The sequence below is a fragment of the Lolium perenne genome, chromosome 3 (genome assembly GCF_019359855.2).
Source record: "Lolium perenne isolate Kyuss_39 chromosome 3, Kyuss_2.0, whole genome shotgun sequence".
NCBI lineage: Eukaryota > Viridiplantae > Streptophyta > Magnoliopsida > Poales > Poaceae > Lolium > Lolium perenne.
This window is the reverse complement of record NC_067246.2, coordinates 340845646-340917734: the sequence shown is the minus strand read 5'-3', so window position 1 is coordinate 340917734 and position 72089 is coordinate 340845646. Positions and strand designations below refer to the sequence as shown.

At 45.9% G+C, this 72089-nt stretch overlaps 2 protein-coding genes across 4 annotated transcripts; both read left to right on the top strand.

The window, feature by feature from the left end:
- Positions 1–32433: 32433 nt before the first annotated feature.
- On the top strand, positions 32434–34319 carry LOC127346004 (large ribosomal subunit protein eL38z/eL38y-like). The gene is made up of 3 exons (XM_051372537.2): positions 32434–32588; positions 32683–32866; positions 34042–34319. The coding sequence occupies exons 1-3, from the start codon at positions 32586–32588 to the stop codon at positions 34062–34064; spliced, it is 210 nt and encodes a 69-aa protein (XP_051228497.1). The 5' UTR covers positions 32434–32585; the 3' UTR covers positions 34065–34319.
- An 852-nt stretch (positions 34320–35171) lies between these two features.
- On the top strand, positions 35172–46082 carry LOC127346003 (IAA-amino acid hydrolase ILR1-like 1). Of its 3 annotated transcripts, none has more exons than XM_071828748.1 (6): positions 35172–35637; positions 43463–43588; positions 43934–44248; positions 44403–44531; positions 45261–45299; positions 45407–45421. In XM_071828748.1, the coding sequence occupies exons 1-5, from the start codon at positions 35299–35301 to the stop codon at positions 45285–45287; spliced, it is 936 nt and encodes a 311-aa protein (XP_071684849.1). In that variant the 5' UTR covers positions 35172–35298; the 3' UTR covers positions 45288–45299; positions 45407–45421. The 3 variants fall into 3 exon arrangements, with proteins under 3 accessions (XP_071684849.1, XP_051228496.1, XP_051228495.1); XM_051372536.2 differs by lacking the exon at positions 45407–45421 and adding an exon at positions 45519–45657 and having other exon boundaries at positions 35173–35637; XM_051372535.2 differs by lacking the exons at positions 45261–45299; positions 45407–45421 and adding an exon at positions 45519–46082 and having other exon boundaries at positions 35179–35637.
- Positions 46083–72089: the final 26007 nt, after the last annotated feature.

The window sequence follows — 72089 nt, the reverse complement described above, 5'->3', positions numbered from 1 at the left end:
AAACGTCTAAGCTTGGGGATGCCCAAGGCATCCCCTTCTTCATCAACAACTTATCAGGTCACCTCTAGTGAAACTATATTTTTATTCGGTCACATCTTATGTGCTTTACTTGGAACGTCTGTGTGTTTTTATTTTTGTTTTGTTATTTTCATTCTCTGAATAAATCGGATCCTAACATACTTGTGTGGGAGAGAGACACGCTCCGCTTTTTCATTTGAACACTGGTGTTCTTCGTTTTATTTTTAATGTTCATGGCAAAAGCTGAAAGCCGCTGCACTTATTTCTATTTGGTTGGAAACAGAAAATAGTTCATGTGGTAGTTGGTATATTGTCTTGAATAATTTGATGCTTGGCAATTGTTTTGAGCTCTCAAATAGATCATGTTTAAGCTCTTGCATCATGTAGTTTAAACTTATTAGTGAAGAACTACCATAGAGCTTGTTGAAATTTGTTTTGCATGATTGGTCTCTCTAAGGTCTAGATATTTTCTGGTAAAAGTGTTTGAACAACAAGGAAGACATTGTAGAGTCTTATAATGCTTGCAATATATATGTTCTTATGTAAGTTTGGTTGTACCGGTTTATACTTGTGTTTGCTTCAAACAACCTTGCTAGCCAAAGCCTTGTACTGAGAGGGAATGCTTCTCGTGCATCCAAAACCTTGAGCCAAAACCTATGCCATTTGTGTCCACCATAACTACCTACTATGTGGTATTTTTCTGTCATTCCAAGTAAATACTTCATGTGCTACCTTTAAACAAGTCAAAACTTTATTACTCCTTATTTGTGTCAATGTTTTATAGCTCATGAGGAAGTATGTGGTGTTTTATCTTTCAATCTTGTTGGGCAGACTTTCACCAATGGACTAGTGGCATCATCCGCTTATCCAATAATTTTGCAAAAAGAGCTGGCAACGGGGTACCCAGCCCCAATTAATTAACTTTCATTAATAACTCTCTTCACATGTTTTGCCCTGATTTATCAGTAAGCAACTTAATTTTGCAAATAGACACTCCTCCATGGTATGTGAAATGTTGGAAGGCACCTGAGGATTCGGTTAGCCATGGCTTGTGAAAGCAAAAGGTTGGGAGGAGTGTCATCTATAAATAAAACTAAAAATACATGTGTAAACAAAAGAGAAGAGGGATGATCTACCTTGCTGGTAGAGATAACGTCCTTCATGGGAGCCGCTCTTTGAAAGTTTGTTTGACAAGGGGTTAGAGTGCCCACTACAATTCATTGACAACAACAAACACTTCTCAAAACTTTATTTGTATGCTCTCTATATGATTTCAAAACATGAAAATCTCTAGCACATGATTTAATCCCTGCTTCCCTCTGCGAAGGGCCCTTCTTTTACTTTATGCTGAGTCAGTTTACCTACTTCTTTCTATCTTAGAAGCAAACACTTGTGTCAACTGTGTGCATTGATTCTTACATGCTTGCTTATTGCACTCATCATATTACTTTGTGTTGACAATTATCCATGAGATATACATGTTGAAAGTTGAAAGCAATTGCTGAAACTTAAATCTTCCTTTGTGTTGCTTCAAGACCTTTTATTAAGAATCTATTGCTTTATGAGTTAACTCTTATGCAAGACTTTTTTATGCTTGTCTTGAAAGTACTATTCATGAAAAGTTTTTGTTGTATGATTCAGTTGTTTAGTCATTATCTTTTTGTTAGCAAACTATAGACCATTGCTTTGAGTCACTTCATTCATCTCATATGCTTTACAATAGTATTGATCAAGATTATGTTGGTAGCATGCCACTTCAGAAATTATTCTTTTTATCGTTTACCTACTCGAGGGCGAGTAGGAACTAAGCTTGGGGATGCTTGATACGTCTCCAACGTATCTATAATTTCTTATGTTCCATGCAAGTTTTATGACAATACCTACATGTTTTATTCACACTTTATAATGTTTTTTATGCATTTTCTGGGACTAACCTATTAAAAAGATGCCACAGTGCCAGTTCCTGTTTTCTGCTGTTTTTGATTTCAGAAAAGCTAGTTTACAAATATTCTCGGAATTGGACAAAACAAAAGCCCATGGCCCTATTTTCCACGGAGTCTTCCAGAAGTCCGAAGAGGAGTTGAAGAAGGCCAGCAGGGGGGCCAGACCATAGGGCGGGGCGGCAGTGCCCCCCCCCCCCCCGCGCCGACATGTTGGGAGGGAGCCCCTGTCTCCCCCGACGCTGCATCTCCGCCTATTTATTCCTTCGTCCGCGAAAACCCTAGTACCGAGCGCCAAAATACGAGAAAAGTTCCAGAGACGCCGCCGCCGTCAACCCTATCTCGGGGGTTCAGAAGATCTCCTTTGGCACCCTGCCGGAGAGGGGAATCATCACCGGAGGGCTATACATCACCATTTCCGCCTCCGGACTGATGCGTGAGTAGTTCATCCTTGGACTATGGGTCCATAGCAGTAGATAGATGGTTGTCTTCTCCTATTGTGCCATCATGTTTAGATCTTGTGAGCTGCCTATCATGATCAAGATCATCTATTTGTAATGCTACATGTTGTGTTTGTTGGGATCCGATGAATATGGAATACTATGTCAAGTTGATTATTGATCTATCATATATGTTGTTTATGATCCTGCATGCTCTCCGTTGCTAGTAGAGGCTCTAGCCAAGTTGATACTTGTAACTCCAAGAGGGGGTATTTATGCTAGATAGTGGGTTCATGACTCCATTGAATCTGGGACAGTGACAGATTGTTCTAAGGTTGTGGATGTGCTGTTGCCACTAGGGATAAAATATCAATGCTTTGTCTAAGGATATTTGTATTGTTTACATTACGCACAGTACTTAATGCAATTGTCTGTTGTTTGCAACTTAATACTGGAAGGGGTGCGGATGCTAACCCGAAGGTGGACTTTTTAGGCATAGATGCATGCTGGATGGCGGTCTATGTTCTTTGTCGTAATGCCCTAAGTAAATCTCATAGTAGTCATCATGATATGTATGTGCATTGTTATGCCCTCTCTATTTGTCAATTGCCCAACTGTAATTTGTTCACCCAACATGTTATTTATCTTATTGGAGAGACACAACTAATGAACTGTGGACCCCGGTCCATTCTTTTACATCTGAAATACAACCTACTGCAATCATTGTTCTCTTTTGTTTTCTGCAAGCAAACATCATTTTCCACACCATACGTTTAATCCTTTGTTTTTAGCAAGCCGGTGAGATTGATAACCTCACTGTTAATTAAGTTGGGGAAAAGTAGTTTGATTGTGTTGTGCAGGTTCCACGTTGGCACCGGAATCACTGGTGTTGCGCCGCACTACACTCCTTCACCAACAACCTTCACGTGGTCTTCATCTCCTGCTGGTTCGATAACCTTGGTTTCTTACTGAGGAAAAACTCGCTGTTGTACTCATCATAGCTTCCTCTTGGGGTTCCCAACGGACGTGTGCTTTACCGTCACAAGCAAGCATCAGAGGGAGTATGTGATACGTCTCCGACGTATCGATAATTTCTTATGTTCCATGCCACATTATTGATGATATCTACATGTTTTATGCATACTTTATGTCATATTTATGCGTTTTCCGGAACTAACCTATTGACGAGATGCCGAAGGGCCAGTTGCTGTTTTCTGCTGTTTTTGGTTTCAGAAATCCTAGTAAGGAAATATTCTCGGAATCGGACGAAATCAACGCCCAGCATCCTATTTTTTCACGAAGCTTCCAGAACACCCGAGAGTCGCCAGAGGGGAGCCCTGGTGGGCCCAGGAGGTAGGCCGGCGTGGCCCAGGCCCTGGCCGCGCCGCCCTATCATCTCACCGCCTCTTCGACCCTCTGACGCCGCCTCTTCGCCTATTTAAGCCCCCTCGACCTAAAACCTCGAGACGAAAAAGCCACGGTACGAGAAACCATCCAGAGCCACCGCCATCGCGAAGCCAAGATCTGGGGGACAGGGGTCTCTGTTCCGGCACGCCGCCGGGACGGGGAAGTGCCCCCGAAAGGCTTCTCCATCGACACCACCGCCATCTTCATCAACGCTGCTGTCTCCCATGAGGAGGGAGTAGTTCTCCCTCGAGGCTCGGGGCTGTACCGGTAGCTATGTGGTTAATCTCTCTCCTATGTACTTCAATACAATGATCTCATGAGCTGCCTTACATGATTGAGATTCATATGAGTTTTGTATCACAATTCGTCTATGTGCTATTCTAGTGATGTTATTAAAGTATTCTATTCCTCCTGCATGATGTAAAGTGGACAGTGTGTGCATCATGTAGTACTTGGCGTAGTTTATGATTGTGATCTCTTGTAGATTATGAAGTTAACTATTACTATGATGGTATTGATGTGATCTATTTGGTTATGTTGATCTATCTTGCACTCTAAGGTTATTTAAACATGAATATCGAATATTGTGGAGCTTGTTAACTCCGGCATTGAGGGTTCGTGTAATCCTACACAATTAGTGGTGTTCATCATCCAACAAGAGGGTGTAGAGTCTAGCATCTATCTATTTATTTATGTGATCAATGTTGAGAGTGTCCACTAGTGAAAGTATAATCCCTAGGCCTTGTTCCTAAATACTGCTATCGCTGCTTGTTTACTGTTCTACTGTATTTGTACTGTCTGCAATATTACCACCATCAACTACACGCCAGCAAGCACTTTTCTGGCGCCATACTTATTCATACCACCTGTATTTCACTATCTCTTCGCCGAACTAGTGCACCTATTAGGTGTGTTGGGGACACAAGAGACTTCTTGCTTTGTGGTTGCAGGGTTGCATGAGAGGGATATCTTTGACCTCTTCCTCCCTGAGATCGATAAACCTTGGGTGATCCACTTAAGGGAAACTTGCTGCTGTTCTACAAACCTCTGCTCTTGGAGGCCCAACACTGTCTACAAGAATAGAAGCTCCAGTAGACATCAAGCACTTTTCTGGCGCCGTTGCCGGGGAACGAAGGAAAGCTACACCATTTCCTCCCTCGTCAACTACGCGCCAAGTACTTTTCTGGCGCCGTTGCCGGGGAGGAAAGGTAAAAGGCACTCATACTTCGGTTCCAGGTAACAGTACTTTTCTGGCGCCATTGTGTTTGTGCTCGAAGCTATTTCCTTTAGATCCTGCAATTGCATCTTTTTGTTTCTTGTTTACACTAGTTAGGCATAATGGAAAACAACAAAAATATGAGAGATCTTTATGAACTTTATCTTGAATTGGGACATGATGTGTTTGAAGAGAGAATTAAAAAACCCATGGAACTTTATATGCATGCTAATGGGAATGTTATTAATATGAATGCTTTGAACACTATTGTTGCTAATGCTATGGAAAATTCTAAGCTTGGGGAAGCTGGTTTTGATGAGCATGATCTTTTTAGTCCCCCAAGCATTGAGGAGGAAATTTACTTTGATGATACTTTGCCTCCTATTTATGATGATTATAATGATAGTAGTCTTTTGGTGCCGCCTGTTATGGAGGATAAATTTGATTATGATTACAATATGCCTCCCATATTTGATGATGAGAATAATAATGATAGCTACTTGGTTGAATTTGCTCCCACTACAACTAATAAAATTGATTATGCTTATGTGGAAAGTAATTATTTTATGCATGAGACTCATGATAAGAATGCTTTATGTGATAGTTATATTGTTGAGTTTGCTCATGATGCTACTGAAAGTTATTATGAGAGAGGAAAATATGGTTGTAGAAATTTTCATGTTATTAAAATGCCTCTCTATGTGCTGAAATTTTTGAAGCTATACTTGTTTTATCTTCCTATGCTTGTCACTTTGCTCTTCATGAACTTGTTTATTTACAAGATTCCTATGCATAGGAAGCATGTTAGACTTAAATGTGTTTTGAATTTGCTTCTTGATGCTCTCTTTTGCTTCAAATACTATTTCTTGCGAGTGCATCATTAAAACTGCTGAGCCCATCTTAATGGCTATAAAGAAAGAACTTCTTGGGACATAACCCATGTGTTTATTTTGCTACAGTACTTTTATTTTGTATTTGTGTCTTAGAAGTTGTTACTACTGTAGAAACCTCTCCTTATCTTAGTTTTGTTGCATTGTTGTGCCAAGTAAAGTCGTTGATAGTAAGGTTCATACTAGATTTGGATTACTGCACAGAAACAGATTTCTTTGCTGTCACGAATCTGGGCAAAATTCTCTGTAGGTAACTCAGAAAATTATGCCAATTTACGTGAGTGATCCTCAGATATGTACGCAACTTTCATTCAATTTGAGCATTTTCATTTGAGCAAGTCTGGTGCCTCAATAAAATTCGTCTTTACGGACTGTTCTGTTTTGACAGATTCTGCCTTTTATTTCGCATTGCCTCTTTTGCTATGTTGAATGGATTTCTTTGTTCCATTAACTTCCAGTAGCTTTGGGAAATGTCCAGAAGTGTTAAGAATGATTGTGTCACCTCTGAACATGTGAGTTTTTGATTATGCACTAACCCTCTAATGAGTTTGTTTCGAGTTTGGTGTGGAAGAAGTTTTCAAGGGTCAAGAGAGGAGGATGATAAAATGTGATCAAGAAGAGTGAAAGCTCTAAGCTTGGGGATGCCCCGGTGGTTCATCCCTGCATATTTCAAGAAGACTCAAGCATCTAAGCTTGGGGATGCCCAAGGCATCCCCTTCTTCATCGACAAATTATCAGGTTCCTTCTCTTGAAACTATATTTTTATTCGGGCACATCTTATGTACTTTGCTTGGAGCGTATGTGTGCTTTTGTTTTTGATTTTGTTTGAATAAATACTTGTATGGGAGAGAGACACGCTCCGCTGGTTCATATGAACACATGTGTTCTTAGCTTTTAATTTTCATGGCGAAGGTTGAAACTGCTTCGTTAATTGTTATATGGTTGGAAACGGAAAATGCTACATGTAGTAATTGGTATGATGTCTTGAATAATGTGATACTTGGCAATTGTTGTGCTCATGTTTAAGCTTTTGCATCATATACTTTGCACCCATTAATGAAGAAATACATAGAGCTTGCTAAAATTTGGTTTGCATATTTGGTCTCTCTAAAGTCTAGATAATTTCTAGTATTGAGTTTGAACAACAAGGAAGACGGTGTAGAGTCTTATAATGTTTACAATATGTCTTTTATGTGAGTTTTGCTGCACCGGTTCATCCTTGTGTTTGTTTCAAATAACCTTGCTAGCCTAAGCCTTGTATTGAGAGGGATTACTTCTCGTGCATCCAAATCCTTGAGCCAACTACTATGCCATTTGTGTCCACCATACCTACCTACTACATGGTATTTCTCCGCCATTCCAAAGTAAATTGCTTGAGTGCTACCTTTAAATTTCTATCCTCTACCTTTGCAATATATAGCTCATGGGACAAATAGCCTAAAAACTATTGTGGTATTGAATATGTACTTATGCACTTTATCTCTTATTAAGTTGCTTGTTGTGCGATAACCATGTTCCTGGGGACGCCATCAACTACTCTTTGTTGAATATCATGTGAGTTGCTATGCATGTCCGTCTTGTCTGAAGTAAGGGAGATTTACCGCTAAAATGGTTAGAGCATTGCATATTGTTAGAGAAGAACATTGGGCCGCTAACTAAAGCCATGATCCATGGTGGAAGTTTCAGTTTTGGACAAATATCCTCAATCTCATATGAGAAAATTAATTGTTGTTACATGCTTATGCATTAAAGAGGAGTCCATTATTTGTTGTCTATGTTGTCCCGGTATGGATGTCTAAGTTGAGAATAATCAATAGCGAGAAATCCGATGCGAGCTTTCTCTTTAGACCGTTGTACAGGCGGCATAGAGGTACCCCTTTGTGACACTTGGTTAAAACATATGCATTGCAATGATAATCCAGGTAATCCGAGCTAATTAGGACAAGGTGCGGGCACTATTAGTATACTATGCATGAGGCTTGCAACTTGTAGGATATAATTTACATAACACATATGCTTTATTACTACCGTTGACAAAAAAAATTTTTGTTTTCAAAATCGAAGCTCTAGCACAAATATAGCAATCGATGCTTTCCTCTTTGAAGGACCATTCTTTTACTTTTATGTTGAGTCAGTTCACCTATCTCTCTCCACCTCAAGAAGCAAACACTTGTGTGAACTGTGCATTGATTCTTACATACTTGCATATTGCACTTGTTATATTGCTTTGCATTAACAATATCTATGAGATATACATGTTACAAGTTGAAAGCAACCGCTGAAACTTAATCTTCCTTTGTGTTGCTTCAATACCTCTACTATGAATTTATTGCTTTATGAGTTAACTCTTATGCAAGACTTATTGATGCTTGTCTTGAAGTACTATTCATGAAAAGTCTTTGCTATATGATTTAGTTGTTTACTCATGTCATTTACCATTGTTTGGATCGCTGCATTCATTACATATGCTTACAATAGTATGATCAAGGTTATGATGGCATGTCACTCCAGAAATTATCTTTGTTATCGTTTACCTGCTCGGGACGAGCAGAAACTAAGCTTGGGGATGCTGATACGTCTCCGACGTATCGATAATTTCTTATGTTCCATGCCACATTATTGATGATATCTACATGTTTTATGCATACTTTATGTCATATTTATGCGTTTTCCGGAACTAACCTATTGACGAGATGCCGAAGGGCCAGTTGTTGTTTTCTGCTGTTTTTGGTTTCAGAAATCCTAGTAAGGAAATATTCTCGGAATCGGACGAAATCAACGCCCAGCATCCTATTTTTCCACGAAGCTTCCAGAACACCCGAGAGTCGCCAGAGGGGAGCCCTGGTGGGCCCAGGAGGTAGGCCGGCGCGGCCTGTGCCCCGGCCGCGCCGCCCTATCATCTCACCGCCTCTTCGACCCTCCGACGCCGCCTCTTCGCCTATTTAAGCCCCTCGACTCTAAAACCTCGAGACGAAAAAGCCACGGTGACGAGAAACCATCCGTAGCCGCCGCCATCGCGAAGCTAAGATCTGGGGGACAGGAGTCTCTGTTCTGGCACGCCGCCGGGACGGGGAAGTGCCCCCGGAAGGCTTCTCCATCGACACCACCGCCATCTTCATCAACGCTGCTGTCTCCCATGAGGAGGGAGTAGTTCTCCCTCGAGGCTCGGGGCTGTACCGGTAGCTATGTGGCTAATCTCTCTCCTATGTACTTCAATACAATGATCTCATGAGCTGCCTTACATGATTGAGATTCATATGAGTTTTGTATCACAATTCGTCTATGTGCTACTCTAGTGATGTTATTAAAGTATTCTATTCGTCCTGCATGATGTAAAGTGGACAGTGTGTGCATCATGTAGTACTTGGCGTAGTTTATGATTGTGATCTCTTGTAGATTATGAAGTTAACTATTACTATGATGGTATTGATGTAATCTATTTGGTTATGTTGATCTATCTTGCACTCTAAGGTTATTTAAACATGAATATCGAATATTGTGGAGCTTGTTAGCTCCGGCATTGAGGGTTCGTGTAATCCTACACAATTAGTGGTGTTCATCATCCAACAAGAGGGTGTAGAGTCTAGCATCTATCTATTTATTTATGTGATCAATGTTGAGAGTGTCCACTAGTGAAAGTATAATCCCTAGGCCTTGTTCCTAAATACTGCTATCGCTGCTTGTTTACTGTTCTACTGTATTTGTACTGTCTGCAATATTACCACCATCAACTACACGCCAGCAAGCACTTTTCTGGCGCCATACTTATTCATACCACCTGTATTTCACTATCTCTTCGCCGAACTAGTGCACCTATTAGGTGTGTTGGGGACACAAGAGACTTCTTGCTTTGTGGTTGCAGGGTTGCATGAGAGGGATATCTTTGACCTCTTCCTCCCTGAGATCGATAAACCTTGGGTGATCCACTTAAGGGAAACTTGCTGCTGTTCTACAAACCTCTGCTCTTGGAGGCCCAACAATGTCTACAAGAATAGAAGCTCCAGTAGACATCAGTATGCTTGAATCTTTTCGGTGGCATAGCCTCCCAAATCATGTGGCTTAGACAATCGGCACCTCGGAGTTCACTATCATACTCCTGGGTTTCCTCGGAATCATCGTTGTCATAGCCTTCCCTTTCAGCACGCCGACTACGAGCTTTGTCGATCTTACTCTGTGTAATATCATCACATGCATCTTTCGGACGATGCTTAGATCCACTACCTTGATGCGTAGTTTTCTCCTTCCTTGGTGCGAGTTTGTCTCTGAGGATCGCAGGGCTTTCCAAAGCGCCCCGATGAGCTTGGGCCATTGGATCATTGGGTGTTGGCTAGTGGTTAATAATCAAATAAGTTGCAAGATTAGTTGTTGCCCCTTCGATAGTTTTTTGGCCTGACCATACCCGCGGTGTCCATAGTCATGAAAGAGTTGGAGAGATTCGAAGTGATCTCCCTTGCATTTGCTTCTGAAAGGCGACTAATTCATGGCCGAAATCTCCCTGGGCCCTGGTTACTGCGAGACACGCTTCCATGCGAAGGCAACGCCCTTCGTCGTTTGCTTGATTGGTCGGCTGCTTGCCGGCGTCGATTGAGGTCAGCTTGCTCATTCGGTAATCGTACCCGATTCTTCTCTAGAATACCGTGATACGCGTTGAGGGTTCCTACCGAAGCTACAGAGGGAATTTGAGTGTTATTGGCTATAGCATTGCGAGAAATCTCCCACTCTTCCTCGGTGATGATGTAAGCGCTGTCGCCATTGCTGGTGCTGGCTTCGACGTTGCAGCGTCCACCACGATTGACGCGTGGGGTACATTCGCCTTCAGAGGGTTCACCTCCGTTAACAGGGTTGAGGATTTCATAAATTTGGTGGTGGGCCGCTCTCCAGGTGGTTTCCCTGGTGATGTTGTCGATACTTTCTTCGTCAGAGGAGTATTTGGCGCTACAGATGAAAGGCGTGTTGTCTGAGCATAGCCCGTGCCTTGTGTCGTAGTTGAGGCAGTAGTACAACGTTAGATCCGATGATGCAGAATCGACAGATCCAACGGACATATATGACGTGGAACAGCGTGAAGATGTCGATGGTGAAGATGTTGGAGTCGATGCCGATAACGTAGCCGATAGATCGACTGTGATCGGGGATGAAGCGGTTGATGCAGCAGTCGATGAAGCCGTAGTTCTTGACGTGCTGGGGGCGAACGGGTCATGCACCCGAAGGATGCCTCCAGAGTCGACGCAAAAGTGAATGCTCCCGAACGTCATGTCTAACCCGCCGCGTAGGCCTGAGAAAGCCGAACGCGACGAGTCGCTGTGCGGAGTAAACTCGAAGGACACGAAATGAATCGAGTTCCCCGAGCTTGGCGATGAAGGATCCGACGATGGTGTCGACGATGCCGGTGAAGATGTGGTCGACACGATCGGAGCAGCCGATGAAGTGCCTTGTACCAGTAGGTTTCCCACAGACGGCGCCAATTGATGAGGGTGCTTGTCGGCAATGCCCACCATGAGGGGCTTAGGGTTGACGGAATCATGCAGGCTAGCACGAGACATTGGATACCAAACAAACGAGGTGAGAGATTTACCCAGGTTCGGGGCCCTCAATGAGGTAAAACCCTTACTTCCTACTTGTCTGATCTTAATTATCGAATATATCGGGTTACAATGGGGTAGCCAATAGGCTGCTTTGGTCGACTCGCTGAGAGGCAAGGATTCTAGGTTTCTATCTCTAACTTGCGGTGGTTCTACGTATTGAACTTCTCACGACAGGCCCTCTCCTGGCCTTATATAGCAGGCCAGGTCCCGAGAGTCATGTCCGAACTCGACTAGGTTACAACAGGATCTATTCTAGTATTTCCTTCGACGGCGTCTTCTTGCCTTGTTCGTCAAGAATCCATCTTCTGGTAAGTCTCCTTTCCTGGAACTGACGTATGGGCCCACCTTGGCTATTGGACAATCTTCATGGGCCTTGATGGTGCTCCGGTGATGGCGCCAGACAATCTTTGTGGCGGTTGTTGTGGAAGCGGTTGGGAAACCCCAAGAGGAAGGTGTGATGAACACAACAGCAAGTTTTCGCTCAGTACGAAACCAAGGTTTTATCGACCAGTAGGAGAAATGCGTGACTTCTGAAGGTGTTGCTTGCTGACTAGTGGTAGGGCGCACTGCCGGCATCATCAAAAACGTGGAACCTGCACACCACAAAACCAAAATATTTTGCCCCAACTTGCAGTGATGTTATCAATCTCACCGGTTTGCTGAACACAAAGGATTAGACGTATCGAGTGGAAAGAGATGTTTGCAGTAAATAAACGGAGCATGATTGCAGTAGATGAATTTATCAGTGTAAAGAAAAGGACCGGGGTCCACAGTTCACTATAGGTGTCTCTCCATAAAGATAAATATCATGCTAGGTGAACAAATTACAGCTGGGCAATTGACAGAATATCGATCATACTGTTATCACCAGAATTTGACCGAGTTAGAGGTGGACCGCGATCAAGATGGGCTTGAAGAATATACATGGAAGAATATACGTGAATCGGCCTTATATGCAAAGTTTGGGCTAGTTTGCCCGTGTATCTGTAATGTAGTAGGATACGTGTCGGTTAGTTAGAGTTTGTCTCGTGCACGGTTGGGATTATTCCCACGTTAGAAAGTCTACGGACTATAAATATGTATCTAGGGTTTATGAAATAAACAACAATCACGTTCACCACAAACCAATCTAGACACATCGCCAACTCCCTTGTCTCGAGGGTTTCTTCCGGGTAAGCATCATGCTGCCTAGATCGCATCTTGCGATCTAGGCAGTACAAGTTTATTCGTTGTTCATGCGTTGCTCGTACTGAAGCCTTTTTGATGGCGAGCAACGTAGTTATCTTAGATGTGTTAGGGTTAGCATTGTTCATCGTATCATATGCTATCGTCGTGCAACCCTGAGACGTCTAGCCGCCCTTACGCCTATCTTAGGTGTAGGGGCGGCACCCCGCTTGATCATTATTTAGTAGATCCGATCCGTCATGATTGCTCCTTGTTCTTCAAGGATTAGTTTAATATCTGCATAGTTAGGCCTTACAAACGGATTGAAGGATCCAGTGGCGCGCAGGGTGTAGTTTGCTAGCCCTAGACAGGATGTTCCGGGGATCAACCTCGTGTTGGTTTTTAGGCCTTGCCTAGGGTCGGTTTACGAACACCGTGCGTGGCCGCGAGGCTCAATCACGAGTAGGATGTTCCGATTATGTGGTGAAAACCCTAAATCGCAGTAGATCGTTTTAGCTTTATTTTGATCAAGCAGGACCACCATATTTTCGTACACCTCGTGCGAATCATGGGTGGATCGGCTCTTTGAGCCGATTCACAGGACAACCTGAGAGCCGATCGAGGCTCGTATTTAATGTTTACGTGTATGCCATGCAGGAAACTAAGCGAGGCATCTCCATCACCTTCCCGACTGTGTATAGGTCAGGTGGCACGCCCTTGCACCAAAGATCGGACGTACGTGCCGAGTCTTTGCGGGCCGTCACTCGGAGGGACCAGGGCCAGCCAGCCTCCGGGAGCCTCCCGGCTCTTGTGTTGCCCGTCGCTGCTCGCCGGTGGGTTTCGACCGCAACACATTTCGCACGCCCGGTGGGACCGTCTTCGACATCAACCGCATCGCCATCTACATCTGAGATGGCGGACGGCACCCCAGTCACGTACGAGGATCTGACCGAGGAGCTCAAGAAGAAGTATGACGAGGTCAAAGCAATCCTCGAAGCCGACCTCATCGGCTCTTTTCACAGAACCCGCTCACATGGCGTCAGGTGGAAAGGGTTCTCACCTGAAGGCGCGCTCGATGGAGTGGACCTGTCCACCCCGTCAGAAGAATGCACCAGGTCCCTGCGTCAGGAGATTAACTACATGGTAGCTCACTCGCTGCACCGCCATTCTGAGAGCCTGGTGAACACTTTGGAGCGTGTCGCTCTTCGGGTGATCCAGGAAATCATGAGGCATCGCATCTCCGTCGGGACCAGCTCTCGGGACTTACCAAGGAGAGATGCCACTCCAGTCCGTCCACCGCTGCCATTCGCGTTGGCAGCACCAGAAGTGCCGAATTCACCGGCATACGTCGTCTACAAGATCGGTGGTGACCCTAGCGACTACCGCTCTTGCATGAGGCGCCTAAGGAGATCCCTCACGGATACATCGTGCACATACGTGCCAGATCGCAGAATCGGCACTCACAAACCAGATCGCAATAGCAGGGACTTCGAAAAACAGGAGGAACTTCAGAACAGATCTTGAGAAGCGTACGTGGCTAGCTAAGTATGCCACTCCGACAAACCTCCGCAGCTCAGCTCCCGCAGCTTGGCTCGTAGCTGGAAAAGCAAGCATGGCTGGCTAAGTACGCCACTCCGGCGAATCTTCGTAGTTCGACTCCTGCAGCCAAGACCGCGGATCAAATCGCACCATCCTGAGAGACCAGTTCGGCATGGTGCCGAAAAGGAGGACAATCGGCTATTCCAAGCCGTACCCCAACGAGTACGAGTTGATCCCGCTACCACCCAAATATCGGCTTCCTGATTTCTCCAAGTTTAATGGATCAGATGGTTCCAGCTCCATCGAGCATGTGAGCCGATATTTGGCACAGCTGGGCACGATCTCAGCAGCAGATGAGCTGCGTGTGAGGTTCTTCGCACAGTCCTTCACAGGATCGGCTTTCGGGTGGTACACATCGCTGCCACCAGACTCAATCCGGACGTGGAAGCAGTTGGAAGAGTAGTTCCACATGCAGTATCACTCAGAGGCTTCCGAGGCTGGCATTGCCGATCTAGCACAAGTACGTCAGAAGCGTGGAGAAACTGTGGCAGAATACGTCCAGCGCTTCAGACTTGTTAGGAACCGATGTTATTCGGCTCGTGTGACTGAAAAAGAAGCAGTCGAGTTGGCAGTGGTGGGCCTTGCATCACCAATCAAGGATATGGCCTCCCAAGCAGACTACCCTTCACTGGCGCACATGGTTCAGAAACTGTCGTTATATGAACAGCGCCACCCAGACTTGTACCAGGACAAGTTCAAGCGTGCGGTAGTCCTGGTTGAGGCAGATGAAGACGAAGGCTCTGCGGGAGATCAAGAGGTAGCAGTGGCTGAATGGACTCGGGGGGCAACCCCCGTGTCCTGCAAATGGGTCAAGCCACCAGGTCCGCCCAGAGGGTTTGATTTTGACGTAACTAAAACTGAGCAAATCTTCGACCTCTTACTCAAGGAGAAGCAGCTGAAGATACCCGAAGGCCTCAAAATCCCCACGGTACAGGAGCTCAACGGAAAGCCATACTGCAAATGGCATAACTCGTTCTCCCATACCACCAACGACTGCAGGGTGTGGCGTCAGCAGATCCAAATGGCGATAGAACAAGGACGTCTAATTTTCAACTAGTACGTCATGAAGGTCGACACTCACCCCTTCCCCGCCGTTAACATGGTGGAGTACACTTACCCTGGAGGGTGCCAGCCAAGATTCTCGTTCAACATCAACATGGTAGGACCTGGACACCACTCTGGTAAGGACGGAGACGAGGGCAGCTGCTCTCGTAGCAAGGACACAGAGGAAGCCGTTCCGCGCGATCGGCTCCGTCACGATGGCAAGCGCTACATCACAGAGGGAGAAGTGAGGAACGTGAGATATCAGCGACCTCTCTCTGATCACCTCCTCAACAAGTATGTGAGTCAATATGACCAACGCCGATGACCCAACGACGATGATGAAAGAGATCGTCTGGCTAGGGACGCCAGGAGACGTCGTCGGCATGATCGCGAAGAGGAGAGATATGAGCGCCACGCCAAGGAAAGGTTAAGAGAGCAAGACGACGAGGATAGGCACTGGGACTGTCCCTTCTTCAGACACTGCTGGGATTCAGGAATGAGCCGATTGCCTACAATCGGCAACTGCCCAGAATGTAGACAGAAGAGGAAGGATGCAGCTAACGTGTCCGTGTTCAAACGTCTAGGGCCTCTCCCACCTCGGAACAAGCACGCTGAGTCCCCTCGGGTGGAAGATCTCGAGGATTTGGAAGACGATGATGAAGAAGAAGAAGACAGGTACCACCGACCAAGGTGGTGCCCTGATGGACTCAGCCGTTCCCAAAAGCGTAGGGTTCAGCGACTGCGTGGCTTGGAGGAAGCCGAAAGGTTATACCTGCACACGCTAAGGAAGGCGCGGCCTGATCTGGCCGCGAAAATTCAGCGAACCCTGGATGAAGAGGGTCGACCACAAAAAATGGAGTGGCGTCCCAAGCAAAGGAAAGCCGATGATGAAACATCGGCTGGCACAAACATGGTGTTCATCCTTCCGACGGAGTTTAGTGCTCCAGGATTAGACGAGGCACCCGTGGCACAACTTGACTGCGGCCCGTGGCCGGTTATCTTTGAGAAGCCACGAGAAAGAAGCTACAGACATCTGAAGGCCCTGTACTTGCGAGGGTATATCAATGGGCAGCCTGTCAACAAGATGCTGGTGGACACCGGAGCGGCAGTCAACATTATGCCATACTCCATGCTACGTCGGTTGGGACGCTCTAGCTCGGATCTGATCAAGACCAATGTGACACTGAGCGATTTCAACGGCCAAGCGTCTGACGCACAAGGTGTTCTGAACGTGGATCTGACCGTAGGAAGGAAAACCATCCCTACGACGTTCTTTATCGTCGACAGCAAGAGCACCTATGCTGTCCTGCTAGGAAGAGATTGGATCCACGCCAACTGTTGCATTCCATCCATGATGCACCAATGCGTAATACAGTGGGATGGAGATGAGGTAGAGGTCGTCCATGCAGATGACTCAGCCGAGATTTCAACGGCTGGCATGAACGCTTAGGAAACAGCAGGTCAAGAGCCACTCTCAGGCATCAATTTGGACGACTGCGAGCGCATCGACGTGACAAAGGATGGGGTTAGGCTGGTCTTATCCACCGGCCTGACCGTGTAGCAAGAACAAACCGATGGGCAAACGTGGCGAGGCCGATCCTTGGGATCGGCCCCAAAGATCTATGGAGGAACATTGCAAAACCTTCATTGAGCGATTCGATCAACGTGGAGGCCGATTCCAGCAATCGGCCAAAATTATCCTCACCATACGTTCTGCCTGTATTCAACATCGATCTAATGGGCAGCGGTTACGTCGGCTGATGAGAGTCAACACTAGTCCTAACGGAGCCGACGTTCAAATACAGTGCCTTGGCTAACTACAGAGCCGATATCCGCAGTTACCTGGCAGATTCGGCTCGGGGGGCACCTACACAGATGAACATGTGCAGATGAACATGTGTGCAGTGAAATATTGGGGGCCGATAGAAAAAATCGGCCAGTAAAAAAAAATTCTCATGGTATACAGCCGATGCACGGACATCGACTTTAGAGCTAAGAAACAAAGCCGATGCACAGCCATCGACTCTAGTACAATTACACAAGACCTACCAGCTGCGTGTTCAAGACACGGATTTCGACCAGGTCGGTTTTCAGTTCAGCTGTGAGGCCTTCTGCTTCCTCGAGGGAGTGAACAATGAGCCGATTTTGGTGCCTGAACCTTCTCTTCGAGGACTTCCAACCCTTTGCGCCGCCAGATCTTGTCGTAAGCGTCAGTTTTGGCATACAAGGCAGCCCTTTGCTCATTAAGCCGTTGGTACTTCATCTACAATATCGGCTTTCAAAGGAAGAAAGGTGATCGGTTCTGGTGCATCTACCGTCGGCCTGGCAAAGTTGGCCACTTTCTCAGCTACGCTCGTAGGAATGACTAGGACCTCTGCATGGTGGCTGTCTCAATTGCCTGAGTTCAAGGCCCTTTGTCTGATCTGTGCATCCTCACCGATATTCTCGCCTTGATTGAGGCTCGGGGGGCAGCTGGCCTGGTAGATGCTCTGTTTTAGAAGCCGATTAGGGTGCCATCGGCTGATCCTGCGTCGCAACCTTCTTCAAATTGTGAGTTCTTGCAGAAGAGGATCACTGGACCTGGTGGGAGGAATTTAAAGGCTCTCTTAAAGACTCCACATTATCCACCAGATCTCAAAGTCATCAGTTGAAGAATTGAAGGATGGATTGTGAAGGACCGATGCGTTGCTATCGGCTCATCGAGCATTGGCTAAGGGAACAATCGGCAAAGTCAGTATGAAGGGGAATCGGCTAAATTAGCTTAAAGGAAATCGGCAAAATCAAATTGGGGGAAATTCTTCATTGATAAACAGGATTTCTTACATGAAGAGCTGATTGCTCTCAAAAGGAAGTACTAGGGGATACATTGCCCCATCTACAACTACTGATCCTATGCTAATGGTCCTATCTACGGGCCGTCGCTGCCCTCGTCGTCGCTGTCGTCGCCGCTGTCGGCGCTACTCCCGGCGGGCTCGTCATCGCTGCCGTAGCGGCCACCGACAGACCCTCGTTGTCCTCATCCTCCTCGTCGCCGTTGTCGTCGTGCCGCCGTCGGTCGCTGAGGTTCCCCGGCCAGGGACAGAAGCGCTTGGCCGGCGGTTCGTCGGAGGAGGTGTCGTCCTCCTCCTCCTTCTCCTCCTCCTCCTCCTCGGGGGAGGTGAAGTCGTCGCAGGAGAAGCGATCGTCATCGCTCTCCTCCTCCGTTTCCCCGTTGATGCGTGTGGTTGACACGTCCGTTGGGAACCCCAAGAGGAAGGTGTGATGCGCACAGCGGCAAGTTTCCCTCAGTAAGAAACCAAGGTTTAATCGAACCAGTAGGAGTCAAGAAGCACGTTGAAGGTTGATGGCGGCGGGATGTAGTGCGGCGCAACACCAGAGATTCCGGCGCCAACGTGGAACCTGCACAACACAACCAAAGTACTTTGCCCCAACGAAACAGTGAGGTTGTCAATCTCACCGGCTTGTCGTAACAAAGGATTAGATGTATAGTGTGGATGATGATTGTTTGCAGAAAACAGAGAACAAAGATTGGCAAGAGATTATATTTCAGTATAGAGAATTGGACCGGGGTCCACAGTTCACTAGAGGTGTCTCTCCCATAAGATAAACAGCATGTTGGGTGAACAAATTACAGTTGGGCAATTGACAAATAAAGAGGGCATGACCATGCACATACATATTATGATGAGTATAGTGAGATTTAATTGGGCATTACGACAAAGTACATAGACCGCTATCCAGCATGCATCTATGCCTAAAAAGTCCACCTTCAAAGTTATCATCCGAACCCCTCCGTATTAAGTTGCTAACAACAGACAATTGCATTAAGTATTGCGCGTAATGTAATCAAGAACTACATCCTTGAACATAGCACCAATGTTTTATCCCTAGTGGCAACAAAGACATCCATAATCTTAGAGGTCTCTGACACTCCCCCAGATTCACGGAGACATGCACCCCCTATCGAGCATAAATACTCCCTCTTGGAGTTACAAGCATCTACTTGGCCAGAGCATCTACTAGTAACGGAGAGCATGCAAGATCATAAACAACACATAGACATAACTCTGATAATCAACATAACAAGTATTCTCTATTCATCGGATCCCAACAAACGCAACATATAGAATTACAGATAGATGATCTTAATCATGTTATGCAGCTCACAAGACCCGACAATTAAGCACAATGGGGAGAAGACAACCATCTAGCTACTGCTATGAACCCATAGTCCAGGGGTAGACTACTCACACATCACTCCGGAGGCGACCATGGCGGCGTAGAGTCCTCCGGGAGATGATTCCCCTCTCCGGCAGGGTGCCGGAGGCGATCTCCTGAATCCCCCGAGATGGGATTGGCGGCGGCGGCGTCTCGCAAGGTTTTCCGTATCGTGGCTCTCGTGACTGGGGTTTCGCGACGGAGGCTTTAAGTAGGCGGAAGGGCAGGTCAGGATGGGGCACGAGGGGCCCACACCCTAGGTCGGCGCGGCCAGGGCTTGGGCCGCGCCGCCCTATGGTGTCGCCACCTCGTGGCCCCACTTCGTCTCCTCTTCGGTCTTCTGGAAGCTTCGTGGCAAAATAGGACCCTGGGCGTTGATTTCGTCCAATTCCGAGAATATTTCGTTACTAGGATTTCTGAAACCAAAAACAGCAGAAACAAAGAATCGGCACTTCGGCATCTTGTTAATAGGTTAGTTCCGAGAAAATGCACGAATATGACATAAACTGTCCATCACACATAGAGAACACAACAATAATGTGGCATGGAACATAAGAACTTATCGATACGTTGGACACGTATCAGCATCCCCTGCTTAGTTCTCGTCATTCCCAGCAGGTAAAACGATAACAAAGATAATTTTCGGAGTGACATGCCATCATAACCTTGATCATACTATTTGTAAAGCATATGTAGTGAATGCAGCGATCAAAACAATGTATATGACATGAGTAAACAAGTGAATCATATAGCAAAGACTTTTCATGAATAGTACTTCAAGACAAGCATCAATAAGTCTTGCATAAGAGTTAACTCATAAAGCAATAATTCAAAGTAAAGGTATTGAAGCAACACAAAGGAAGATTAAGTTTCAGCGGTTGCTTTCAACTTGTAACATATATATCTCATGGATATTGTCAACATAGAGTAATATAATAAGTGCAATATGCAAATATGTAGGAATCAATGCACAGTTCACACAAGTGTTTGCTTCTTGAGGTGGAGAGAAATAGGTGAACTGACTCAACATTGAAAGTAAAAGAATGGTCCTCCATAGAGGAAAAGCATCGATTGCTATATTTGTGCTAGAGCTTTGATTTTGAAAACATGAAACAATTTTGTCAACGGTAGTAATAAAGCATATGTATCATGTAAATTATATCTTACAAGTTGCAAGCCTCATGCATAGTATACTAATAGTGCCCGCACCTTGTCCTAATTAGCTTGGACTACCGGATCATCGCAATGCACATGGTTTAACCAAGTGTCACAAAGGGGTACCTCTATGCCGCCTGTACAAAGGTCTAAGGAGAAAGCTCGCATTGGATTTCTCGCTATTGATTATTCTCAACTTAGACATCCATACCGGGACAACATAGACAACAGATAATGGACTCCTCTTTTATGCATAAGCATGTAACAACAATTAATAATTTTCTCATATGAGATTGAGGATATTGTCCAAAACTGAAACTTCCACCATGGATCATGGCTTTAGTTAGCGGCCCAATGTTCTTCTCTAACAATATGCATGCTTAACCATAAGGTGGTAGATCTCTCTTACTTCAGACAAGACGAACATGCATAGCAACTCACATTATATTCAACAAAGAATAGTTGATGGCGTCCCCAGTGAACATGGTTATCGCTCAACAAGCAACTTAATAAGAGATAAAGTGCATAAGTACATATTCAATACCACAATAGTTTTTAAGCTATTTGTCCCATGAGCTATATATTGTAAAGGTGAATGATGGAATTTTAAAGGTAGCACTCAAGCAATTTACTTTGGAATGGCGGAGAAATACCATGTAGTAGGTAGGTATGGTGGACACAAATGACATAGTGGTTGGCTCAAGTATTTTGGATGCATGAGAAGTATTCCCTCTCGATACAAGGTTTAGGCTAGCAAGGTTATTTGAAACAAACGCAAGGATGAACCGGTGTAGCAAAACTCACATAAAAGACATATTGTAAACATTATAAGACTCTACACCGTCTTCCTTGTTGTTCAAACTCAATACTAGAAATTATCTAGACCTTAGAGAGACCAAATATGCAAACCAAATTTTAGCATGCTCTATGTATTTCTTCATTAATGGGTGCAAAGTATATGATGCAAGAGCTTAAACATGAGCACAACAATTGCCAAGTATCACATTACCCAAGACATTTATAGCAATTACTACATGTATCATTTTCCAATTCCAACCATATAACAATTTAACGAAGAAGAAACTTCGCCATGAATACTATGAGTAGAAACTAAGGACATACTTGTCCATATGCTACAGCGGAGCGTGTCTCTCTCCCATAAAGTGAATGCTAGGATCCATTTTATTCAAACAAAACAAAAAAACAAAAACAAACCGACGCTCCAAGAAAAGCATATAAGATGTGATGGAATAAAAATATAGTTTCAGGGGAGGAACCTGATAATGTTGTCGATGAAGAAGGGGATGCCTTGGGCATCCCCAAGCTTAGACGCTTGAGTCTTCTTAGAATATGCAGGGGTGAACCACCGGGGCATCCCCAAGCTTAGAGCTTTCACTCTCCTTGATCATGTTGCATCATACTCCTCTCTTGATCCTTGAAAATTTCCTCCACACCAAACTTAGAACAACTCATTAGAGGGTTAGTGCACAATAAAAATTAACATATTCAGAGGTGACATAATCATTCTTAACACTTCTGGACATTGCATAAAGCTACTGGACATTAATGGATCAAAGAAATTCATCCAACATAGCAAAAGAGGCAATGCGAAATAAAAGGCAGAATCTGTCAAAACAGAACAGTTTGTATTGACGAATTTTAAAATGGCACCATACTTGCTCAAATGAAAATCCTCAAATTGAATGAAAGTTGCGTACATATCTGAGGATCACTCACGTAAATTGGCATAATTTTCTGAGTTACCTACAGAGAATTTTGCCCAGATTCGTGACAACAAAGAAATCTGTTTCTGCGCAGTAATCCAAATCTAGTATGAACTTTACTATCAATGACTTTACTTGACACAATAAAACACTAAACTAAGATAAGGAGAGGTTGCTACAGTAGTAAAAAACTTCCAAGACACAAAATAAAAACAAAGTACTGTAGTAAAAACCATGGGTTGTCTCCCATAAGCGCTTTTCTTTAACGCCTTTCAGCTAGGCGCAGAAAGTGTGTATCAAGTATTATCAAGAGACGAAGCATCAACATCATAATTTGTTCTAATAATAGAATCAAAAGGTAACTTCATTCTCTTTCTAGGGAAGTGTTCCATACCTTTCTTGAGAGGAAATTGATATTTTATATTACCTTCCTTCATATCAATAGTAGCACCAACAGTTCGAAGAAAAGGTCTTCCCAATATAATGGGACAAGATGCATTGCATTCAATATCCAAGACAACAAAATCAACGGGGACAAGGTTATTGTTAATGGTAATGCGAACATTATCAACTTTCCCCAAAGGTTTCTTTGTAGAATGATCAGCAAGATTAACATCCAAATAACAATTTTTCAATGTGGCAAGTCAAGCATATTATAGATTTTCTTAGGCATAACGGAAATACTTGCACCAAGATCACATAAAGCATTACAATCAAAATCTTTAACCTTCATCTTAATGATGGGCTCCCAACCATCCTCTAGCTTTCTAGGAATAGAGGCTTCGCGCTCTAGTTTCTCTTCTCTAGCTTTTATGAGAGCATTTGTAATATGTTGCGTGAAAGCCAAATTTATAGCACTAGCATTAGGACTTTTAGCAAGTTTTTGCAAGAACTTTATAACTTCAGAGATATGGCAATCATCAAAATTCAAACCATTATAATCTAAAGCAATGGGATCATCATCCCCAATGTTGGAAAAAATTTCAGCAGTTTTATCACAGTGCTTTAAATAGCTTTAGCAGTTTCGGGCAGTTTCTCGCGCTTTGCATTAGAAGTGGAAATATTGCTAACACCAATTATTTTATTATTAATAGTAGGAGGTGCAGCAACATGTGTAGCATTAGCATTACTAGTGGTGGTAATAGTCCAAACTTTAGCTACATTCTTCTCTTTAGCTAGTTTTTCATTTTCTTCTCTATCCCACCTAGCACGCAGTTCGGCCATTAGTCTTATATTCTCATTAATTCTAACTTGGATGGCATTTGCTGTAGTAACAATTTTATTTTCAATATCCCTATTAGGCATAACTTTCGATTTTAAAAGATCAACATCAGAGGCAAGACTATCAACCTTAGAAGCGAGAATATCAATTTTATTGAGTTTTTCCTCAACAGATTTGTTAAAGGCAGTTTGTGTACTAATAAATTCTTTAAGCATGGCTTCAAGTCCAGGGGGTGAATTCCTATTATTGTTGTAAGAATTCCCATAAGAATTACCATAGCCGTTGCCATTATTATAAGGATATGGCCTATAGTTGTTACTAGAATTGTTTCGGTAAGCATTGTTGTTGAAATTATTATTTTTAATGAAGTTTACATCAACATGTTCTTCTTGGGCAACCAATGAAGCTAACGGAACATTATTAGGATCAACATTAGTCCTATCATTCACAAGCATAGACATAATAGCATCAATCTTATCACTCAAGGAAGAGGTTTCTTCGACAGAATTTACCTTCTTACCTTGTGGAGCTCTTTCCGTGTGCCATTCAGAGTAGTTGATCATCATATTATCAAGAAGCTTTGTTGCTTCACCAAGAGTGATGGACATAAAGGTACCTCCAGCAGCTGAATCCAATAAATTCCGCGAAGAAAAATTTAGTCCTGCATAGAAGGTTTGGATGATCATCCAAGTAGTCAGTCCATGGGTTGGGCAATTTTTAACCAAAGATTTCATTCTTTCCCATGCTTGTGCAACATGTTCAGTATCTAATTGTTTAAAATTCATTATGCTACTTCTCAAAGATATAATTTTAGCAGGGGGATAATATCTACCAATAAAAGCATCCTTGCATTTAGTCCATGAATCAATACTATTCTTAGGCAGAGATAGCAACCAATCTTTAGCTCTTCCTCTTAATGAGAAAGGGAACAATTTTAATTTTATAATGTCACCATCTACATCTTTATACTTTTGCATTTCACATAATTCAACAAAATTATTGAGATGGGCAGCAGATCATCAGAACTAACACTGCAAAATTGCTCTCGCATAACAAGGTTCAGAAAGGTGTTTAATTTCAAAGAATTCTGCTGTAGTAGCAGGTGGAGCAATAGGTGTGCATAGGAAATCATTATTATTTGTGGTTGTGAAGTCACACAACTTAGTATTTTCAGGAGTACCCATTTTAGCAACAGTAAATAAAGCAAACTAGATAAAGTAAATGCAAGTAACTAATTTTTTTGTGTTTTTGATATAGCAAACAAGATAGCAAATAAAGTAAAACTAGCAACTAATTTTTTTGTATTTTGATTTAGTGCAGCAAACAAAGTAGTAAATAAAATAAAGCAAGACAAAAACAAAGTAAAGAGATTGGGAAGTGGAGACTCCCCTTGCAGCGTGTCTTGATCTCACTGCAACGGCGCCTTAAATTTGCTTGATGCGTGTGGTTGACACGTCCGTTGGGAACCCCAAGAGGAAGGTGTGATGCGCACAGCAAGTTTCCTCAGTAAGAAACCAAGGTTTAATCGAACCGTAGGAGTCAAGAAGCACGTTGAAGGTTGATGGCGGCGGGATGTAGTGCGGCGCAACACCGAGATTCCGGCGCCAACGTGGAACCCGCACAACACAACCAAAATACTTTGCCCCAACGAAACAAAGTTGAGGTTGTCAATCTCACCGGCTTGTCAGTAACAAAGGATTAGATATATAGTGTGGATGATGATTGTTTGCAGTAAAACAAGAGAACAAAGATTGCAAGAGATTATATTTCAAGATAGAGAATTGGACCGGGTCCACAGCTCACTAGAGGTGTCTCTCCCATAAGATAAACAAGATGTTGGGTGAACAAATTACAGTTGGGCAATTGACAAATAAAGAGGGCATGACCATGCACATACATATTATGATGAGTATAGTGAGATTTAATTGGGCATTACGACAAAGTACATAGACCGCTATCCAAAGATGCATCTATGCCTAAAAAGTCCACCTTCAAAGTTATCATCCGAACCCCTCCGTATTAAGTTGCTAACAATGCACAATTACATTAAGTATTGCGCGTAATGTAATCGGTAACTACATCCTTGAACATAGCACCAATGTTTTATCCCTAGTGGCAACAAAGACATCCATAATCTTAGAGGTTTCTCGTCACTCCCCCTGCATTCACTGAGACATGAACCCACTATCGAGCATAAATACTCCCTCTTGGAGTTACAAGCATCTACTTGGCCAGAGCATCTACTAGTAACGGAGAGCATGCAAGATCATAAACAACACATAGACATAACTTTGATAATCAACATAACAAGTATTCTCTATTCATCGGATCCCAACAAACGCAACATATAGAATTACAGATAGATGATCTTGATCATGTTATGCAGCTCACAAGACCCGACAATTAAGCACAATGGGGAGAAGACAACCATCTAGCTACTGCTATGGACCCATAGTCCAGGGGTAGACTACTCACTCATCACTCCGGAGGCGACCATGGCGGCGTAGAGTCCTCCGGGAGATGAATCCCCTCTCCGGCAGGGTGCCGGAGGCGATCTCCTGAATCCCCCGAGATGGGATTGGCGGCGGCGGCGTCTCAGTAAGGTTTTCCGTATCGTGGCTCTCGGTACTGGGGGTTTCGCGACGGAGGCTTTAAGTAGGCGGAAGGGCAGGTCAGGATGGGGCACGAGGGGCCCACACCCTAGGTCGGCGCAGCCAGGGCTTGGGCCGCGCCGCCCTATGGTGTCGCCACCTCGTGGCCCCACTTCGTCTCCTCTTCGGTCTTCTGGAAGCTTCGTGGCAAAATAGGACCCTGGGCGTTGATTTCGTCCAATTCCGAGAATATTTCGTTACTAGGATTTCTGAAACCAAAAACAGCAGAAAACAACAACTGGCACTTCGGCATCTTGTTAATAGGTTAGTTCCAGAAAATGCACGAATATGACATAAAGTGTGCATAAAACATGTAGATAACATCAATAATGTGGCATGGAACATAAGAAATTATCGATACGTTGGAGACGTATCACCCGTCGGCAAGGAAGCGGAGGTCACTTTCCCCGTCGGTCGAGGACTTGTCGTCCTCAGACCAGACGGAGAAGTCGTGACTAGACTCCTCCCCGGCTTCGATGGCGCGGCGGATGTTGGCCGCATGGGCCTCCTCCGGGTTCCACTCCGGCGTCGGCTCGCGGGAGGAGGATTGGGTGGAAAGATCCGATGAGGCAGAGGAGGAAGAAGACATGGTGGCGCAGGAGGGCTTTTGGGAGTGCTAATGCGAAGGGGATGAAGAAGCAAACTGTTTGGAGCGGTTAAATAAAAGGGGATATAGTGGAAATTCAATGCCATAGCAGTTTCCAAGGAAGTGGTGCCCAACAAAAAAAACTGCCAGGTCACGCGGAGAAGTTGAGAAGGCAGGGCATCATAATGATGGATACTGCGACGGTTCTGCCATGACATGACCCGACGAAGAAAAAGCAGAGTGATTTTGGAATTATCAATTCCAAAACCAGGGGGGCATGTGTTATCACCAGAATTTGACCGAGTTAGAGGTGGGCCGCGATCAAGATGGGCTTGAAGAATATACATGGAAGAATATACGTGAATCGGCCTTATATGCAAAGTTTGGGCTAGTTTGCCCGTGTATCTGTAATGTAGTAGGATACGTGTCGGTTAGTTAGAGTTTGTCTCGTGCACGGTTGGGATTATTCCCACGTTAGAAAATCTACGGACTATAAATATGTATCTAGGGTTTATGAAATAAACAACAATCACGTTCACCACAAACCAATCTAGGCACATCGCCAACTCCCTTGTCTCGAGGGTTTCTTCCGGTGAGATTCATGTCGCCTAGATCGCATCTTGCGATCTAGGCAGTACAAGTTTATTCGTTGTTCATGCGTTGCTCGTACTGAAGCCTTTTTGATGGCGAGCAACGTAGTTATCTTAGATGTGTTAGGGTTAGCATTGTTCATCGTATCATATGCTATCGTCGTGCAACCCTGAGACGTCTAGCCGCCCTTACGCCTATCTTAGGTGTAGGGACGGCACCCCGTTTGATCATTATTTACTAGATCCGATCCATCATGATTGCTCCTTGTTCTTCAAGGATTAGTTTAATATCTGCATAGTTAGGCCTTACAAACGGATTGAAGGATCCAGTGGCGCGTAGGGTGTAGTTTGCTAGCCCTAGACAGGATGTTCCGGGGATCAACCTCGTGTTGGTTTTTAGGCCTTGCCTAGGGTCGGTTTACGAACACCGTGCGTGGCCGCGAGGCTCAATCACGAGTAGGATGTTCCTATTATGTGGTGAAAACCCTAAATCGTAGTAGATCGTTTTAGCTTTATTTTGATCAAGCAGGACCACCATATTTTCGTACACCTCGTGCGAATCATGGGTGGATCGGCTCTTTGAGCCGATTCACAGGACAACCTGAGAGCCGATCGAGGCTCGTATTTAATGTTTACGTGTATGCCATGCAGGAAACTAAGCGAGGCATCTCCATCACCTTCCTGACCAGGTATAGGTCAGGTGGCACGCCTGCACCACCAAAGATCGGACGTACGTGCCGAGTCTTTGCGGGCCGTCGCTCGGAGGGACCAGGGCCAGCCGCAGTCCTGGGAGCCTCCCGGCTCTACTGTGTTGCCCGTCGCTGCTCGCCGGTGGGTTTCTGACCGCAACACATACATGACAAGATGATTACTATGAGATTAGTTTGGGTATTACAACATAATACATAGACCATAATCCTACTGTGTCTATGACTAATAATCAACCATCCGGTTATCGTCCGAACACCTTTCAGTATTAAGTTGCAAGCAATAGATTGTCGCATTAAGCAACGTGTGTAAAGTAAACAATAGAATTACCCTTGGACAAAACATTGTTGCTTTCTCCCTAGTAGCAACATCACATCTATAATGTTAGAAGTTACTGTCACTCTCCCAGATTACTAGAGGCATGAACCTACTACCAAGCATAAATACCCCCTCTTGAAGTCACAAGCATCTATTTGGCCAGAGTATCTACTAGCAATGGAGAGCATGCAAGATCACAAATAACATATGACATGAATATATAATCAACCTCAATATAGTATACAATATTCATCGGATCCCAGCAAATACAACATGTAGGATAACATAAGGATGATTTTGGTCATGTAGGGCAGCTCACAAGATCTATACATGAGATACAAATTGGAGAAGACAACCATATAGCTATTGATATGGACCTATAGTCCAGGGATGAACTACTCACGCATCACTTCGGAGGCAGGCATGGCGATGTAGATGCCTACGGCGATGATTTCCCCCTCCGGCAGGGTGCCGGGAAGAGCTTCAGAACCCCCCGAGATGGGTTCTGCGATGGCGCCCACGACGGAACTTTTCGTGGATGGGGGCTTGGGTATTCATGGTTTTTCCGACATCGTGAATAAATAGGAGAAGGGGCGATGTCGGTGGAGGCCAGGGTGGCCCACACCACACCTAGGCACGGGCCAGGGCCAGGCCGCGCCTAGGGCAGGTGTAGCCGCCCTGCTGCCCCCTTCGACTCCCCTCTGGACTCTGTCTTCGCTACGGTAACATATTGACTTGACTTTTGTTTCGTCCAATTCCGAGAATATTTCATGTACAACTTTTCTGAAATACAAAAACAGCAGAAAACAGGGAACTGACATTGTGGCATCTTGTTAATAGGTTAGTGCCGGAAAATGTATAAAAGTGCAACGAAGTATGAAAAAAACATATATGAATTGGTGTAAAACAAGCATGGAGCATCAAAAATTATAGATACGTTTGAGACATATCAGGCCCCTAGTTGGGCCGGAGGAGATAGGCTAATGTCGGTTACCCGAAGGGTAATGGCGTAATGCGCACATCAGAGGGAGTACCATATATGTTTTCTTTATCTCTAGAACATTCCGAAGCTTCTCATGATGTACTGGATCCAGTCCACAACTTCGAAGAATATTCGTTCTTCAACTTACTCTCTTATGTCATATATCTGGCCTAATAAGCGTCAACAGACCTTAAGTGTGTCACCCTACGGTTCGCGAATGATGCAGACATAATCGAGTCACCTCTCCGATCAATAGTCAACAACGGGACCTGGAGATCTGGAATGACTCATACGTATTCAATGATGACCTTGTGATCGAATGAACCATAAATGTCATGACCTATTCCCTTTGTCTTGTGGTACTTTACTTATCCGATATCCGATCCTCGACTTATGCCTAGTTCAATCTCGCTATCAAGAAGAACTCTTTACTCGTTCCATGATATAACATCCATGTTACCTAGTCACATGCTTGCAAGCTTACTGGATGCGATCTCACCAAGAGTTCCCCGAGTATATCTCTCCATCATTTGGATGGACATATATCACTCTTGATCCATGAACCTCAACTATCACTTTCTAAATAGCCAATTCCAATTCTACAAAAAAAAGAATACCCAATGCCACATATATAATCACCATGTGTGATGTTTGATGTCATCAAAACACTCCTCTAGCATTAGTGGTTAACATAATCTCATGGTCTAAGAATTATGTTACTTCATAATTGAGAGCTACAACAAAACAAACTTACTGACTCAATCTTATTAATTTATATGCTTACATTGGGTGTGTCCATCATATCATTCTCCTAATGACATGATCCCTTTATTAACAACAAACAATGTTCATGATCAGGAATCCTTGAACATCACTTAATCAATGAGCTAGTTAATTGAGAAGCTTACTATGAATTCTTGTTTGTTTATAAAACACACATGTATTAATGTTTTCAGTTAATAAAATTATAGCCTAAGAAATAAAAAATTATCATACACATAAATATGATAATAACAACTTTATTATTACCTCTCGTGCATATTTCTAACAAGAGTATCAAAGCTACATAGGCTTGAGTTTCAATCCTATTAGTGCATTATTGAAAACAAAATATTTGCAGACTCCCTATAAGAAAATTCCAAAAAAATCCAACCTACCTTGCCATGAGAGATGGTGTTAAATATAATTGCCCAATATTTTTCATCAGATAGGTATTTTAGTTGAACTAGCTACATTGGATATGATGTTCTTGTGCTCCAAGTCTACATCTCTCCATGTACCTCTATATAACTCATGATTTCCAATGAATACAACAACAATTATAGCTCTCCCTCCGTGATGGATCAACCAACAATAGCCATATAAGATGATCGTATCATGTGGTCAACTATGCTCTTTGCAGCATAAAATTTTCACCAATGAGCAATAATGACAGAGATTATATTAACGAAAGATTATGAACTAATTGGTTCATGTGGTTGTACACCGGCTTCGTCCCCCTAACCTAAAAGCAACATCACTTTTGGTAAGGATTTTCATGTTATCTATATCTGACATACGAAAGTATAAGCTACGAGTACAAGCTATAAACAAATTCGAGTATGCCGAAATACGTATAACTGAGTGATAAAACTGGATTACATTTACATACAACACACACATACATTACATAGAATACACAAGTATAGTTACATATAAGACACAAGTATAACTCTGTTACGTACAAAGCACGAGTACATCGACGAGCGAGTACAGTTACGAACAGAGCACAAGTACAATTATGAAAAAAAGGCACGAGTATAGTTACATACAAGACATGGGTACAACTCAGTTATGTACAAACGCACAAGTACACCATCTAATGAGTACAGTTACGAACAAAGCACAAAGACAATTACATACAAGACACAAGTACAATTACATAAAAGACTCGAATACAATTACGCAGAAGACATGAGTATAAATTACTAAAAAACCAAGAGCAACTAAGTACAAATACACTCCTAGTGAAACCTCCAAGTACAACGAAGCCAGGGTGGACCCAAGAAGGGCTGAGCGGGGGCCTTCACCCCACTCAAATTTCTGAATTATAGTGAAATCATTCGAATTTACAAAAGATATGGCCCCACTCATGAGTTTTCCCCCACTAGAAATTTGTTTTGGGTCCACCGAGAGCGAAGCACTATTACAACTCATGTAAAATCCGAGTACAATCACATATAAACCCCGAGTACAAGCATGCTAATTTTGGAAGTACGGAAAAAAGTTTCTCAAAACCTATCAACATGAGATTTAGTTTTAAAATCTTTGCGTGGGGATCTCAAAAGCAAAAAAACGGTTTGCAATTTGAACAAACCGTTCTCAAGATATTTTATTTTGAAAAAATAAATCTAAAAAATAAAGGGAAAAATTGAGACAACCCTTCATCCCCTTTCCTTCATCCCCACCTTGCTTCCCCTTGAGGCCATAGTTTGAAAAACCGTATTGATTCAATGGTTTGGTCGAAATAAACCTGAACCGACAGTCTCACAGGTTTTTAAAGAGGCAACGATCCAAACAACAACAAAATAGGAAAAACAGATATCGCAAGAGGAATCGAAATCACAGCCTTATGTCAAGAAGAAGTAACACCACATATAACACCCAATATCACTTAGACTCACCATGTTTTGTGCTTACGTACTGAAATTTACTATATATACCTTTTATGCTCATCTTGTTCTTTGCTTAAAATTTAATTTAAATAATGAGTTTTCTTCACCATCGAACCAGATGAACCGGTGGTCCGATCAGCGAACCAGTGAGCCAGTTGTCTCACCGGTTCACTCACAAGTCCGATTTTTGAAACTATGGTTGTGACACTTGTCAAGCAAGAAGACCACTTCTCATAAATTTTAGTGTGTGGAGAGAGATTTGGGGCAACTTTTATTTAGTGAAGAGGGCCTCAGTTCTATCACTTTGGGCCAGCTCGCCAAGCCCATCAATACCTGGGTCAGATATCGCGAGGCAAGTAGGTTACCCCGAGCATAAATCTGCGGAGCAGGGTCTTCTCCTTCTCCCTTCCTCTTCCCCACGCCGCCGCCGCCACCTCCTGCTCCTCCTACAGGCGACCTCCCCCGCCGTCCACTATGGTGCGAATCATCCTCTCCCCACCACGATGATATCTCCGCCCATGATGATATGGCAACTAACTAATCCGTTGTGTGCTGTTTCCGCGTGTTGCAGCCGAAGCAGATCCACGAGATCAAGGACTTCCTGCTGACGGCGAGGCGCAAGGACGCGCGGTCGGTGCGGATCAAGAGGACCAAGGACGCCGTCAAGTTCAAGGTGCGCTGCTCCAGGTACCTCTACACCCTCTGCGTCTTCGACGCCGACAAGGCCAACAAGCTCAAGCAGTCCCTCCCACCAGGTAATTATCACACATGGTCTATCTGTGTTGGATAAACTTTACTTGGAATGTATGTTTGTCCGCTGTGCATGCTTGTATCTGCTATTTTTTCCGTACTTTGAGTTCGCCTTGCATTTTTCAGTTATGTAGTGTGTATGCAGTTGATGTCCCAGTGAAGATAAAATTCAGGTCCAAAGATGATAGTTGACTGGTTTTAGCTTCAAGCCATTTGTCATACACTTTCTTTTGTTGAGTTGACGATGGCTTGGGGCTAAAACCATTGCTTAGAGTCGTCGGTGATGGCCATATTAGCTATGAGATCCGAGGGACATCAGTATGATTGCAGCAGAATCGTTCCGTCTCCTTGGTTTCTCCCATTGTACTGTTGCCCTATTGAGTAGTTATGTTTGTACTGTAATAATCATCTCAAGTAGCAGTGTCCCTTGGAACAGAAATTGTAATGCCAAAGATGAATGCTCTGCTAGTTTTAGCTTCAAGCCATTTCAGTCTTTATTTCTTTTGACTTGTGGCTTGTGGTTTAAACTAGTTTGCTTGTATGTTCATCCGTGATGGCCATTAACTATGATATCCGAGGGGTCGCACTATTTGAGACGACCCTTTTTGTCAGCAACTGCTATGGCCAATGGCTAGAAAGTTGGTTATATTCTTAAACATGATGTACTGCTGCCACCAGCGCACAATAAATCTGGAATAATAATCATAAGCATCTACTGTGATGCAAACAAATGATTTTTCCAGATGATCTGCACCTTACTACATCTCCATGTGAGATAAAACAGAGGCATCTTGGCGGGTTGCATGTACCAGCTTGCCACCAGCTATATTTTCCTCTGCAGTGTGATTGCACTACTAGTGTAGTGCTGCACAGACCAGTGTAACAATTTGTTAGGTCTAATGTTATTTTTGTTTGTTCTAATTTGCACCATTTCGACGAGTTGTGCAGTGATATGAAAACCGTTCAATTTTGTGATGATTGGCATATTTTCAAATTGTTTATACTTGGTCCTCCTTTTGATCACACGTATTTTGCATCTTCTCTAGTCATTATGACGTGTACGCTTTTTTCCTGTTTTTACTGCTCTACAACTGCTGCTTTGCATACAGTCATCTCATTTGTTTCTTAAATCTTGCAGCTGTTGGTGAATGCTTGCTAATCGTGATGTTCCTTTTTGCAGGTTTGAGCGTCCAGGAGGTGTAAGCATCAAGCCAGACAATGCTCCTTTCCTAGTAGCCGGACATGTTCGACCCATCTTGTTCTATTATCTGTGATCACTCATCAGGGACCTTGTTACCTCATTAACCGAGTTTTGATATTCCAGACTGAAATGTAATGCTGGGAGTTCTGTGGTTGGATCTGTGATGATTTTGTGTCATTTGGTATACGTGCATGTGATGGTGTAGCCAGTTGATTCTTCTTGACTTGAATATCTGTGAAAGAAAGGCTTTTTATTCACGGTTGCTTACTTGCTGCTTCATCTGTGCTATTTTGGTAGGCTTAGTACTGGATATTCTGTTTTACACGTCAACTATACATTCAAAGTCGTCTGCTGGTTAGCGGTCAATTGCCCTGCTTGTGATTGAAATTTAAGTGGCTGGACTTTGGGTTTACAAAAGTGGGAATCAGAACGGACCTCTGTACTCTGACTGAGGATGAAGATAACGTCTTTAAGTTGGAGGTTTGAGAAGGATTAAGTTGGAGGTTTTACTACAAAGGCATTGTTATGCTTCCACTTGTTCAAGCTTGTAGAGAACTGGAACATCATAGACAGCTTTTGTGCTTATTGTGCCCATTAAATATTTCAAGTGTCTGAGAAAAGACCCCAGTAATAATCAGGACCTCAGTAATAATCAGTAGTGTGATATACATTCGTTTCTTTTACTGTTTTGCTGCAGCTTGCATGATCGACCTATTCCACTAGAAGGAAGGATTCATATTCATCAAGTGATAAATAAACAACGGTTGATGCTTGCATCCTTTTTGAATTGATTTTGGATTGAGATTCTGCATGATTATACTACACATCATTGAATACATCTGGATTTCGAATTTTGGAACTGTGAAATCAAGTTTTGTTTTTCAAATATAAAGGGCCCACTGTCACCGTAGCTCTAAAAGGCAGCTTACAGAATGTAGGTGCCTTGAGTTCTAGGAAATATGATAAAGTTGGAAGATTTTTCTCATGAGCACCAAGTAAGAAAATGAAATGATCTCAAATTATAAAAGGCTTTGGATTATGCATTTTAGCACGTTTTAGTGGCAACCAACTGGACACCCGCAATTCTTTACAACCAAACCACTCTCCTCCAGCCAATCCAACATAGAGAATGAACCACGGCATCTCTCTTCGCAAAAGGATAGACAAAATCGTATAAATAAGTGCAGCCAAACAAGCCCACGTCATAGAAGAATTCAAACCACTTTATTGTTCACCATGGCCGCTGGTGCTCTGCCTCTCCCTCTGCTGCTTTCCGCCGCCCTCCTCCTCGCCGCGAGCTGCGAGGCCGTGCTAGATGACCCGGCGAGTCTCCTGCGGCGGGCCAAGGATGCGGAGTTCATGGACTGGATGGTGGGGGTGCGCCGGCGGATCCACGAGAACCCAGAGCTTGGCTACGAGGAGTTCGCCACCAGCGAGCTCGTGCGGCGGGAGCTCGACGCCATGTGGATTCCCTACAGGCACCCTTTCGCCGTCACCGGCGTCGTCGCCACCATCGGCACGGGCGGCCCGCCCTTCGTTGCGCTCCGGGCTGACATGGACGCGCTTGCCATGCATGTTGCTGCTACCTTGTGCTTTGCTTTCTCCTCTCCTTTCTTGCTGTTCTGCTTTGATTTCTAGCACTGCTAGTTAATTTTGACAGGAAAACTTCTTGATGAGCTATGCACCTGTTTCAATGTATAGGCGGAGTAAGATTGCAAACTTTTTCAGAAAAAGCTAAACCAACCCTGATGTCTTGAATCACCTCTCACTACTAATGTGTGAGAAGTCAATACGGATTTCAGAGAAAATTGTATGCAAATATTGAAGTCAGGAGCACACATCTTTGAATTTGAAAGCACGAAAATGTAGAGTAATGCTTATCAGGTCTGGATAGAAACATTGTGTTATTAAATTTTTGAGTCTGGCCGGTAGATGGCTTGGGGCGGGCACTTCTTTTTATATTTAAAAAGAGGTAGATACGCTACCTAATCCTGGCTAGTTTACTAGCCTTTTGACTAGGATCATAGAAAAATTGGTTCAAGCTTATCCTGAATGGTGATGAGATAATTATGCCATGTTGTTAGTATACCACTGGATAATAATTGCTCACAGTCCCATGTTTAACTATCTGATGTTTTCTGAATTTAGTCCCTGTAATTGTATTATGATCTCCGTGTTCCATATTTATTTTCTTCGCGTTGGTATGAAAAACACATACTCCCTCCAATCAATAATAAGTGTCGGGGGTTCAGTTCAAATTCGAGGGAGTAGCTCTTTATTGGAGATACAGAATCTCTGAGAACCTGCTTTTAGTTTTACCATGTACATTATCTTGAAGGGGGCATACATGGTGGCGCCAGCTGGGCCTGGGCCACATGGCGTCCCCTTCGGTGGGCCGCAGGGGGTGCTTGGGCCGGATCCGTTGGACCAGCCTTTTTTGTCGCTGGGCCCGCCACTGGGGGGTGACGACCAGGGACGGATTCTCCCTGCGCCCAATGGGCCGAGGGAGGCGGACCCAGGTTGGGCCCAAGCCCAGCGATGGCTGTGGCTTCCTAAAGGATGCCGAGACCCCGAGCTAGGGTTTCCTGCCAGATCTTCTGAGAGAAAACGGCGCGGCGTCCACCTCCCTTTCCGCACTCTCCATCGAATACCAGCTCCTCTCCCTCTTTCCCGTTCCTTTGCGGAGGTTGTGGCGATGGCGGGAGGCGGCGGCGGAGGCGGGGGTGGGGGCAACGGAGGCGGTTACGGCGATGGTCGGAAGCGGCGGCTTGAGGAGCAGGGCGGCGGAAGATCCGGCTACAACAACAACAGCAACGGTGGCTACTTCGAGGGTGGCCGCACTGATGGCGGTGGCCGCTCGGACGGCGGAGGGCGCTCGGACGGCGGCGGCAGGAACGACTACTACGGCGGGCGAGCGGACGGTGGCGGCCGCTCTGACTTCGACTACAACTACGGTGGCGGTCGTCAGGGAGCCGGTGGGGGCCGGTTCCACGACGGCGGAGGGAACGACGGCTTCAACAACAACCCTACCGGGCGTCGGGACGGGGGTCGGCAGGGCGAGGAGCGCCGTGGCCAACAGCTTGACGAGCAGCGACCGCGCCAGGCTGAGGGACAGAGGTCCCGGGCCCAGCAGGGGGCTCCGCGCGGTGGCAACGCCCAGGGTGGCAAGATGAAGGGTGTGGCGCAGGGAGCGCCGCCCCAACCTAAGGCCAAGGGGAAGAACAAGGCTGCCGGTGGAATGGCGTCGGGCCCGGTGGGAGGGGAGTGCTTCCGCTGCGGTCAAGAGGGGCACTTTCAGGCGGATTGCGTCAATGACCCGGTGTGCATTCTCTGCAGCAAGGCAGGCCATGTGTCGGCGGGATGCCCTACGCGTGGTCGGCCGTTGCTCCTTCAGTCCTATGGTCACGCCATCACGGGCGGGGGGTTCTTCAACATTGAGGTGGAACCCCTCAAGGCGCAGGCGGAAGGGGAGCTCTTTGAGGCGGTTATCCACTTCACCTCGGCGCCTCTCACGGCGCTGCAACTCTCTGATGAGCTCAAGAGCTTGCTTGATGACCTTTGGGATTGGCAGGTGTCCAGGGTGTCGGATACCGAGTTTTGTGTGAGATTTCCGTCAAGGGAGACGTTGAGGATGAGCACGAGGCGGGGGAAGATATATCTCCCCCTCAGCAAGTGTGATGTTGACATCCGTGAGGCGTTTGTGAGCCCGCGACCTGGCCCTGCCTTCCCGTCTGTGTGGGTGCAGATCACGGGCCTGCCGGGCGACATGATGGTCAAGGATCGACTGATGGCGGCTATGACGATGATTGGACGTCCGGTGGAGGTGGACGAGTTATCGATCAAGAAGTGGAAGACGGAGCCGGTGCGCATGCGATTCCAATGCAGACACCCTGAGAGGGTCAAGGGAACTGTCCAGCTGTGCGTGAACGGCGAACCCTTCACCTTGGGGATTCACGCGGAGCTGGGGGCGGCCGGGGCGGGGGGCTCGAACGGCCCGCCTCGCCCGCCAGCACCACGGGACGACGAGGATGGGGACGACCTCGAGTCCGAGGAGAGGAGTACTGATGGGGAAGCGTGGAACCGGCAACGCAGACGGGCGAGTGACAAGGAGAAGGCGAAGGGCGCCGAGAAGTCGGGCGGGGGCACGGGTACCTCCCAGCACAAGGGCAACATGGGGTCGCGCAGCGCGCCGCAGCTGGGCAAGGTTTCGGACCAATACGGGTCCAACCTACTGTCGGTCCCTGCGCTGGCCGGCCTGGGAAGGTTCGCCATCCTCGCTGAGGTGGACGATGGCGGGAGCCTGGTGAAGCAGGGGGTGGTGCCACCGCCCACGATGATGGCCGTGGGAGCGGAGGAGACATCTCTCGTCTCCGGGGAGACGGCGTCCCAAGTCACTGACCTGGTGGGTTCATGGCTGAAGGACAGCCCTACTATCGAGCCCGCCAGCCCGATTTCGGCGGCGGAAGACATGGTGGTGGAGGCGTTTGCTCCGGCGGGGGCGGCGGCTGGGGGTGGGGATACCCAGGTGACGGAGGCGGTGATGGACTTACACGGCGAGCTGACTGCGGCGATCTCCTTGGTGCAAGGCAAGAGGACCATGGTGGTGCCAGCTCCGACGGAGGGGACGACGAAGAAGGCCAGGAAGACGACGGTGCCGGCGACCCCGGTGCGGAAGAGCTCGAGGAACGCGGGCGTGGCGGCCGCGGACGTGATGAAGAAGGCGCAGTCGAGGGCAGCGGCGAAGAACCTGGAGCTTCCGGCGGCTACAGGTACGGATTCCGACTTCTCCCTTCTCCCTACCTTGCCCGACACGCATCTTTCTTCCGTTATTGTGGACAGTGGGATGGTGTTTGCCCCTGGTAAGGGCTTGCCTATGGAGGCGCTGCAGCTCGTCAGGGCTAAGGAGCTCGCCCAAGCGGCTTTGGCAGCTACGGCAGCGCGCAAGGCTCGGGATGAGCAGGAGCGGTTGACTGGGGCAGCGGTCGCTTCCGGGGAGGCATCTGGGGAGGATGTCGATCCTCCTTTGGCGTCCGAAGGCGGGCTGGAAGATTCGGACTCGGGGGTCCAAGCTTCGTCGGATGACGCTGTTACTCTTCGTAACCTGCGGGCTCGCGCTCGGGAGCGCCGGCCCCGGTTGACGGTGCGCAAGGGGCGCGGTTCGACCTCTAGTTCGCAGAAATGAGAGCGCTCATCTACAACATGAGGGGATTTGGTGAGCCAGGGAGGCGAGGCCAGCTTAAATCCTACCTCAGACAGCATAGAGTGGACATCGTCGCCATCCAGGAGACGATTAAGGCGGAGTTCTCTGCATCCGAGCTGCGCAGCCTCGAGGTGGGAGGACAATTCGCGTGGGATTGGGTCCCGGCCGTTGGACACTCAGGAGGAATGCTCCTGGGCTTTAGGGATGAGGGCTTCGAGGTTGGGCAATGGAAGAAGGGGACCTTCTTCATCTCAGCTTCGATCTTCCAGCGGTCTAACAAGTTGAAGTGGTGCTTCTTCATGGTCTACGGACCAGCTGATCACCGCCGCACTGAGGAATTCTTGGGTGAATTGACTCAAGCGGTGGAGGAGGCGCCCTACCCAGTGGTGGTTGGGGGCGACTTCAACCTGATCCGTGCGGCAGGTGATAAGAGCAACGACAGCATTTCCTGGTCCAGGGTCAGGCGGTTCAACGAGGCGATCGCCACCATGGCCCTACGGGAATTGGCTAGAGCAGGGGCTCGCTTTACGTGGACGAATCGACGCCTACGCCCTACCCAGTGTGTGCTGGATCGGGTGTTGGTATCTCCGGCCTGGGAGGCTGCGTTTCCCCTCTGCTCCCTCACTACAATCACTAGGATTGGTTCTGACCACACTCCGCTGTTGTTGTGTAGTGGGGAAGACACCCTAGTCCGCCAGTCGAGATTCTTCTTTCAGACTTGGTGGTTCGGGGTGCCAGGGTTTGGGGACCTGTTGGGGGAGAAGCTCCGCTGCTTCATCTTTGACCGTGGGCCACACCGGTGCGCAGTCGAGATGTGGCAGTATATCTCTCGGAACTCTCGCCAATTCCTCAAAGGCTGGGGAGCCAATCTTGGAAAGGAAAAACGAGATTTCCGTACCAACCTGTTGCGACAGGTGGAGGATTTGGACCGGGTGGCAGACGCCAACGGTCTAGACGAGGAGGGTTGGGCCCTTCGCTACTTCCTCGAGGACCAGCTGGTGTCGTTGGATCGAGTCGAAGAGGAGTACTGGAGGCAGCGGAGTAGGACCCAGTGGACCCTAAAGGGGGACTCGTGCACCGCTTACTTCCATGCGATTGCGAATGGATGCAAGCGCAAGTGCTCTATCCCTCGCCTAATCACTGAGGGGGGTGAGGTGGACGAGCAGCGGGACCTGATGGACCACGTGTATCAGTTCTATCAGGGCCTGATGGGGTCGAAAGGGGAGGAGAGGGTCTTCGCCTTGGGTCCGGACCTCTGGGGGGAGGATCAGCGTGTCACGGCTGAGGAAAACTGGGGTTTGGAGATCACTTTCTCGGCTGAGGAGTTGGACGAGGTCCTTGCTAGTATGAAGCCGGACTCGGCTCCTGGTCCGGATGGTTTCCCGGTGGCGTTCTTCAAGCGGTTCTGGGGTACCCTTCGGGGTCCTATCCTTCAGCTTTTGAATGACTTTGCCCTAGGGAGGGTTGACATCGCGCGCCTTAACTTCGGGATTATCTCGCTCATTCCGAAGGTTAAGGGGGCGGAGCGGATCACACAATTCCGGCCTATTGCTCTAATTAACGTCATTTTCAAGTTCGTGGCCAAGGCATATGCGATTAGATTAGCTCCGTTAGCACATAGGACGATTGATCGGAGCCAATCTGCTTTCATCAAAGGGAGATGCTTGCATGAGGGTGCTCTTGCTCTACATGAGATTGCACATGAACTCAGGGTTGAGAAGCAAGAGGGTTTGCTTCTCAAATTGGATTTCGAAAAAGCTTATGACAGAGTTAACTGGGACTTCCTACAGGAGATCCTACTCCGGAAAGGCTTCTCTGCGAGGGTGGTCCACCGGTTACTGCAGCTGGTCAAGGGTGGCCAGACTGCCATCAATGTCAATGGGGAGATTGGCCCATATTTTCGGAACGCTAGGGGTGTTCGCCAAGGCGACCCCCTATCCCCGATTCTGTTTGACTTCATTGTAGATGGGCTGGCTGCCATTCTGGCTAAGGCTAGCTCCGCGGGACATATCGAGGGGGTTATCCCGCACCTCATCCCAGGGGGGGTGACACATCTACAATATGCTGATGATACGATGATTCTGATCCGGCCTACGGGGGTAGGGATTGCGAACCTGAAGACTATTCTCCTATGCTTTGAGAATATGTCGGGTCTCAAGATCAACTTTGACAAGAGTGAAGTGGTGGTGATGGGGGTCACACTAGAACTTCAACACCGGGTGGCTGGCATGCTTAATTGCAAACGAGGGGAGTTCCCGATTAAGTATCTGGGCTTACCTATTAGTGACAAAGCGCTTAGGGTAGCGGACTGGAACTTCTTGCCGGAGAAAATTGGGCACAGGGTGGACCCATGGCAAGGTCTCTTCCTCGCTTCGGCGGGTAGGCTGGAGCTGACCAACTCCTGCCTCTCCAGCCTTCCGCAGTTTGCTATGAGCCTTTACCTACTTTTTGATAGCACTCATAAGGCCATGGACAAACCGCGCTGCCGCTTCTTTTGGGAAGGAGTGGGCAACAAACGCAAGTATCACATGGTAGATTGGGCTACGGTGTGTAAGCCGAAAGCGTTCGGAGGACTGGGTATCCTCAACACCAAACTCATGAACATCGCTCTGATGCTCAAATGGATTTGGAAACTGTATCAAGACGCCGAGGGTCTGTGGGCAGACATCATTCGGGCTAAGTACCTTAGGGGGCGGGACCTCTTTGATGATAATGTCCCTACTAGGGGCTCCCAATTTTGGAATTCCATTCAAAAAATCAAATGGTATTTCAAGTTGGGTGCCAAACATGGTGCGCGCAATGGGAGGCGCACCAGGTTTTGGCTGGACTGGTGGACGGGCAGGGGGCCCTTCATGGCTAGATTCCCCCTCCTATTTAGCTGCTGTCGATCCGCCGATATCGCTTGCCGATGCCGCACCTCGGAGGGGTTCCCCGGGGAGTGGAAGGTTGAGTTTCAGAGACCATTTGGCACCGCCGAAGCCGTTGAGTGGGACAACCTCTCGCCGGGAGGCCATGGGATGGCTCCCGGGGGTTGAGGAGGACACGGTCTCCTGGTCCATCGACGCCTGTGCACCTTCACCGCCAAGTCGGTCTATTTGGCTCGACGCAGGGGGCGTCGCCACCTGCTTCAAGGAGGCTTGGCGCACAAGGGTTCCTCCCAAGATCCGGGTCTTCTTGTGGCAGCTGATCCGAGGGCGTCTACCCTCATGTGACCAAGTTGCCAAAAGACACGGGCCTTCGAATGGGAGGTGTGCGCTTTGTCAGGAGGTGGAAGACTGCAATCACATCTTCTTCTCCTGTCCCATCGCCAGAATGATGTGGGCTGGAGTTAGGGAACTCCTACACTGCGACTGGAACCCCGCCGGGCCGGGGGAGTTCATTGCAATCGCCCAGGGCCTTTACGGCCCGTTGCGTAGGCTAGTTTGGTTTACGTTCGCAGCCCAGTGCTGGACCCTGTGGACTATACGCAACAAGCTTACCATTGAAGGAAAGATGATCGGAAACCCGGCTGACGTGTTTTACCAAATGTTGATACATATGCTGCAAGGTCTTTGGAGGGTTACTGGTCGAGACGGAGGGATCGGGGCGATCTTTGGACGCGGCGGTGGACGACGTCAGGAGACTCTACGCGAGACTGCGAGCTGAGTAGCGGAGGACCCAGACCGCGACTACGTCTTGGACTTCCCTAGCTATCTATCTATCGTCTAGTGTGTGGTTGTTTTTAGCTACTTCAGCGTTGTATCTCTCAGTAGTATCTCTCCTAGTCCTGGGTTGGGACAAACTTGTTAGCGCCTGCGGGCTTATGTGTGTGTGTGTGCCTGTATGACTATGTTGGATGGTTTGCCAAGAGGGCTTTATTTATAAAGCCGGGCCAAGTGGCCTTATGTTTAAAAGAAGGGGGCATACATGCTATTCTAGTTATTGGCCATTTGTAGTATTTGATTGAATTATTTGTTAGTGTCAATTAAAGTGTTGCAAGCTTCCTCTGCCCACACTGAAGTAAGGCTGTACTTGGCTATGACCTTATCTATTCCAAGGTCCATGTTTCTTAAGTTGCCCTATAGTAGCTTCTGTCGATGTTTTTTATTCATGTTTATGAGATGTGTGCGTCTTATTCAGAGACCAGGTGTAACTCTCATGCTTCCTTGATGCGACTGTTGAGTTGATAAATATTCCTTTATTGAAAAAATGTATTTTCAGGAAAGTGTAGAATGGGAACACAAGAGCAAAGTGCCTGGGAAGATGCATGGATGTGGCCATGATGCACATGTTGCTATGCTATTGGGTTCTGCTAAGATTCTACAGGAGCACCGTGATGAGTTCCAGGTTGGTTAACAATCCTCTTTGTATTGTGAATGATAGCAATTTTCTCATCTTACGAAGACAAGTTGTAAGATGATTTATAATTTCTCTTTTAGTGCTTAAATAGTGTTTAGAGATTTGTTGGTCAAATAGCTTAGATCTAGTGAAAGAATTGTTTGGTCCCCACTCCCCAGTTTGGTCTCGGTTCAGTGGCATACAAACTGAACCATGTGGCTGGCTATTTATCAATTAGTATGTCAAGATCTTGCAATCCTTGGCCAACAAAAAAAACATATATTGTAGACATTAAGACATGGAATTTTAGTTATCTGCAACTTTTTCATCACGGATTTCTTTTTGTTTACGTAGGGTACTGTGGTCCTTCTTTTTCAACCAGCTGAGGAAGGTGGTGGTGGGGCAAAGAAGATGATTGAAGCTGGAGCTGTGGAAAACATAGAGGTCATGTTTGGGATTCATATACTTGACACTGTGCCTATCGGTGTGCTGGCATCAAGGCCTGGTCCTGTAATGGCAGGGTCTGGATTCTTTGACGCAGTAATAACTGGAAAGGGTGGGCATGCTGCACTTCCTCATCACACTATCGATCCAATACTGGCTGCATCCAATGTTATTGCAAGCCTTCAGCAACTTGTTTCCCGAGAAGCCGACCCCTTGGACTCACAGGTTCAATTTGATCCTTGAGATACTTCATTTTTTATTTAATGATGGCTACAATTCTATATGATTTACATAGATGAAATGATTTTCTTCACATTACAGTCTTATAATATGGATTAAAAATCTCATTCCCATCTTGTTGGCTTTGTTCATTCCACAGGTAGTAACGGTGGGGAAGTTTCAAGGTGGTGGAGCCTTCAATGTCATCCCTGACTCTGTCACAATTGGTGGTACCTTCCGAGCCTTTTCGAAGGAGAGTTTTGGCCGATTGAAGCAGCGAATTGAAGAGGTATCGCATTATAATTAAATTGGGATTTTGTTTTTGTGTGTCTTTGGTCAATGAGTTCCGGACTTATTTGGTTCTTGAGAACATAATGAAAATTTTAACATAGTATTATTGGCGCTTGAATTCTTGGGTCAAATATTTTATAGTGAAGCTAACTATCACCACGATACGACAGCTCAGTCTCTTGCCACCTATGTGATTATGCAACAGTTTCTAGTTAATAATATCCTCATTTGATTATAAACATAAGCAATCGAGCTGGTGGTAAGTCTGTTCCCTTTTTCAGAAAGCTGCACCATTTGTTTTTTTTTATAGAAATGAAGTGTCTTTTAGTGTTTATTTTAGCATGAATGGCCATGCACTCATGCCGATAGGCTAAAAAATCGATATGGCATAATGAATCATATCCGGTTCACTTTTTAAAGAAGATTCCATAGCTAGGATTCCCATGACTATTGAGTGTGCGTGTGTCGGAAATGGTGAATGGAACCTGGGTACGCGCGCACCCGTTTACGTAAAGTTCAAAATAATGCTATTTAAAAGTTTCAAAAAAATGTGAAGTAAAATTTTGTATGTATATACTATGTTGATACTTACTCGTGTGTGTTTTCACGGAAAAATACCATTGTATGTGACCTACATAAAAATGACAAAATGCAAATTCCTATTCATGTGAATAGTACAAATTCATGTTCACTATTCTCATTTGGATATTTTGTCATTTTTATGCAGGCCACACATAATGGTATTTTTTCGTGAAAACTTACACGAGTAAGTATCAACATAATATGTACATGCAAAAATTTACTTCACATTTTTCTGAAAATTTTTAAATAACATTTTTTGAACTTTTCGTAAACGGGTGCGCGCGCACCCAGGTTCCAAACGTCCGGGTCGGTGCGTGTGTGGGTAATATCGCCGAGAAGTCAGAACCTTTGCATCTTGGGGATTATTCGACGATAAACTACAACGCTAAGTTTCTTGTCTCAGGTGATAGTGGCACAGGCGTCCGTCCAGCGCTGCAGCGCCGTCGTGGACTTCCATGACAACGATATGCCTTTCGCTCCGCCAGTAATCAACAACCCGGAGCTCCATGATTTCTTCGTGAAGGTTGGCGGCGAGATGGTCGGCCCCGGCGACGTGAGAGACAAGCAGCCGATGATGGGAGCCGAGGATTTCTCCATGTACGCCGAGGCCGTTCCCAGGACGTACTACTACTTCGTGGGGATGCTAAACGAGACCCGCGGCCCGCAGGCGCCGCACCACAACCCCTACTTCACCGTCAACGAGGACGCTCTGCCGTATGGCGCCGCAATGCAAGCAGCGTTGGCAGCTCGCTATCTGCTCGAGCGGCAGCAGCATGTTGCCGCTGCTAAGGTGGAACCCCGCGATGAACTGTAGATGATGTGGTCCACTGTTGAATGAAACTCTGGTTAACCTGAACTACAATCGTTAAGTCATGTCAACCTGTCTGACTCGACGACAGCCTCTGTATCGCCAGGTGATCATGCAACAGTTTCTATAGCTAATAATATCCGATCCTACTATTTTGTTTCTGCCTTGAACTTAGGCAACAATTGCATTGTTGTCAATTCTCATAACTTACAGATAATTACAAAAAACCAACCACAATTCACGACGTTGTGACAAAAACTGCTAGTTTACAATTTTTTTTGCTAATAACCACATGTTTTGGATGACACCGATGCAAGCACTAATTCGTTTAATTAACCAGACAAATTGTTATTCTGACAGGTATGTCCCACTCGCAGGCGTGACATGGCTAAATTCGATAGGAGCTCCATTAATTATTTTTCTACTTTCTATATTTCTTTGTTTCTTTCCTTCTATTCCTACATTTTCCAACGTGCGTTGACCAATCTGGCCGGAGTCTAGCGTGAGAACCCGCCGTCCTGGTGGTCGAACTTGTGCGAGAGCCGGTGGAGATGTTGCCATGGCCTCCACCTCACGCCGCCAACCATGGTGGTGTACATGCACAACCAAGGTCGCGGCACAACACCTGCGGGAGACGGCATACGTGAGGCCTCCTCGTCCACCCTACCACTCTCAGGGAGCGATGGCGGATTAGAGATGACGTTGGCATGCGTGTGTATGTGGAGACCGATAGGAGGTGAGGATCCGGCCAGGTGGACGCCATCCCCGCCAGGTCGACCTTAGCAAGGTGGGGGTGGCCATGTCATGTTCCCTGCAGCCGGCGGTAGGGAGAAGCACACTGATGCGTGTAGTTGACACGTTCGTTGGGAACCCCAAGAGGAAGGTGTGATGCGCACAGTAGCAAGTTTCCCTCAGTAAGAAACCAAGGTTTAATCGAACCAGTAGGAGTCAAGAAGCACGTTGAAGGATGATGGCGGACGAGTGTAGTGCGGCGCAACACCAGGGATTTCGGCGCCAACGTGGAACCTGCACAACACAATCACAGAACTTTGCCCCAACGTAACAGCGGGGTTGTCAATCTCACTGGCTTGCTGTAAACAAAGGATTAGATGTATAGTGTGGATGATGATGTTTGTTTGCGAAGAACAGTAAAGAACAATTGCAGTAGATTGTATTTCAGATGTAAAGAATAGGACCGGGGTCGACAGTTCACTAGTGGTGTCTCTCCCATAAGATAAATAGCATGTTGGGTGAACAAACTACAGTTGGGCAATTGACAAATAAAGAAGGCATAACAATGCACATACATATATCATGATGAGTACTATGAGATTTAATCAGGGCATTACGACAAAGTACATAGACCGCTATCCAGCATGCATCTATGCCTAAAAAGTCCACCTTCAGGTTATCATCCGAACCCTCCGATATTAAGTTGTAAACAACAGACAATTGCATTAAGTATGGTGCGTAATGTAATCAACACAAATATCCTTAGACAAAGCATCGATGTTTTATCCCTAGTGGCAACAAAGACATCCACAACCTTAGAACTTTCACACCTGTCCTGCATTTAATGGAGGCATGAACCCACTATCGAGCATAAATACTTCCTCTTGGAGTCACAAGTATCAACTTGGCCAGAGCCTCTACTAGCAACGGAGAGCATGCAAGAACATAAATAACATATATGATAGATTGATAATCAACTTGACATAGTATTCAACATTCATCGGATCCCAACGAACACAACATGTAGGATTACAAATAGACGATCTTGATCATGATAGGCAGCTCACAAGATCGAACATGATAGCACAATGAGGAGAAGACGACCATCTAGCTACTGCTATGGACCCATAGTCCAGGGGTGAACTACTCACACATCGATCCAGAGGCGATCATGGCGATGAAGAGACCTCCGGGAGATGATTCCCCTCTCCGGCAGGGTGCCGGAGGCGATCTCCTGAATCCCCCGAGATGGGATTGGCGGCGGCAGCGTCTCTGGAAGGTTTTCCGTATCGTGGCTCTCGGTACTGGGGGTTTCGCGACGGAGGCTTTAAGTAGGCGGAAGGGCGGAGTCGGGAGAGTCACGGGGGCCCCACACGCTAGGGCCGCGCGGGCCCCCTCTAGGCCGCGCCGCCCTAGTGTGGCGGCGCCCCGTGGCCCCACTTCGTCTCCCCTCCGGTCTTCTGGAAGCTTCATGGAAAAATAGGCCCCTGGGTGTTGATTTCGTCCAATTCTGAGAATATTTCCTTACTAGGATTTTTGAAACCAAAAACAACAGAAAACAGCAACTGGCTCTTCGGCATCTCGTCAATAGGTTAGTGCCGGAAAATGCATAATAATGACATATAATGTGTATAAAACATGTGAGTATCATCAATAAAGTAGCATGGAACATAAGAAATTATAGATACGTTTGGGACGTATCAAGCATCCCCAAGCTTAGTTCCTACTCGCCCTCGAGTAGGTAAACGATAACAAAGATAATTTCTGAAGTGACATGCTATCATAATCTTGATCATACTATTGTAAAGCATATGAGATGAATGCAGCGATTCGAAGCAATGATGAAGATAATGAGTAAACAAATGAATCATATAACAAAGACTTTTCATGAATAATACTTTCAAGACAAGCATCAATAAGTCTTGCATAACAGTTAACTCATAAGCAATAAATTCTTAGTAGAAAGCTTGAAACAACACAAAGGAAGATATAAGTTTCAGCGGTTGCTTTCAACTTCAACATATATATCTCATGGATAATTGTCAACACAAAGTAATATAACAAGTGCAATAGGTAAACATGTAAGAATCAATGCACACAATTTACACGAGTGTTTGCTTCTAAGATAGAAAGAATAGGTAAACTGACTCAACAATAAAGTAGAAGAATGGCCCTTCGCAGAGGGAAGCATGGATTACTATTTTTGTGCTAGAGCTTTTCATTTTGAAAACAAGAAACAATTTTGTCAACGGTAGTAATAAAGCATATGTGTTATGTATAAGATATCTTATAAGTTGCAAACCTCATGCATAGTATACCAATAGTGCCCGCACTTTGTCCTAATTAGCTTGGATTAACACGGATTATCATTGCATGACATATGTTTCAACCAAGTGTCACAAAGGGGTACCTCTATGCCGCCTGTACAAGGGTCTAAGGAGAAGGTTCGCATTGGATTTCTCGCTTTTGATCATTCTCAACTTAGACACCCATACCGGGACAACATAGACAACAGATAATGGACTCCTCTTTTAATGCTTAAGCATTCAACAACAGATAATATTCTCATAAGAGATTGAGGTTTTATGTCCAAACTGAAACTTCCACCATGATTCATGACTTTAGTTAGCGGCCCAATGTTCTTCTCTAACAATATGCATACTCAAACCATTTGATCATGAAAATCGCCCTTACTTCAGACAAGACGAACATGCATAGCAACTCACATGATATTCAACAAAGGTAAAAGTTGACGGCGTCCCCAGAAACATGGTTACCGCTCAACAAGCAACTTACTAAGAAATAAGACACATAAGTACATATTCTTCACCACGATAGTTTTTAAGCTATTTTGTCCCATGAGCTATATATTGTAAAGGTAAAGAATAGAAATTTTAAAGGTAGCACTCAAGTAATGTACTTTGGAATGGCGGAGAAATACCATGTGGTAGGTAGGTATGGTGGACACAAATGGCATGGTTATTGGCTCAAGGATTTGGATGCACGAGAAGAATCCCTCTCAATACAAGGCTAGGCTAGCAAGGTTGTTTGAAGCAAACGCAAGTATAAAAGGTGCAGCAAAGCTTACATATGAACATATTGTAGCTATTATAAGACTTTACATCGTCTCCTTGTTGTTCAAACACCTCAACCAGAAAATATCTAGACTTAGAGAGACCAATCATGCAAACCAAATTTTAACAAGCTCTATGTAGTTATTCATTAATGGGTACAAGGTACATGATGCAAGAGCTTAAACAAGATCTATATGAGCACAACAATTGACAAGTATCACATTATTCAAGACATTATACCATTTACCACATGCGGCATTTTCCGTTTCCACCCATATAGCAATGAACGAAGTAGTTCAACCTTCGCAATGAACATTAAAGATAAAGCTAAGAACACATGTGTTCATATGCAACAGCGGAGCGTGTCTCTCTCCCACACAAAGAATGCTAGGATCCGATTTTATTCAAACAAAATAAAAACAAAAACAAACAGATGCTCCAAGTAAAGCACATAAGATGTGATTGAATAAAAATATAGTTTCACTAGAGGAACCTGATAATGTTGTCGATGAAGAAGGGGATGCCTTGGGCATCCCCAAGCTTAGACGCTTGAGTCTTCTTAAAATATGCAGGGATGAACCACGGGGGCATCCCCAAGCTTTGACTTTTCACTCTTCTTGATCATATTGTATCATCCTCCTCTCTTGACCCTTGAAAACTTCCTCCACACCAAACTCGAAACAAACTCATTAGAGGGTCAGTGCATAATTCATATATTCAGAGGTGACATAATCATTCTTAATAATTCTGGACATTGCACAAAGCTACTGAAAGTTAATGGAACAAAGAAATCCATCGAACATAGCAAAACAGGCAATGCAAAATAAAAGGCAGAATCTGTCAAAACAGAACAGTCCGTAAAGACGAATTTTAAAGTGGCACCAGACTTGATCAGATGAAAATGCCCAAATTGAATGAAAGTTGCGTACATATCTGAGGATCACGCACGTAAATTTTCAGATTTTTCTGAGTTACCTACAGAGAATTCTGCCCAGATTCGTGACAGCAAGAAATCTGTTTCTGCGTAGTAATCCAAATCTAGTATTGGCTTTACTATCAAAGACTTTACTTGGCACAACAATGCAATAAAATAAAGATAAGGAGAGGTTGCTACAGTAGTAAACAACTTCCAAGACTCAAATATAAAATAAAGTGCTGTAGTAAAATGATGGGTTGTCTCCCATAAGCGCTTTTCTTTAACGCCTTTCAGCTAGGCGCAGAAAGTGTGTATCAAGTATTATCAAGAGACGAAGCATCAACATCATAATTTGTTCTAATAATAAAATCATAAGGTAACTTCATTATCTTTCTAGGGAAGTGTTCCATACCTTTCTTGAGAGGAAATTGATATTTAATATTACCTTCCTTCATATCAATGGTAGCACCAACAGTTCGAAGAAAAGGTCTTCCCAATATAATGGGACAAGATGCATTGCATTCAATATCCAAGACAACAAAATCAACGGGGACAAGTTTATTGTTAACCATAATACGAACATTATCAATCCTCCCAAAAGGTTTCTTTTTAACATTATCAGCAAGATTAACATCTAAATAACAATTTTTCAATGGTGGCAAGTCAAGCATATCATAAATTTTCTTAGGCATAACAGAAATACTTGCACCAAGATCACATAAAGCATTACAATCAAAATCATTGACCCTCATCTTAATGATAGGCTCCCAACCATCTTCTAACTTCCTAGGAATAGAAGTTTCAAGTTTTAGTTTCTCTTCTCTAGCTTTTATGAGAGCATTTGTAATATGTTTTGTAAGGCCAAGTTTATAGCACTAGCATTGGGACTTTTAGCAAGCTTTTGTAAGAACTTTATAACTTCAGAGATGTGACAATCATCAAAATCTAAACCATTATGATCTACAACAATGGGATCATTGTCCCCAATGTTGGAAAAAATTTCAGCAGTTTTAGCAATTTCAGGTAATTTTGCAAGCTTTGCACTAGGAGTAGAAACATTGCCAACACCAATTATTTTACCATTGATAGTAGGAGGTGTAGCAACATGTGAATCATTATCATTACTAGTGGTGGTAATAGTCCAAACTTTAGCTATATTATTCTCTTTAGCTAGTTTTTCATTTTCTTCTCTTTCCCACCTAGCATGCAATTCAGCCATCAATCTAAATTTCTCATTAATTCGAACTTGGATGGCATTTGCTGTAGTAACAATCTTATTTTCAATATCCTCAGGTTTAGCAGCCATTTTATTAATTAAGGAGGATTGTGACGCAGACAGGTATGAGATTCGGTTTTCAGCATTTGAAATCTTAGTTTGCAAACCCGAAATCCCCATATTCCAATTCTCAAGTTGATTTCCTATATTTTTCAACAAGGTAGATTGTTCATTCATAGTTTTAGTAAACAATTGATTTTGCTCATATTGTGAGTGCATAAAGCTCTTAGTGGATCTTTCAATTTCTAGCATCTTTTCCTCATATCTACCGTAAGAATGATCATTACCACTAGCAGGATATGTCCTATAGTTGTTACCCAAATTATTCCTATAAGCATTGTTGTTGAAATTATTATTTTTAATGAAGTTCACATCAACATTCTCTTCTTGAGCAACCAATGAAGCTAAAGGAACATTATTTGGATCCACATTAGATCTACCACTCACAAGCATAGACATAATCACATCAATCTTATCACTCAAGGAGGAGGTTTCTTCGACATAATTTACCTTCTTACCTTGTGGAGCTCTTTCCGTGTGCCATTCAGAGTAATTTATCATCATATCATCAAGAAGCTTTGTTGCCGCCCCCAAAGTGATGGACATAAAGGTACCTCCAGCAGCTGAATCTAATAGGTTCCGCGAAGAAAAATTCAATCCTGCATAAAAGGTTTGGATGATCATCCAAGTAGTCAGTCCATGGGTTGGGCAATTCTTTACCAAAGATTTCATTCTCTCCCATGCTTGAGCAACATGTTCATTATCTAATTGCTTGAAATTCATTATGCTACTTCTCAAAGATATAATTTTAGCGGGATGATAATATCTACCAATAAAAGCATCTTTACATTTAGTCCAAGAATCAATACTATTTCTAGGCAAAGATAGCAACCAATCTTTAGCTCTTCCTCTTAAGGAGAAAGGAAACAATTTCAATTTTATAATGTCACCATCTACATCCTTATACTTTTGCATTTCACATAGTTCAACAAAATTATTAAGATGGGCAGCAAGATCATCGTAACTAACACCAGAAAATTGCTCTCTCATAACAAGATTCAAGAAAGGTGTTTAATTTCAAAGAATTCTGTTGTAGTAGCAGGTGGAGCAATAGGTGTGCATAGGAAATCATTATTATTAGTGTTTGTGAAGTCACACAACTTAGTGTTTTCAGGAGTATTCATTTTAACAGTAGTAAATAAAGCAAACTAGATAAAGTAAATGCAAGTGACTAATTTTTTTGTGTTTTTGATATGGAGAACAAGACAGTAAATAAAGTAAAACTAGCAACTAATTTTTTTGTGTTTTGTTTTAGTGCAGCAAACAAAGTAGTAAATAAAGTAAAGCAAGACAAAAACAAAGTAAAGAGATTGGAAGTGGAGTCTCCCCTTGCAGCGTGTCTTGATCTCCCCGGCAACGGCGCCAGAAATTTGCTTGATGCGTGTAGTTGACACGTCCGTTGGGAACCCCAAGAGGAAGGTGTGATGCGCACAGTAGCAAGTTTCCCTCAGTAAGAAACCAAGGTTTAATCGAACCAGTAGGAGTCAAGAAGCACGTTGAAGGATGATGGCGGACAAGTGTAGTGCGGCGCAACACCAGGGATTCCGGCGCCAACGTGGAACCTGCACAACACAATCACAGAACTTTGCCCCAACGTAACAGCGAGGTTGTCAATCTCACCGGCTTGCTGTAAACAAAGGATTAGATGTATAGTGTGGATGATGATGTTTGTTTGCGAAGAACAGTAAAGAACAATTGCAGTAGATTGTATTTCAGATGTAAAGAATAGGACCGGGGTCCACAGTTCACTAGTGGTGTCTCTCCCATAAGATAAATAGCATGTTGGGTGAACAAATTACAGTTGGGCAATTGACAAATAAAGAAGGCATAACAATGCACATACATATATCATGATGAGTACTATGAGATTTAATCAGGGCATTACGACAAAGTACATAGACCGCTATCCAGCATGCATCTATGCCTAAAAAGTCCACCTTCAGGTTATCATCCGAACCCCCTCCAGTATTAAGTTGTAAACAACAGACAATTGCATTAAGTATGGTGCGTAATGTAATCAACACAAATATCCTTAGACAAAGCATCGATGTTTTATCCCTAGTGGCAACAACACATCCACAACCTTAGAACTTTCTCACACGTCCTGCATTTAATGGAGGCATGAACCCACTATCGAGCATAAATACTCCCTCTTGGAGTCACAAGTATCAACTTGGCCAGAGCCTCTACTAGCAACGGAGAGCATGCAAGAACATAAATAACATATATGATAGATTGATAATCAACTTGACATAGTATTCAATATTCATCGGATCCCAACGAACACAACATGTAGGATTACAAATAGACGATCTTGATCATGATAGGTAGCTCACAAGATCGAACATGATAGCACAATGAGGAGAAGACGACCATCTAGCTACTGCTATGGACCCATAGTCCAGGGGTGAACTACTCACACATCGATCCAGAGGCGATCATGGCGACGAAGAGACCTCCGGGAGATGATTCCCCTCTCCGGCAGGGTGCCGGAGGCGATCTCCTGAATCCCCCGAGATGGGATTGGCGGCGGCGTCTCTGGAAGGTTTTCCGTATCGTGGCTCTCGGTACTGGGGGTTTCGCGACGGAGGCTTTAAGTAGGCGGAAGGGCGGAGTCGGGAGAGTCACGGGGGCCCCACACGCTAGGGCCGCGCGGGCCCCCTCTAGGCCGCGCCGCCCTAGTGTGGCGGCGCCCCGTGGCCCCACTTCGTCTCCCCTCCGGTCTTCTGGAAGCTTCGTGGAAAAATAGGCCCCTGGACGTTGATTTCGTCCAATTCCGAGAATATTTCCTTACTAGGATTTCTGAAACCAAAAACAGCAGAAAACAACAACTGGCTCTTCGGCATCTCGTCAATAGGTTAGTGCCGGAAAATGCATAATAATGACATATAATGTGTATAAAACATGTGAGTATCATCAATAAAGTAGCATGGAACATAAGAAATTATAGATACGTTTGGGACGTATCACACACTCCATGGCTCTGTTCCCGCCCACCGCGCTCGCCGATATGCGCTAACGTGTGCGTCCCATATCCATCAGTGGGCCCTATGCTTATATTAATGCCTCTGTGTTATCACCAGAATTTAACCAAGTCTGGAGATGGGCCGTGTTTAAATGGGCTTAGAGGATATGCATGGAAAATATTCCCGAACCGGCCTTGTACAAGAAGATTGGGCAAGATTGCCCGTGTATCTGTAAATTATAGTAGGATACATGTCGGTTAGAATTAAGAGATAGAGTTTAGCTCGTACACGGTTGGGTTTATTCCCAAGTTAGAAAGTCTACGGACTATAAATATGTATCTAGGGTTATTGAGAAGGAGGACGAGCACGTTCACAACAAATCAATCTAGGCGCATCGCCACCCCTTGTTTCGAGGGTTTCTCCCGGGTAAGCAACATGTTGCCTAGATCGCATCTTGCGATCTAGGCAGTATCAGTTTATTCGTTATCGGTGTTGCTCATGCTGAAACCTTTTTGATGGCGAGCAACCCCCTTATCTTAGGTGTTTTGGGGCTGACGTCGATGCTTTCACGATGTACTTGTTTAGCTACACTGCCCCTCGATATCTAGCTGCCCTTACACCTATTTTTGGGTGTAAGGGCAGCATCTTGCTTGTTCTTTATTTAGTAGATCTAATCCGTTATAGTTGCTCCTTGTTCTTCAAGGATTGGTTTGATATCCGTATGGTTAGGCCTTATAAACAGGTTGAACGATCCGGTAGTGCGTAAGGTGTGGTTTATTAAGCTCTAGAGGGATTGTTCCGGGGATCAACTTCACATTGGTTTTTAGGCCTCTTTAGGGCTGGTTTTCCATTATCTTACGTATCTGCTAGGCTCAACTACGCATAGGATGTTCCGATTATACGGTGAAAACCCTAGACTATCGTAGATTAGTTTAGCTTGATATTGATAAAGCATGATCCCCATGTCCTTATAAATCTAACATGAACCATGGGGCAATCGGCTCTTTGAGCCGATCCACAGAACAACTTAAGAGCCGATCGGGGATCGTATTTAATGTTTACGTGTTTGCCATGCAGGAAACTAGTCGAAGCAATCCATCACCTTCCTGACTAGGTATAGGTCAGGTGGCACGCCCTCGTAAGCACCAGGACGTGTGCCAGAAGGCATTGCGGGCCGTCGCCCGAGGGACCAGGGTCCACCGCAATCCTGGGAGCCTCCTAGCTCTACGGTGTTGCCCGTCGATACTCGCCGGTGGGTTTTTGACCGCAACACATTCTGGCACGCCCGGTGGGACACTCTACAGCAACCACTACGTCGACATCTGCAGCAACCATGTCAAAAGCTGCGGATGAGGTGGTGGGCGAACCAGTCACGTACGCAGATCTGCCGGAGGAACACAAGAAGAAGTACGATGAGATGAAAGCCATCTTGGAAGCCGATCTCATCGGCTCTTTCATGAAGACCCGTTCACACGGCATCAGATGGAAAGGGTTCTCCCCTGAAGGTGCTCTTGATGAAGTAGACCTCTCTACCTCTTCAGAGGAACGCACCAGAGCTCTACGCCAGGAGATCAATTACATGGTGGCTCATTCTCTACACCGCCATTCTGAGAGCTTGGTGAACGCTTTCGAGCGCGTTGTGGTCCGAGTGGTGCAGGAGATCATGAAGCATCAGTACTCTCCGTCCGGACCGACCCTGGGAACTCACCAGGGAGAAATACCGCTCCAGATTAGACCACCGCTGCCATTCGCTCTTGCGGCACCAGAGCCGCCGGGTTCACCGGCGTATGTTGTCTACAAGGTTGGAGGCGATCCTAGCGATTGCCAATTCCTATATGAGCCGCCCAAGGAGATCCCACATGGATACGTATGCACATACGTGCCGGACTGCAATGCCTTGGCGCGCACAAGCCAGATCGCACCAATAGGGATTCCTGGAGTAGATGCTGACAAACAAGCATGGCTGGCTAAATATGCTACTGGAACGAGTCATGAAGGCTCGGTCCCCACAGCTAATACCGTGGAGCAGATCAGCACTATCTTGAGAGACCAGTTCGGCATCTTGCTGAAAAGGAAAGCAATCGGCTATTCCAAGCCGTACCCCGACGAGTACGATCTGATCCCGCTGCCACCCAAATATCGGCTCCCTGAATTCTCAAAATTCAATGGAGCAGAAGGATCTAGCTCAATAGAGCACGTAAGCCGATATTTGGCACAGCTGGGCATGATTTTAGTGTCAAACCCGTGACGTGTGAGGTTTTTCGCACAATCTCTTACGGGATCAGCCTTTGGGTGGTACACCTCGTTGCCACCAAACTCAGTCCGCACATGGAAACAGCTGGAGGAGCAATTTCATGTGCAATATCACTCAGAAGCTACCGAATCTGGCATTGCCGATCTAGCGCAGGTGCGGCAGAAGCGGGGAGAAACAATGTCTGAATACATCCAATGTTTCAGGACTGTCAGGAACCGATGTTATTCGGTTCGTTTATCTGAGAAAGAAGCAATCGAGCTGGCAGCATTGGGCCTCGCAACGCCGATCAAGGATCTGACTTCCCAAGCTGAGTACAGTTCATTGTCGCACATGGTGCAGAAACTCACATTGTATGAGCAGCGACGCCCTGAATTGTACCAAGACAAGTTCAAGCGTCCGGTAGGCCTGGTCGAGATGGAAGAAGCTGAAGATCCTGCACCAGACCTGGAGGTTGATGTAGCTGAATGGGCTCGGGGGGCAAACCCCGTGTCCTGCAAATGGGTAAAACCACAAGGGCCTGCAAGAGGGTTTGACTTCGATTTGAGCAAGGCTGAGCAGATTTTCGATCTTTTGCTTAAGGAAAAACAGCTGAAGTTACCCGAAGGCCATAAAATCCCTACAGCACAAGAAATGAACGGGAGGCCGTATTGCAAATGGCATCATTCGTTCACCCATACCACCAATGACTGCAAGGTGTTTCGTCAGCAGATCCAAATGGCGATAGAACAAGGCCGATTGCTCTTTGGGCAGTTCGCCATGAAAGTGGACACACATCCGTTCCCTGGAGTCAACATGGTGGAACCCAACCACTCCGCGAGGCGTCGACTGGATTTCTCGTTCGACATCAACATGGCAGGGCCTGTGCGCCACCATGGCAAGGATAAAGAGGAAAGCAATCACTCCCGCAACAAGGAAAAGGAGGAGGCCGATCCATGCGACCGGCCCCGATATGATGACAAGCGGTACCTCACCAAGGAACAAGTGAGAAGCGTGCAATACCAAAAACCACTCTCCACGCATCTCCTCAACAAATATGAATATCAGTATGACCGACATCGGCAGTACGACGGAAACGACGAGAGACACAATCGGTCTGATGAAGACAAAGGAAGGTACCGTCGGCGTGACAGAGACGACGAAGGACGTGACCACCGCGCTAAGGAGAGGTCAAGGGAGCAGGAAGACATGGATATGCACTGGGACTGTCCCTTCTTTAAACACTGCTGTGATTCAGGGATGAGCCGATTGCCTACAATCGACAACTGCCCGGAGTGTAGACGCCGGAAGAAAGATGCAGGGGAAGTTTCAGTTTTCAAGCGTCTAGGGCCTCTCCCGCCACAGAACAAACGAGCTGAGTCCTCTCAAGATGAAGAATTTGAGGAGTCAGAAGATGAAGAAGAGGATAGGTACCACCGGCCAAGGTGGTGCCCCGATGGACTCAACCACTCCCAAAAGCGTAGGGTTCAGCGGCTACGTAGCTTGGAGCAAGCCGAAGCGCGATACGTGCACACGTTGAGGAAAGCGCGGCCCGATCTGGCCGTGAAAATTCAGCAGACTTTGGACGAAGGGAGTCGTCCACCAAAGAAAGTTTGGCGTCCCAAGCAAGCAAAAGCCGATGTGAGTACATCGGCTGGCACAAACATGGTGTTCTTCCTTCCATCAGAGTTTCGTGCCCCAGGAACCGAAGAAGTGCCGATAGCACAGTTTGACTGCGGTCCACAGCCAGTCATCTTTGAAAAGCCACGAGAGAAGGGCTACAAACACATGAAGGCCCTGTACCTCAAAGGTTATATCAATGGGCAACCCGTCGGCAGGATGTTGGTGGACACGGGAGCAGCGGTCAATATAATGCCATATTCCATGCTACGGCGTTTGGGACGCTCCAGTGACGATCTGATCAAGACCAACGTCACACTAAATGACTTCAACGGCCAAGCATCAGGGACGCAAGGTGTCCTGAACGTGGATCTAACCATAGGCCGAAAGACGATCCCAACGACATTCTTCATCGTCGACAGCAAGAGCACCTACGCTGTCCTACTAGGAAGGGATTGGATTCACGCTAACTGTTGCATTCCATCTACAATGCACCAATGCCTGATACAGTGGGATGGAGACGACGTAGAAGTCGTACATGCAGATGACTCGATCGACGTCTCAATAGCCAGCATGAACATTTGGGACTCGGCAGACCAAGAGCCGCTCTCTGGAATCAGTTTGGACGGCTGTGATCGCATCGAGGTGTCAAAAAACGGGGTGAGGCTGGTCTTATCCACCGGCCTGATAGAGTAGCAAGAGCAACATCCATCGACATACGTGGCAAGACCGATCCCTGCGATCGGCCCCAAAAAATAAAAAGCAAGGATCTTACTTCAAACATGTCACGTAGTCGTGGTAGGGAGGCTTCCTCCTGTAAGGGAGCATATACAAGTTGTAAACCTTCATTGAGCAATTCAATCAACATGGAGGCCGATTCCAGCAATCGGCCAAAATTATCCTCGCCATTGTTGACGTCCGAAACCCACCGGCGGGCAGCGACGGGCAACACCGTAGAGCCGGGAACAACCTAGGGCTGCGGCTGGCCGAGGTCCCTCCGAGCGACGGCCCGCAAAGCCTTCTGGTCACACGTCCGATGCTGATTGCAAGGGCGTGCCACCTGACCTATACCTGGCCAGGAAGGTGATGGAGATGCCTCGCTTAGTTTCCTGCATGGCATACATGTAAACATTAAATACGAGCCTCGATCGGCTCTCAGGTTATCCTGTGAATCGGCTCAAGGAGCCGATCCACCCATGATTCGTACGGGGTGCACGAATATATGGTGGTCCTGCTTGATCAAGATAAAGCTAATGAGATCTACGACGATTTAGGGTTTTCACCGCATAATCGGATCATCCTACTCAGGATTGGGCCTCGCGGCCACGCACGGTGATCGTAAGCCGATCCTAGACAAGGCCTAAAAACCAACACGAGGTTGATCCCCGGAACATCCTGTCTAGGACTAGCAAACGACACCCTACGTGCCGCTGGATCCTCCAGCCCTTTGTAAGGCCTAACTATTGCAGATATTAAACTAATCCTTGATGAACAAGGAGCAACCGTAACGGATCGGATCTACTAAATAATGATCAATCATGGTGCCGCCCTACACCTAAGATAGGTGTAAGGGCGGCTAGACATGCGAGGGTTGCACTACGATAGCATGTTACACGAAGAACTATGCTAACCCTAACACATCTATGATAACTACGTTGCTCGCCATCAAAAAGGCTTCAGTACGAGCAACGCATGAACAACGTGGAGCTTGTGCTGCCTAGATCGCAAGATGCGATCTAGGCAGCATGTTGCTTACCGGTAGAAACCCTCGAGACGAAGGAGTTGGCGATGCACCGAGATTGATTTGGTTGGTTGAACGTTGGTTGTTGTTTATTTCATAAACCCTAGATACATATTTATAGTCCAGGGGACTTTCTAATTTAGGCGTGCACTTAACCGTGCACGGGTAAAAATTCTAACTAACCGACACGTATCCTAATATGTTACAGATACAAAGGCAAACTAGCCCAAACTCAGCATAACAGGCCGATTCACGTAATCCTTCCATGTATATTCTTCAAGCCCATCTTGATCGCGGCCTACCTCTGGCTCGGTCATATTCTGGTGATAACACATGCCCCCCTGGTTTTGGAATTGATAATTCCAAAATCACTCTACTTTTCCTTCGTCGGGTCATGTCGTGGCAGAACCGTTGCAGTATCCGTCATCATGATGCCTTGCCTTCTCAACTTCTCCGCATGACCTGGCAATTTTTTTTTTCTTTTAGGCACCACTTCCTCGGAAACTGCTGTGGCATTGAATTTCCACTATATCCCCTTTTATTTAACCGCTCCGCACAGTTTATTTCCGCATCTTCTTCGCATTAGCACTCCAAAAGCCCTCCTACGCCACCATGTCTTCTTCCTCCTCTGCCTCATCAGATCTTTCCACCCAGTCCTCTTCCTCTCGCGAGCCGACGCCGGAACCGAACCCGGCGGAGGTCCACGCAGCCAACACCCGCCGCGCCATTGAGGCCGGGGAGGAGTCTAGCCATGACTTCTCCATCTGGTCGGAGGACGACCAGTCCCTGACCGACGGGGAGAGCTGCCTCTGCTTCCTCGCCGACGGGGAAACAGAGGAGGAGAGCGACAACGATCGCTTCTCCTGTGACTTCTCCTCCCCCGAGGAGGAGGAGGAAGAGGAGGAGGAGGAGGACGACACCCCCTCCGATGAGCCGCCGGCCAAGCGGTTCTGCCCCTGGCCGGGCAACTTCAGCGACTTCGACAGCGACGACGACGACGCTGACGAAGAGGACGAGGACAATGAGGGCCCAGTCGGCGGCCAATGGAGCGACGACGAGCCCGCCGGGAGCAGCGCCTACAGCGGTGATGACGGCGACGACGAGGGCAGCGACGGCCCGTAGATAGGACCTCTAGTATAGGGCCAGTAGCAGTAGATGGGGCAATGTACCCTCTAGTACTTCCTTTTGAGAGCAATCAGCTCTTTATGTAAGAAATCTCGCTTATCAATGAAGAACTTTCCCCAATTTGATTTTGCCGATTTCCTCTGAGCTTAATTTAGCCGATTTCCTCTTCTACTGACCTTGCCGATTTGTCCCCTTTGCCAATGCGTAATGAGCCGATAGCAATGCATCAGTCCTTTAAAAATTCACCCTTCCATTCTTCAACTGATGATCTTGAAATCTGGTGGATAATGTAGCATCTTCATGGAAGTCTTTGAATTCCTCCAACCAAACCTGATGGTCTTCTTTAACACTCATCATCTGTGAAGAAGGTTGCGACGAAAGATCAGCCGATGGTACCCCAATCGGCTCATGAATAGAGCGTCTACCAGGCCTGCTGCCCCCCGAGCCTTACTCGAGGCGAGAATGTCAGAGAGAATGCGCCAAAGCCGATCACCTTTTTCCTTTAGAAAGCCGATATATCCCTTCTGTCAACACGGCTGAACTAGTATCGAAGGTTGGAAATCCTCGACAGCTGAACTGGACTTGGTGGAGATCCGGTAAACCTCGTATAATTGTACTAGAGTCGATGGCTGCGCATCGGCTTCGCTTCTGCTTCGCTTCTTAATTCTAAAGTCGATGCCCTTGCATCGGCTGTAAAAAAATTTTTACTGGGCATTGGGCCGATTTTTCCCAATCGGCTCCCAGTGTTTCACTGCACACATGTTTACACATGTTTGTCTGCACATGTTCATCTGACTATATGCCCCCCGAGCCGAATCTGCCAGATGACTGCAGATATCGGCTTTTGTGGTTAGCCAGGGCACTGCACTTGCACGTCGGCTCCGCGAGGATTCGTGTTGACTTTCATCCGCCGACGTGACCGCTGCCCAGTAGATCGATGCTGAACACATGCAGAACATGTGGTGAAGATAATTTTGGCCGATTACTGGAATCGGCCTCCCTGTTGGTTGGAGCGCTGACTGAAGGTTCTGTAATGCCCCTTCATAGATTTCTGGGGCCGATCACAAAGATCAGCCTCGCCCCGTTTGCTCATCGGTTTGTTCTTGCTACTCCGTCAGGCTGGAGGATAAAACCAGCCCAACCTCTGACTTTATCATGTTGATGCGCTTACTGTCGTCCACCTTGAGTGCATCGTGTAATCGTGGAGCACTAAGCTCCGTCGGAAGGACGAGCACCATGTTTGTACCAGCCGATGTTTCATCGTCGGCTTTCCTTTGCTTGGGACGCCACTCCATTTTCCGTGGACGACCCTCTTCGTCCAGGGTTCGCTGAACTTTCGCAGCCAGATCAGGTCGTGCCTTCCTTAACGTATGCAAGTATAACCTTCCGGCTTCCTCCAGGCCGCGCAATCGCTGAACCCTGCGCTTTTGTGAACGGCTGAGTCCATCAGGGCACCACCTTGGCCGGTGGTACCTGTCTTCTTCTTCTTGTCCCTCGTCTTCTGAATCCTCGAGATCCGCCCATCGAGGGGACTCAGCGCGTTTGCTTTGTGGTGGGAGAGGCCCTAAGCGCCTGAACACAGATACGTTGGCTGCCTCCTTCTTCTTCTGGTTGCATTCTGGGCAATTGCCGATTGTGGGCAATCGGCTCATTCCTGAATCCCAGCAGTGTCTGAAGAAGGGGCAGTCCCAATGCCCGTCGTTGTCATCTTGCTCCCTTGATTCTCCTTTGGCACGGCGCTCGTGCTCCTCCTCATCGCGATCATGCCGACGATGTCTTCTGGCTTCTCTAGCCAGACGATCTCTTTCATCGTCATAGCTGGACCGTCGGCGTTGGTCATACTGACTTACATACTTGTTGAGGAGGTGATCAGAGAGGGGTCGCTAATATCTTATGTTCTTCACTTCTCCCTCTGCGACGTAGCGCTTGCCATCATAATGGAGCCGATCGCGTGGAGCGGCCTCCTCTGTGTCCTTGCTACGAGAGCAGCTGCCCTCGTCTCCATCTTTGCCAGAGTGGTGCCCAGGTCCTACCATGTTGATGCTAAACGAGGATCCTGGCTGGCAACCTTCAGGGTAAGTGCATTCTACCATGTTAACGGCGGGGAAGGGCTGGGTGTCGACCTTCATGGCGTACTGGTTGAAAATCAGACGCCCTTTTGCTATCGCCGCTTGGATGTGCTGACGCCATACCCTGCAGTCGTTGGTGGCATGGGAGAGCGAGTTATGCCATTTGCAGTATGGCTTTCCGTTCAGCTCTTGCGCCGTGGGGAATTTGAGACCTTCAGGAATCGTCAACTGCTTCTCCTTGAGCAGGAGGTCGAAGATTTGCTCAGTTTTGGTCACGTCAAAATCAAACCCCCGGGGCGGGCCTTGTGGCTTTACCCATTTGCAGGACACGGGGGTTCCTCCCCGAGTCCATTCAGCCACTGCTACCTCTTGATCTCCCGCAGAAACTTCGTCTTCCACTGCATCGACCAGGACTACTGCACGCTTGAATTTGTCCTGGTACAGGTCCGGGTGGCGCTGTTCATATGCTGAAAGTTTTTGAACCATGTGCGCCAGTGAGGGATAGTCTGCTTGGGAGGCCATGTCCTTGAGCGGTGTTGCGAGGCCCGCTACTGCCAACTCGACTGCTTCCTTTTCAGTTATACGAACCGAATAACATCGGTTCCTAAGATTCCCCGAAGCGCCGGATGTATTCTCGTCGCTTTCTCCACGCTTCGACGTAGTTGTGCTAGATCGGCAATGCCGGACTCGGAAGCCTCTGAATGGTACTGCGTATGGAACTGCTCTTCCAACTGCTTCCAAGTCCGGATGGAGTCTGGTGGCAACGAGGTGTACCATCCGAAAGCCGATCCCGTGAGGGACTGTGAGAAGAGCCTCACGCATAGTTGATCCGACACTGAGGTCGGTCCTAGTTGTGCCAAATATCGGCCCACGTGCTCGATGGAGCTGGAACCATCTGATCCACTGAATTTGGAGAAGTCAGGGAGCCGATATTTAGGTGGTAGCGGGATCATCTCGTAGTCGTCGGGGTACGGCTTGGAATAGCCGATTGCCCTCCGTTTCGGCACCATGCCGAACTGGTCTCTCGATGTTGCTGATCTGATCCGCCGTGCCGGATGCAGGAGTTGAACTCGAAGATTCGCCGGGTGGCGTACTTAGCCAGCCATGTTTGCTTTTCCAGCTCGAGCCAACCGCAGGAGTTGAGCTCGGAGGTTCGTCGGGGTGGCATATTTAGTCAGCCACGTCTCGCTTCTCAAGCTCTGTTGTTGACGTCCCTCCCGTTTTCCCGTAAGTCCCCGATGCCGTGGCCTGGTTTGTGAGTGCCCGATTACACAATCTGGCACATACGTGCACGTGTACCCGTGAGGGATCTCCTTCGGCGCCTCAGGCAAGAACTGGTAGTCACTAGGGTCACCACCGATCTTGTAGACGACGAATGCCGGTGAAGCCGGCACTTCTGGTGCTGCCAACGCATATGGCAGCGGTGGACGGGACTGGAGTGGCAACTCTCCTTGATGCGTCTCGAGAGCTGGTCCTGACGGCGAGTACTGGTGCCTCATGATCTCCTGGATTACGCGAAGAGCGACACGCTCCAACGTGTTGACCAGGTTCTCAGAGTGGCGGTGTAGCGAGTGAGCCACCAAGCAGTTGATCTCCTGCCGCAGGGACCTGGTGCGTTCTTCCGACGGGGCAGAGAGGTCTATCCCATCTAGTGCACCATTGGGCGAGAACCCCTTCCACCTGATGCCATGTGAACGGGTTCTGTGGAAAGAGCCGATGAGGTCGGCTTCGAGGATGACCTTGATCTCGTCATATTTCTTCTTGAGCTCGTCGGTCAGATCCTCGTATGTGACTGGCGTGCCGTCCGCCATCTCAGATGTAGATGGCGATGTGTTTGATGTAGAAGCTTGTCCCACCGGGCGTGCCAGAATGTGTTGACGTCCGAAACCCACCGGCGGGCAGCGACGGGCAACATCGTAGAGCCGGGAACAACCTAGGGCTGCGGCTGGCCGAGGTCCCTCCGAGCGACGGCCCGCAAAGCCTTCTGGTCACACGTCCGATGCTGATTGCAAGGGCGTGCCACCTGACCTATACCTGGCCAGGAAGGTGATGGAGATGCCTCGCTTAGTTTCCTGCATGGCATACATGTAAACATTAAATACGAGCCTCGATCGGCTCTCAGGTTATCCTGTGAATCGGCTCAAGGAGCCGATCCACCCATGATTCGTACGGGGTGCACGAATATATGGTGGTCCTGCTTGATCAAGATAAAGCTAATGAGATCTACGACGATTTAGGGTTTTCACCGCATAATCGGATCATCCTACTCAGGATTGGGCCTCGCGGCCACGCACGGTGATCGTAAGCCGATCCTAGACAAGGCCTAAAAACCAACACGAGGTTGATCCCCGGAACATCCTGTCTAGGACTAGCAAACGACACCCTATGTGCCGCTGGATCCTCCAGCCCTTTGTAAGGCCTAACTATTGCAGATATTAAACTGATCCTTGATGAACAAGGAGCAACCGTAACGGATCGGATCTACTAAATAATGATCAAGCGGGGTGCCGCCCCTACACCTAAGATAGGTGTAAGGGCGGCTAGACATGCGAGGGTGATGACCCACAAGTATAGGGGGTGTATCGTAGTATCTTCGATAAGTAAGAATGTCGATCCCAACGAGGAGCAGAAGGTGTTGACAAGCAGTTTCGATGAAGGATTCACTGTAAATGCTCACAGACAAGTATTCAGGGGGTTTTGATGTAACAGTTGAATAAAGTACAAGTAAGTAAAGTGCGAGAGTAACAATTGCAGCGAGTGGCCCAATCCTTTTTAGCACAAAGGACAAGCCGGTTTGTTTACTTATAATTACCAAACGTTCTCGAGGACACACGGGATTTTAGTCTAGTGCTTTCGCTACATACGGCTAAATAATCTTCATTGTTATGATAAGTGTTGTGTGGGTGAACCTATGCTAATGTACCGCCCTTCCTAGGACTAATACATACTTGTGATTATACCCCTTGCAAGCATCCGCAACTACAAGAAAGTAATTAAGAATAAATCTAACCACAAACCTTAAACTCGAGATCCCTGCGATCCCTCCCGCATCGATATACCAACGGGGTTTAGGTTTCTGTCACTCCGGCAACCCCGCAATTAGCAAACGAATCCACGATGCATTCCCTAGGCCCATAAATGGTGAAGTGTCATGTAGTCGACGTTCACATGACACCACTAGAAGAATAACACCACAACTTAAATATCACACCATTGAATATTACTCAACCATAGTTCACTACTAACATTTAGACTTCACCCATGTCCTCAAGAACTAAACGAACTACTCACGAGACATCATATGGAACATGATCAGAGGTGATATGATGATGAATAACAATCTGAACATAAACTTGGTTCAATGGTTTCACTCAATAGCATCAACAACAAGTAGAGATCGATCTGGAGAGTTTCCCCTATCAAACAATCAAGATCAAACCCAAATTGCTACGGCGGTGACGAGGTGCTGCGGAGGAGATGGCGGTGATGATGGTGGAGATGATGATGATGGTGATGGTGATGATGTCCAGCTCGATGACGGTGACGATGGCGTCGATTTCCTCCCGGAGGGAATTTCCCCCGGCGGATTCCTGCCCGCCGGAGAGCTCTTTTCTCTCTGGTGTTCTCCGCCCCGCAGAGGCGGTCAGAACTCTTCGCGAGGTACCCTCTGTGGCTTAGGTCTTCGGGACGAAGGGTTTCGCGAAGAAAAGGAGGCGAAAGAGGCCGAGGGGGCCCCACACCACATGGCGGCGCGGCCAGGGCCTGGGCCGCGCCGCCCTAGGGTGTGGGCCCACCCTGGCTCCTCCTGGCTCCCCCTTCGGCTTCCTCCGTCATCCTGGAAAATAGGATTTTCTGTAAAACTTCCTTCCACAGTTGATCTTCCGAAATATCGCATCCTGATGGTGCTTTTTCCAGCAGAATCCTGGCTCCGGTGCTCAATCTCCAAACAATCACGAAACATGCAAAATAGATGAAATAACATAAGTATTCTGTCCCAATATGAAATATATCAATGAATAACAGCAAATTATGATATAAAATAGTGATGCAAATTGGACGTATCAACTCCCCCCAAGCTTAGACTTCGCTTGTCCCCAAGCGAAACTGAACTCGATAGACATGACCACATGTTTATGGAGTGAAGAGTCGATAAATAGAATACGGACAAGAAGCATCATATTTATTCACACAGGACATTATAGTAAACAACCTCTTATAACTCATATTGAAACAAGTATAAGGTAATCACAAGTAAAGGTGCATGAGAAATCATAATTGGTGATGGCAAACTTCGTTCTTGGTCAGAGAACTTTTAACAGATTATATTTATCTCATTGAGCAGCGCTCTCATGTTAAAGTTTATAAGGCACAACTTGCATACTCAATCATAATGGTCCTTTCATGATCATTGATAACTTGCAAAGCTATATTCATTCAGATAAAACTTGTGCTAAACAAGGAGAAATAAAAGACATGATGTAGCAAATCACAATATAATGGCTTGATCACAACTACTCAAATGCTTGCTTGAGATGGAGGGAAATAGGTTTACTGACTCAACATAAAGTAAAAGACAGGCCCTTCGCAGAGGGAAGCAGGGATTAAATCATGTGCTAGAGCTTTTTCAATTTTGCAATCATATAAAGAGAATAAAAGTAACATTTTGAGAGGTGTTTGTTGTTGTCAACGACTGGTAGCGGGTACTCTAACCCCCTTGCCAGACAACCTCCTAAGAGCGGCTCCCATATTATTTTCATTTTGTGTGGCACTCCTTCCAACCTTTTCTTTCACAAACCATGGCTAACCGAATCCTCGGGTGCCTGCCAACAATCTCATACCATGAAGGAGTGCCTTTTTATTTTAGCTTTATTATGATGATGACACTCCCCCCAACCTCTGCTTACACAAGCCATGGCTAACCGAATCCTTCGGGTGCCGTCCATCAATCACATACCATGGAGGAGTGTCTATTTAGTTTAATTAATTTGGGACTGGGAATCCCATTGCCAGCTCTTTTTGCAAAATTATTGGATAAGCGGATGAAGCCACTAGTCCATTGGTGGAAGTTGCCCAACAAGATTGAAAGATAAAACACCACATACTTCCTCATGAGCTATGAAACATTGACACAAATAAGAGATACTAAGTTTTGAATTGTTTAAAGGTAGCACATGAAGTATTTACTTGGAATGGCAGAAAATACCATGTAGTAGGTAGGTATGGTGGACACAAATGACATAGGTTTGGGTTAAGGTTTGGATGCACGAGAAGTATTCCCTCTCAGTACAGGTCTTTGGCTAGCAAGGTTAATTAGCAAGCATAAGAGTCGAGGGAAACAAACAAATATACATGTGATAGAAACAATCATGCATCTTCCTTATAAGCACAAACGATTTTAACTTCAGAATAATAAGCTATGAGCTAACAAGAAAGAAAGACAATGAAACAACTACATGTATTTCTCTTTTCTACTTAAACTCTCAAAGTGTTGTTGCTATTGACCAATGCTAAGTTTGCCAAAACCAAATAGATTTATTCAATGCTCCCAAAGTGATACCAATACTAGCAACAAGGTAAATCATATAGTAGAGATTGCAAACTAGAATAAGATGTGCAATATGTAAATGATAAGACTTCTCATTAATATTCCATAACGATAACTCACACCAAGGGATACATAGATAACCAACTAAAGAGAGATACTTCCAATTGCAACCCATCTTATATGATAACTTCCCTACTCATGATATGACACTACTTGACAAATAAAAGTAAAAGGTAGTGATAATGTGATACCGCGGCACTCCCCCAAGCTTGGAACAAACCAAGGGGATGCCAATACCGATGATGAATTACTCCTTTGGCGATGATGGTGATGAACTCCTGACAAGCTTCTCAATAAGCTCCTGAAGCTCGTCAATCCTGTATATGAGGTTGCGAATCATCTCTGAATTGTGCTCAACACGGTTAAAGAGTCTGTCTGTCGGCGAGTCCCAGCTCTTGGAGTTATTTCCCCACTCTTCAGCCTCAGGCTTCTTCTCTCCTGCGGTGTTAGAGCGATCTATATCCCACTGGCTAGGCAATGCTGCCTTTGGAGTCCCTTCAATTTGATTATTGAAAATTAGATTGTGGAAGGGATGGTGAATGCCTGATAGAGATGTTTTCGGAGCTAGGTAATGACGTGGAACTGCTCCTCCAGTGCGAATTCTGGCGCTCTTGTTTGCACTAAAAGGGTTGTCCACCACCTTGATGCTTGCGATAGTAACACGCGGGCGTGCGCGCGAATCTTCCTCCACCTCTTCTTCATCCTCTTCCTTGGCGTCCTTGTCTTCCTCTTTCCACCCGAGATCTCGATCTTCTTCATCCGGAAACTCCTTGTCCTTGCTCTTGGAGACCATGGTGCTTCTAGACCGAAAACAGCTCCTGGCAGAAACAGCTCAAAACAAAACACGTCGAGAACACGATATACGGACCTCCAGGGGTCCGGGGGATTATATAGCAAAATTTTTCTCGTCAAAAGGAAAGCACCAGATCGAACCAGAGTCGGAAAGGGGCGACGAGGCGGCCAAACCATAGGCCGGCGCGGGCCCAGGTCAGGCCGCGCCGCCCTATGGTGGCACCCCCTCGTGCGTCCTTTCCACTCCGTTTCGAACTCGTAATTTCTCATATTTTCCAAAAACAGCAAAAATATAGTTCGGAAAGTAAACTGCGTACTTTTCATTACCAGTACTGTTACCCATTCGAAGTCTAGTTCTGGCGGACTGTCAATTTGCCCTTTGATGAAAGCTTCCGGTGTTTCCATTTGAATAATATCAACATCAACATTATAGGAATCACCTGAGATATAATGCTTGAGTCTTTGTCCATTCACCACTTGCGTAGCATTGCCTTGGAGAGAGCTAATTTTGATTGCTCCTGAACGATACACCTCCTCGACAACATATGGTCCTTCCCATTTCGAGAGTAATTTCCCTGCAAAGAATCTGAGACGAGACCGATACAATAGGACTTTATCCCCAATATTAAATTCTCTTTTGATAATCCTCCTATCATGCCATTTTTTAACTTTCTCTTTAAAGAGTTTAGCATTTTCATAGGCTTCACTTCTCCATTCATCTAGAGAACTTAATTGCAACAACCTCTTATCACCGGCAAGTTTAGGATCTTTATTTAATTCTCTAACAGCCCAATAAGCTTTGTGCTCTAGTTCTAAAGGTAAATGACAAGCTTTCCCATAAACCATTTTATAAGGTGACATTCCCATGGGATTTTTATAAGCAGTTCTATAAGCCCAAAGTGCATCCTTCAATTTACTAGCCCAATTCTTTCTAGTTTTATTAACGGTCTTTCCCAAAATAGATTTAATCTCTCTATTTGATAATTCTACTTGACCACTAGTTTGAGGATGATAAGCGGAAGCAATTCTATGATTAATACCATACCTAGCAAGAGTTTTTCTAAAACCTCCATGAATAAAATGAGAACCTCCATCAGTCATAATATATCTAGGTACTCCAAATCTAGGAAAAATAATATCTAAAAGCATTCTTAAAGAGGTCTCACCGTCAGCACTTTTTGTAGGTATAGCTTCCACCCATTTAGTAACATAATCAACAGCAACAAGTATATGAGTGTTACCTTCCGAAGACGGAAAAGGTCCCATGAAGTCAAATCCCCAACAATCAAATGGTTCAATAACAAGAGTATAATTCATAGGCATTTCATTGCGTCTGGAGATATTACCAACCCTTTGGCATTCATCACAAGATAGAATAAACTTTCTCGCATCCTTGAAGAGAGTTGGCCAATAAAAACCTGATTGTAGAACCTTTTGCGCGGTTCTTTCTCCGGCGTGATGTCCTCCATAAGCACTACCATGACATTTACTCAATATCTCATGTTGTTCATATTCGGGGACACATCTTCGCATAATACCATCCACTCCTTCTTTATATAAGTGTGGGTCATCCCAGAAATAATGCCTCAAGTCATAAAAGAATTTCCTCCTTTGCTGAAATAAAAGGTTGGAGGCAAGTACTTGGAAACAATAAAGTTAGCATAATCAGCATACCAAGGACCTGTCTCATGAGCTCACCTTTATTACAGCCAATTGTTCATTTGGAAAACTATCATTAACAGGAACAGGATCATAAGCAATATTTTCCAATCTAGACAAATTATCAAAGAACAGGATTATCAAGACCTTTCCTATCTACAATATGTAAATCAAATTCTTGCAAAAGAAGTACCCATCTAATAAGCCTAGGCTTAGCATCTTTCTTTGTCATTAGGTATCTAATTGCAGCATGATCAGTATGAATAGTAACTTTTGAATCAACAATATAAGATCTAAATTT

Coding starts and splice junctions, on each gene's coding strand:
- LOC127346004 (XM_051372537.2), top strand. Junction 32,867..34,041: donor CAAGCAGTCCCTCCCACCAG/GTAATTATCACA, acceptor TCCTTTTTGCAG/GTTTGAGCGTCCAGGAGGTG.
- LOC127346003 (XM_051372535.2), top strand. CDS start 35,299: ATGGCCGCTGGTGCTCTGCCTCTCCCTCTGCTGCTTTCCGCCGCCCTC. Junction 35,638..43,462: donor TGGACGCGCTTGCCATGCAT/GTTGCTGCTACC, acceptor ATGTATTTTCAG/GAAAGTGTAGAATGGGAACA. Junction 44,532..45,518: donor TGAAGCAGCGAATTGAAGAG/GTATCGCATTAT, acceptor TTCTTGTCTCAG/GTGATAGTGGCACAGGCGTC.